Genomic DNA, 64023 nt, shown 5'->3' on the forward strand with positions numbered 1-64023 from the left:
AGAATGGATGGTGAGTGCACATAATTGGTGCGGAAGGAGATGTCTGGCTGTGCAGGTGGCCTCACAGTCCTCTTGGCAGGACTGACCCAGGCCAGCCCCACCTGGGGAATGCCGCAATTCAGTCCAGTTCTTGCTTATGCTGCAGCAGGGTGGAGGACCGGGAACTGTGTGCAATCGACACACTGTTTACAAGGGCAAAAGATAAAAACGCAGCCAACTTCCAATCGTGTCTGGTAGTCTTCAGTAGCCTTATCCTCCATGAGTCTGGGTCTGAGCCAGAGCAAAACAGAAGGAAAACAAATAGGCGCTGATTATCTCACCTCTGATCATGTACTCACAGTATGCAGTGCAGAAATGTAACCGATGTCAGAAGTGTAGCAATCTAGTAAATAAATTGTCTTTATGCAATCATGCGGTTCGCTGGAGGTGGGAATTTTACAAAACGGCGAGACTAATTTCGATGAGCTGCAGCACATCCGTGTGGCCAGAAGGGGGCAGTGCTACCTCAGTTTTATAGACTGTTCCAGGGCATCGTCGCAGCCACATCACTGAGTAAAAGGGGCCCGCATCCCACAACTCCGTACCCCAGTTGTGCCTTGTTTTATTACTACATCGCAAGGAGCCCAAGTTGGCTGGAGGAATAAAGGTGAACTGGAAAATCTCAGAAAGGGTATCAGGAGGTCTTGATTCCCAGCTGCAGCCATTGTGGAAAACCCCTTTTTGGTTCTGCCACTTGCCCTGCCCCACAATGCATTGATTCACATTCTCCAACCAGCCCATGGTTGCAGCAGGAGCAAGCAAGACTCAGCACACCATGTGCCTCAGATGGCGGAGGAAAGTGGTTCCTGCTCCGTACAGCAGGGCTAGACGACGCATGGCCACTGCCTGAAAAGTTCTGGAAGAGAGCAGGGTTCACCACTACGAGTCCTCTTCTCCTTCAGGCTCCCTCTCCCATGTGCCCAGTAGTGTTTCCTTCTCATCTAAGGCAGAGTGGACAACTTGCGACCATCCAGTTATTCTGGCACATGATTCCCACCAGCACAAACAGTGGAAAACGACGTCTAGAGGGCCTCAAGGTGCCCATCCCTGATCTTGGCCAAAGAGAACGTGAGGAGGCCAGCTAAAAGCATTCCTGCTTGTGACTCATCCCAGCTCTTCCTACTGCTCTTTGGTCCTGCCTGCTGTGGAAAGCAAGGATCAAAGTCCCAGCTGTCTCCCAGGAGTTGCTGTGTCAATCTGAGGCAGCAAAAGCAGCAGTATCTTGTGGCACCTTAAAAACTAACAAATTATTGCAGTCTACACTTTTATGGACAGTTCTCCATTTCTTGCTATGTCATGTGTTCTATCATCGCTTCTAATCCCCTTCAGTAAATGTAAACTGCTCCAGAACGAGCACAGCTATTTAGTTTAGAAATGTTTTGGCCCAGTGTCTGTGGAATGAAATACTGAAAACTTTGTGTGAGAAATAAATTGTATGTCAGGATAGGATTTGGCTATTAGAGCACCCTAACTGAAAGAACTCCTGTAAGAAGTTGAAGACATTTCCCATTTTCTTGTAGATAATGCTGAACAGAAAACATCAGTGAAAGAAACAAGAATGATTGCTTACAAAGGAAAAATATTAATAAAATATCTTGTTTTAATAGAAAATAAAATAAAGACACACTTTTTTGGAGGAACTAAACCTAGACACTCTACTCTTCCCTTCCAAGTGTTGGAGATGAAAATGTGTTGAATGATCTCGGCAGATGTTCCTGGGCTGGCTTGTAGGCTGCTCCAAAATTAATCCTTCTCCTTTTTCTTCTTGTCACCACCATGACCCTTGTTAGGAATGGGAGGAGAGAGAAAGAATTTGAATTGGAGCTGAGGAACATCTGCTCTCACCAGGATAACCATATTCCAGAAAACAAAACAAAAATGGAAACACCTGTATTAAGTGTCTTGCCTTTCTAAGCAAGACTATTCATCAAGTGAATTTTTTCACCAAGACTTCTGTTTTCTTTATAGACCGAAGCCCTAAAACAGCCTTCCCCCATCAGCTCCAGTTAGCATGTCCAATGATCTAAGATGGTGGCGGCCGCAGTTCAAAACATCTGGAAGCTGCTAGGGAAGGATGTTGCCCCCAGATGTTGCCCCCAGATTCCCACTTAATCTACATGGGCAGGAATGGAGACAGTCACAGGCTCTTATTAAACCATCCAAATCCAAGGATGCCCTCTGACAAAGCACCTGGTGCCTGCAGGTGTGCCTACACCTCCCATTAAAAGTATATAAAAGGCATATAAACATTTTAAATAATAATTAGTATTATCCTAAGCCAGCACAGGTGGCCATGCCTGTGCTTCAGGCCAAGAGGAGCTGCTTTATTGTCTTACAAGCAGCGGTAAGACAACAAGATAAAAGTCTGCATCACAAAAACATATTTAGAGTATAGCCCAGACAGAGGCTCATCTTTTCTGTGAGAACTTGTGCTGGTGCATTGGCAGCGACTACTGGTGGGGCACCCGCCTTGTTTTCTGCAGGGCCACTGCAACACAGGTTTTGAGCAGGTAAACCTTTGCTAGCTTGCAGGATACAGCAAAGGAGGGGGCCTCGCTTTCTAAAGCAGCCTTCCCCAGATTCATGCCCTCTAGATGCTTTGGTCTACAATGCCTAGCATTACTGAGCCTTGGTCATGCTGGCTGGGGCTGACGGAACTTGAGATCTAGAACTTCTGGAGGACACCAGGTTGGTGGCAGCTGGATTAAAGGAACACAGGGTGGACCTGCCTGAAAAGGGCCAGCTCTGGCTAACTCTAGCTAGCAGCCAGAAAGAGAAACCTTTCTGTTCAACCTGCCATGCACCCATCAAACTCCCATTACCTTTTCCGAATCACTGTCGGAGCTGCTGCTGCTGCTGCCATCACCATGCCCATCGTGCTGGGGAGCAAAAAGCAAGCGATTATTCCAGCGGTGGCACAGAACACAGAGCTTCCCAGCCCACCTATGTGGTTTAGGGAAGGGCCATGATTCAGTGGCAGAGCACCTGCCTTGGACGCAGAAGGTCCCATCTGAGGTCCACTCCTGGCATCTCCAGGTAGGGCCAGGAAAGAATCATACCTGAAATGCCAGGGGGCAGTGGCTGCTGACCAGGGCAGTCAATATAGAACCAGACAGAGCAAAGGTCTGAGTGCCTGGAAGACAGCACCCTCAGGTCCTGGCTCTCGACCTGGAGTGGCCATCATGTGCTCCCCAAGACATCCTTTTCCAGAACTTCCTATTAAAAGCAACCATCCTCCTCTCATTTCTTCTCTCCTGTCTATCATTTATAGCCAGCTGAAAGTCACTCTAGCAGAGAAAGAGATCTCGTACTCTTTGTGCACCACTTCATTAAATGTTAGCACAGTCCATCATTCATCAGCCGCATCCCCATCATGATGCAGGAAGGAGGACAGCCCCGGGGTCCTTCCATGGCTGGTTCCCTGTCACGACGCAGCAGAGGGGGGATGTATGGTACGGAGGCCGGCAGTGGAAGCATGGTTCCAGGCTGCTTTTGGCAGGGTGAAAGCAGAGGTGGCATCTGCTGGAGGGCCCAGCTAATGCATCAAGCAGGACAAGCAGGACAAGCTTCCCCAATGTCATTTTAAAATACACAGAAGGGTGCATGTTGTTTTCAGCAAGGATACACTTGCAGGTATCCTTGGAATGGTTGTCCGCCATTCCAAATGACCCTCAACAGCAATGTGACCCGGTAGAGGATGTGGCAGACGGCGCCTTAACATCACTTCCATCCGTCACCCATATTTCTTCCATGCCTTCTGGATAAGATATGCGTTGTGAGTTAACTCCATGGACCCACCCATTTTAATCTTCATATGAACCCTCTGAGGTGGGCTAGATGCAGACAGCGGCCAGGGCTGCTCCACCACTGAGCTCCATGGCTAGGCAGGGATGCGAATCCAGAGCTCCCTAGCCCAAGTGCAGCATAATAAGCACTGAACCCCTCTCAGCCAGCTCCCTATTCCATTAGGGGTCAGGTGGTTCCCTTAGACCAGGGACAAAGGACCCCACTCCTGTGCGCCGAATCTCCTAAATTTATCACAACCCTTCTGGCTTTCTAACACAGGCTGCTTCCTTCTAGCAACAGGGCACTAAGCTTCCACTTTGGTACCAGCAGGAAGAGAATGTAAGAATCGGACACGGCATATGGCAGAGGGTGCTTGCACTGTCTCTCGTCCCGTGAACAAGCAAAGGGTGAGAGAGCCTTTTCCCTACTTCCCTATTACAGGCCCTATTCGTTACACATTCTCCTGCCGGAGAGTTTAAAGGTTTTGCTCTACTCAGCCAAGCAGAGTCCATGTTGACTCATACATGAAACAGAGCAAACTGCCATAAGAACTTGACGGCTGATAAAAGGTTTTAAGAAAGCAAATGTTGACTCATGCCCAAATAGTGTCCTGTAGACAAAGGGAGGGGAGGTGAACATCATTGTATAGAAATCAGGCTTTTTAGATAAAAGGGTACCCCTTCTCCACCCAAACCTTGGTGCAAGCAAGACCTCCCTTTTTTTAATTGCACCAAACTTCTGTGCTACTTTAGAAGCTCTTGTTGTTAGAGGCAAGCACACCTCTTCTGTGATCATTTTCAGTGTTCCAAAAGGGCATCTTTGTCCACCAGGCGCAGGTGAGAAATGTGTATTGTTGATTATTTGTATTATCATTATTTTGTCATACTTGCATGTAGCACCTACACATGGTTTTTTTGGGGGGAGGGGGGTCTTGAGCAAGAGCTCTCCATGATCCTCTGACCTCAGCAAGCCTGGACACTCCCTTGCATTTCCACCACTCCAGCTGCTTTTGCTCCTCATCCACTTTTGCATCCTAGCTACTTAATTTAAGAAATTTGAGCATTGGAGACTATGTAAAACGTTATGTAAGTAATGGTAAGACTAGCTAACCATGCAGAAAGATAACCAGTCAAAGAAATAAATGATAACTGCAAATTATATTACACTCGACTTCTTTTTAATGGGGATAATAATAATGGAAATGGAAATAACAGTGGAAAGGGAAAACAATGGAAAACTATAGGTAAAGTGGGGAAATAATTTCTGAGAAAAATTGTTTGAGATTAGGAGAATCTGCAATAGATATTAACTAAATAATGTTAAAAATGTGATTGAGTAGAAAGGATAGTAATTGTTGATTTACAGCGGTTTTTAAAAATATACTTGACCCTCTGCAGAACATTTGTTTAAGAGCCCTTGGTATTTCTTTGTAATTTACTTGTATTTTTATTTTTCCTTTTCCCCCTTCTTTTTAAACTTTGTTATTAAAATAAATTTTAAAAATAAAAACAAAAAGGAAAATAGTAGTTGCTTTAGACTGACAAGAAATGACATTCATAATGAGATGGTTTGATGTGGCAAAAGTTAAAGCATTCCACATTGCTCAAATATAAATTCATTGCATTTATTGTATTGTTTGCTGGGTGATTGTGCATTAGGACATAGGAAAATGGCTCATCGCCTTCTCTTGGACAGATGGCACCGCAATACTTAATTGCATAACCTTGAAGAACCAGCCATCTCCCCAGTTGAAAGAGGCAAGCTGGAGTAAGTTTCATGGTGTTTCACAGGCTTACCCCCAGGTGAGGTGTGTTTAGGATTTGCAGCCTAACGTGTTGTGTACAATGATTTGGCAAATGTCATATTCACCCTGGAGTGAGTACTTTGGATTTCTCTTGTCAGTGTGTTCCTTTTATTCCTATGGAGCCATGCTGCCCCATTGTTAAGCCTGGATTGTAGATTTCAGAAGGATATTTATTATATTTTATCCCAAAATTGGCCATCTGAGGAAGCTGATCGTAAAGCACCCCTGTAATTCTCCATCCCTTTCTTACCTTTTTCTCCTTTTTTTCCTTTTTCTTTTTCTTGTCTTTCTTGTCTCCATCTTTATGACTTTTCTCCTTCCCCTTCTCCTCCTTCTTCCCCTTTTCCTTCTCGTCTCTCCCAAAGGCTAAGAAGGGCAACAGGAAGTCAGCAGACACGAAATGAGAGGCGGATATGCTGTGACCTTCTTAGGGCAGGATGGAAGACCTGTTGGCTCCCCTGCCTTTTCCCAGCTGAGGGGACAGTCCTATCATGATGGCCGTAAGTCTCTGAACCCAGCGGCTTATGGGCATCTGATGCAGGGCTGGAGGAGCAGCAGAGGTGATCTTCAGGTCCCCATCCTTCCACCCTGCATTTTTGTGCTGGTGGCCTTTTACCCATCAACCAGAGGGAGGGATGTGGGAGCAGCTGCAGGTACCTCTTTACCTTGCCCTCTTCCGTCACCTTGACTCTCCACCCCCTGAAACACCCCCTTCCCTGAAGTTGTCTTTTCTATCTCAGAAAGTGTTTGCAAAGTCCTTTCTATGCTGGTGGTGAGAAGGTGGTGTGGAGGGACAGAGCTCTGATTCCAGCTCCCAGTCAGACCACAGAGTCTCAGGCTAGAACCTCTAGGGGGGTCATAGCATTTCTCCTTCTGGAAATGTTCAGGTTCTAGTGCACCAGTCTTATTCTCCAATCTATGGGTGCCACAAACTTCTGTTGCAGGTGCCACAGCCTGGCCATCTATGCTCCATTAGATAATTTGACCAAAAACTTTAGCAGAAACAAAATTAACTCTCTAATTTAATCTGTTATGAAGGAGATGCCTGTCTCTTAGGGTCTCAGAACAGGAGAAATGAGCAGGAGTATGGAAGAAGTAACATTAATCTTTAGCCACTGATTACAAGAAGAAGTAAGGGTGGCCAGGTGTCTTCTTTTACAAAGGACTGTTCCCATTTTGAAGGGCTTTCAGAGAGCTGTCCCCTTTTTGAAGGTATCTTCCAGAAATGGTATTAAGGGGTAGCTTATGGGGGTTGGAACCCGAATCTTTCATTTAGAGCTCCAAATCTCTGAGAGGCCTCCTTCCCCACACCACCCGGCTGTCCCTGCTGAAAAAGGGGTACAAGATTCCAGATGATCTCTGTTGGATCAGATCCCCATGGATTAGCTGGCTGTTTGCCCACATGTGCCTCAGCTCCTTCTGCCCACCTCACCAATCTTTCTACCTAAGGTTCTTTCCCCCTGTAATCAGATGCCCAAAGTGTGGTCTGAAGGCACATAAGGCATCCACCATGTTGAAGCTAAGCAGGTAGGGGGCTGGCCTGAGTTTGGAAGGGAGACCACCAGGAACTGCAGAGTTCAGCAACAGGAGAAAGGTGGCATATAAATAAAGAAACTTGCAAATCTCTGCTTTTATCTCTCCTGTGGGCCTGAACCTTGGGGGGGGGGTGTTTGTTTTGTGTGGGGGGGCGTACCTGGCAACCCTTCTGCTGATCTCTGTTTGATGGGCTTATTCCATAAGAATTATCACCCTTGAGTGGTGAACAGAGACCAAACAGGAAGGCACATGGGTCAGTTCTCCACACTAGAGTGAAATGGACAGGTTTTTTCTTGAACTTATAATTTCTACATTTGCATATATACATTGGTTTGTGCAGAGTTTATGCAAGTCACTGCATTCTTTTGTCCAGATCAGGGCTAAGTGGAATCCTGGAGAGGTGAACCCTTTCAGACAATAGGAAAACAAGCTCCATGTTTTGAAACAGAGTTGAAAGAAATCGTATCAGATTCTGACGCTGTACTTCATGGTGCACAAAATATACCATTCTAACTTTGAACAAAACCTTCCACAGAATACGAAACTCAGTGGGATTTACTTCTGAGGAAATGTGCAGAGGAGTGCACTGCATGAGAGGGCCTTTTAGCTAAGACTTTGCTAATGTTGAAAGATGGTTCTGAAGATCAGACGTTGATTTTCCCCCCTTCTCCTTACTCACTTGAAATGTAACAGAGTGATCAGAGCTCACTCATACTCATATTAATGGTTTAATGATTGCCTTGATCCCCAGAGGAATGTAATTTCCCTATTCTGAAAGTGTAGCATCCTGATTTGAGAAGACTAACGTACGAAAAATAGCAAATGATCTGGGGAGAACATACAAGCCAGACACAGGAAGATGATGCTGTTTAACACCCCTAGCAATGTGGAACCAGGAAGCTTTGCTTTACTATAAACCTGTGTGGGTTGCCCAAGGCTAGGCACTTTGAGAGATAAGTGAAGTGGGGCTTTGAATAGCTGAGGAATTTGGCATTTCATATTGTAACTCCCACTGAATATAAAGACCATTTCTGTTAGTGAGTGGCATGTGATCAGATGCATGTTTGTTTTCAGAACATCAAATCACCCGGCTGAGATCCACAGAAAGTTTGATTTACGCAGCTCCGCATAGTTTCATAGAAAGAAGTGGACCTTGGTTTTGCTGATACTAGAGAAAGATTTTCCTGTGTCAACATCTTATCTGAAACAAACAGAAAAGCGTGGATTTGGGCGGGGAGGGAGAAGATGCAAAGCAAAAGTGACTCACCTTTTAAGATTGAAGACATGCTTCGGCTGGGCCAAAGGCTAATACAGTGCAAGTTGGCCCTGGGTGAGCAGGATCAGCAGCAGACACCTAGGCAGCAGCACATAGAAAGGACATTGTGCATTATTTTTCTGCCTGGAAGATGGAAAGAGAGAAGATGCAGAAGACTCCTGCCATGATCCCTGCATTGCTCTATGTGGAGCAAGCTGCCTTTGCTGGCCTTGCTCTGGGAGGGCAAATCCTGGTTCTCCCCGGTTTTTCAGCCCAGGCCAAAGAATCTGGTTCAGCCTGTTGTCATTCCGCCTCACCCACCTTCAGCACTATGACAAACCATCCGGGCAGGATGCAGAGCTCAGGGCAAGCAAGTGGACAGAAAGGTCACATGGGACAAAGGGGCTGTACTCACCTTGACACCCTAAGAGAAAAAGTTCCTGTTCCAGCCCCGCCCTGCAAGGCCACCACCCAGGCTGCTGAAGATCAAGCAGATCAGTTTAAGCAGGCAGAGGTGCAGCTGCACCGCTGAAGACTCTGCGCTTATTGGTGCTGCAGCTGCCACCCCTTCCTACCTTTTGGCAGCCATCTGTAGTGCTCTGATTGTGGCGCCCACAAAAAACATTTTTCCCCCTCATCCAATGCACATTCCATACTTTACACCCACTTCTTGACTCCTGCTCCATCTGAGCAAACAAGGAAGGTTGCCCAACCCTGATAAATACTCTGAACATGTGCAGTTTTGCATTTTCAATTCTCTTAAATCATAGTGCCATCACAAACGCAGCAATAAAATGGAGTCTGTTCCTCTTCACTTGAGGCTAAATTCTTCGGAATAAGCCCCATTTATGACAGGAACAGATAACGTATTTTTGGAAGATGAATAAAAATAATGCCTGTAAATGACCCGACCATCGCGTGTCTTGGACCTGCCTGGTCCCAGTGGGTCTAGCAGGTGCATCCTGGTTCAGGTGCTAGGGCTGGGCCCATTTGCCACACTCCAGGTAGTCATTTGGGAGACTGTGGGGCCCTGGCCTTTGGCCCCAGGGGCCAGCTCCAGCTGCACAGCTGAAACTAGGGATGGGGGGCATAAGCTTCCCCAGAACTGTGGGACTGCAATTCCCATTAATCCCTCGGCATTGGCAATCCTAGCCGGGCAGAATTCTGGCAGTCCAACAGCACCTTTTGTATTTCTGTCAGAAAGCCAATGCAAATTCACAAAACTGATTTTTCCCCTGCAGATTTGGCAGCTCCTAACATTTAATCCTCCCAGGTTGGTTGGCCTCTGGTGAAGCTTCAATCTGTTGCTGAAATAGCAATGCTTCCCCCCAGCCCGCAGCCCCACCACACACTCTTAAAAGCGAAATAAGCCGAGTCACAGCAAAACACCCAGATCTTCCTCCTGTGAATCCACCCAGATGAGATAGCACCCTCCCCAAGCGTAAACTGCCCTATGTTAAATTATCTTCAAGTGAAAAAGTGACAAAGGAAAACAACCTCACTTGGTGGAGGAAGAGGTTCCCAAATGCAGCCTCGCAGATGCTCTCTTGCAGCAGAAATGAAACTCCAGGCTGCTGCCTTATAGGTTATGTAGTCTCCTCCCCCATCACAAGCAGAAAGAGCAGTAAAACTGGTTCCACCCAGTGCTGGGAGTGTGCTTCAACTCTTGTTCAGGCAAACCTCTTTTGTAGATCCTATTTCTGCCAGAAGGTTCTGATTCAAAGCATTTAGCTTCAAGCTGGAGCATCTCTCCCTCCCCTTTCCCACAATAGGAACCAAGTCACTTTTTCGATGGAAGTCAGTCTGGTGTAGCAGTTAGAGTGTTGCACTGACACTTGGGAGAAGCGAGTTCTAGTCTGCACTCAGCCATGAAGCTCACTGGAGGATTTTGGGCCGGTCATGGACTCTTAGCCAAACTACCTCACAGGGTTGTTGTTGTGAGGATCAAATGGAGCTATGTATGCTGGCCTGGGTTCCTCAAAAGAAAGAAAAAGGTGGGATATAAATGCAATGTAATAACAACAACTATAATGATGGACTGTTAATGATCGGGCCCAAATAACTGCTGACTGAGGCCTTGTATAAGGCAGGCTGGCCGAGTTATTCTGTCACCTGAGGCAAAACTCTCAAAAGTCCCTCTCCTTGGGAGCGCAAGCTGCTGCAACGTCAATCACACACAATGGTGTGAGGGGCTTTTCATAAGTGATACTTTGTCTAATGGTAAGTCTGGACATGCACATGGTGGGCATGTCGTGAGTGAAGCCGGCTGGAGCTGGGGGTCAGACTAGATGGCCCAGGAGGCCCCTTCTGACTTGCGGTGTCTGACTTTTCTCTTGATTTAAAATTGGCTTAGCATTTATCAGGTAATACTTCACAAGCCACCTGAGAACTATCTCATAAGGTTTCTGCTTTTTGAGTGGTCATTTGAACCAGTCATTGGTCATTGTTTGCTTCCCTTTCACCTGTTAACATAAAATCATAGAATTTAAGAATAGGAAGGGACTTTGCAGCTCATCAAGTCTAACCACTAGCTTAATGTAGGGAACTTACAACCACAGTAGCTTTCCCCAGCGTGGTACTTTCCACATGTTTTGCACTTCAACTGTATTAGCAACAGCCAAAATGGCCAATGATCAGAATGATAGCCATTGTAGTCCTAAACATCTTGATGCCTGAAGGCAAGGAAGGACCAATTAAAATACCTCTGGCAGATTTCGAACTAACCAAGGAAGATGCAATTCAAATGTCTATAGGACTGTTTTCAACCCACTACAGGTTCAGCCTACCACCTGTGTTCTCGCCCCTTGTCCTTCATGGCTGCCCATGAAAGCCCAGGAGGGAGTGTGCTCCTGGGCCCAGGCAGCTGTGAATGCCTCCCTGAGGGAAGCGCTGGTCCCAGGCACATTAAACGAAGCAGTGATCAGACCTCTCCTGCAAAAGGCAACTCTGGACCCAGGAAATGTTAAACTATACGCCTGTGGGCAACATTCCGATTTGGGGCAAGGTGCTCAAGCAGGTGGTGGCTAGGCAACTCCAGGTGACCTTGGAAGACACGGATCATCTGTACACTGCAACCTGGTTTGCAGGATGGATGCAAGCCTCTGATGTCTCAGCTTTGCCCATTCCTGTTTGGGTGTTCCTGCTAGGAGACCGGAGTAGGGAGAGACTCTGGCCTCCTGGCAGATGCCCCTCACTCACAAGCCATGTTCAGGTGTGCCTCCAGGAAAGGGTAAAACAAGCCACCAAGGGTTAGTTAAACTAGCAGCACATGCCATGTGCAATTTGCTTGTTTACCTGGCCACAGCTTGTGTCCTCTGCACCTGTGCAGCACAGCTCGTTTGGGGGTGAAGCAACCTTCAAATAACCCATGGCTTGGGGCTGGATTATTTAAACCAGAGTGCCTTGTTCAATTGTGTGATCTGTCCGCGTGTTCCGTGAAGGACTTGGTCCATTATTTATTGCACTCTCTTCAGGGATGGTTAGAGAGAGTTCGGCTTATTCAGCATACTTCTCAAAAACTTGACACATTTTTCTTGAGTGGAAAGCTGCTCAGAAGATCACTTCATTTCAGCTCCCTGCTGCAATACAGCAGGGGAGGGGAGGGTGGGGATTAAAGCCATTGTTGTGGACTCTGATTCTTTTATGCAATCACAGCACTTTATGATGTCCATTGCTAATAATTATATACCTACTTAATTGGTACTGTGGCCCATAGCAGAGATAAACCCAGCATTTATTTAGAACGCTTAGCAGGAACATTAGTGCCAATACACCTTTGTATATGGAACGCCCTCATCCTCCTGAACAGTCAGCAGGAAAACAGCCATCTCTCTCACAAGATGGTTTTGCATATGAACAAAATGTGCACTAGACTGCTGCGATTGATTTATAGAATAACCATGTGTCCTGCTTTACAGATAACAGTTCTATCAGAAAGTAGCTCATATCTGAAGGGTTGACCAATCCGACTGTACCTCCAGACTTTTACTCTGCAATCACGCAGCCTTGAAGGGATCCATTGTGTGTTTTCCCATTGCTCCATCCATCTTTTCTCTTCCCAGAAAAATAATCTGTTGAAGAAATTTAATAACTGCACGTTCCTTCTTTCCCTCTCCCCTATCCATTTTGGAGATGGGGTAATTTAACAGTACAGGATTTTCAGTTTTGTTTACAAGGCTAACAGAATCATTGTCAGTAAAGATCTATAGAGAAGCGCCCCCCCCCCCATTTTCTTTAAAGCACTGATCATGGAAGCCATCTGAGGTGCATACATAGTCTTGCATTTTAGACACTGTACTATCAAAATTAATTTTAATATATAAAACATTTAGTCTTCAATCCTGTCATCCCTGGAAGGGCATCCTAAAAGCTGTTGGACATTGTGGACTTCCCTTTCTACTAGCAGAGAGGGCTGTCTGCCTCTGGAAGCATTTGCAATGTGACAGCTGAACGTCCTCCCAGCATTTGCTCCTATTCCAGTGCTCTTGCAGTGGTGGGAAGAAAGAGGGCATGTCAAGGATGGACTGAGGAATGCTTTTGATCCCCCTTATCCAAAGCTCCGCCATGTGCCCAACAAAGGTGAGAAACTATGTCAGTCCTCGATCGGTGCAGTGATTTTCTCTGAGGAAAACCTGAGAAGTAAATGGGAAAAAGGAGGAAGCACAAGTCCTCCATACTTGTGGCCCAGCTGGTGCAAGCCCAGGAGGACTGAGCAGTGGCGGTTCCATCACGACGGTCTCCCACTGCCCTGTCCCCATAGGATTGTCTGCTGACTGCTATTTCTCTCTGGGGAGAAAGCTGAGAACCCTGCTGAGAAGAGTGATTAATCCTTTCTTCACCCATCCTAGAGTAAGCAAATGCATCCTATGGACCAACCATGGTGGACCTCTTTCAGTTCAAGGGCCAAAATCAGTTTCAGAGCTCTTGAGGACTGTGCCAAGTGATGGGCAGGGCCAGGCAGCATATTTTAGCTTAAGGTTCTTACTGCTAGTAACTAAGCCTCAGCAGAGGTGTTTCAAGGTTTTACAATAGGAAAAATGTTCGATAGTTTCTTGGGTTTTGCATAACTGGTGGTTGAAGGCCATAGCAAGGTGATCTGGGGATCCTGAATGGCTAGATTGTGATCACAGCAGAGCCAGATTCATCACCCCGTCAGTCAGTGAGTGGATGGCCTATTTGTTACTCATTACATCACAGAACATATATTCTTATTACATAATATAGTGCAGATTTCACATGTGACACATATTCAAAATATACTTTCTTCATTAAAAAAGAATCCATTCTGAAGGATATCTAAAGCTGACCAAAAAAAAAGCTCTGATGTGTAAGGTTGAACAAACTGTCATCACATTTTGGGTGTGCTGCTCAAATACAGTGTGCCAGTCAAGGGATTATTACAATACTTAAAAAACAAAGCATTTGAAGGTTGGAACCAATGCTAAAACATTACAACTAACCCATCCTGATAGCAGGTAGCAAGCTCACTTTTTAGACAGACAGACAGACAAGCAATTCACGTCCTTCCAACCCTTTCCTGCCACTGCATCTCTACAGTGAAGAGATGCACAGGATGAAAAGGAGCAGGAAACACAGTGACTATAACAAGCTGCTTGCTTGTTAAAAAAAAGAAATATTTATAGAATTCCTCCTGAAGAACTTGAGCACAACAGAAGAAAAAACCAAAACCGCAGCCTAAAAATTGGATAAGTGCAAAATACTATTGGATATAAAAGGGAAAGGGTATTTGTTTCTGGAACGTTTTGGGGACATGTCCATATGAAGAAGCACGTCTGAATCTGGGTTCTAAGCATAGATCCCACAGTCCTGAATAGTTCTCTCCAAAAATAGAGCAAAAGTTTTCAAGCACTTTGTGTGAGGCTAAGAGGAACAAAGCACTGCACCAACTCTGTGCACTTCCCCATGTTAGCTTCTGCTATCAAAACACCCTAATTTATTGCCTTCTAACCATATTATTCAGAGGGAACCAACTCTCTTTTGCTTGCTTTTTATTTATTGCTAGAGAGCTAGGGTATTGGCCAAGTTAGGTCCAAGTTTCCACTCTATCCACAAATACATTCGCAAACGAATTAGTTCAGCTGGGGAAATATTGTTGTATGAAACGTTTTCATTTCTCTCTGTTTTTTTGGAATTTCTAATTTATTTCTAATCTCCAAGCTTTTATTGACAGACAGATAAGGCTAGGGCAATTGGAAAGTCAGCCAGGCCTAACAAAACACACTTTAAAAAGCCAAACAAAACACACACTTCCAGTGTAACCCTAGGCATGTTTACTTGGAAGCACATCACATTGTAGCTAATGGGACTTACTCTCCTATCCTTTTACAGGATTTTCTTCCCTCAGATCTCTTCTCATGTCTTTTCTTTCCCTTGAAGAAACTGGCACAGCAGCAAATTGTTCTGGGAAACTGTCACATAGCTTCCTTTTGCTATCACTTCATTCTGGTTTTGTAGATACAAAGTGTATATGATACATTTATCTAATTCCAATAATTTCTCCAAGCTCTGGTTCTATCAGTGCAGCTGTACAAGCCCATCCCCGTTCTCTTTTTCAATATTCTTCTTTTCTTGAGTAGCTTGACACCACTTTCTTACTAAAGCACCAGGAGCAGAAATAGGTAGAACAGCACAGTGACAAAGCTACCCCGCACTTGGAGCCTGTTTCTCTGGTTATACTTTATCCTTTTCACGGAAGCGGCCAAGTCATGGACATTCTGCGCCTTATTACTGTCAGTCAAAACGTTCCCTTTTATTACATGCTCCTATTGTTTCATGGAGCCAGGGAAGTGTCAGTCAAGAAAACCACTCTAGCACAGTCATATTCGGGGTTATTGTTGTAACTCTGTCCGAGCCTGGATGTGGGAGATCTGCAGAACTGGCAGAAGCAACTGGAAAGCGTCTTGGATGTAAGAGGCGCTGTTTGAAGCCTAAAAGTGAAAACCAGAACAGCCGTCATACTTTGCATAAATGATCCTTACTAACCATAGGGTTTGCCTTTGTTCAGCATCTCACATCCGGTCCCCAAATTGATCAGTGGGATGGACTAGTGGGGCAGGATGCAGCAACAGTGTGCAAGGAGAATGACTGGGGCACAGAACATCGCATGCGGGAATCCAAATCTGTACCCATCCACCCCTTTCGAGTGTGTGTGTTTATTATTTCAACAAATTGCTCATAGGCTTTCCACTTCTCTGTGCATGCACCTTAGATATTAAAAGTTTGTCCAATTATGTGCCAAGTTTTATAAAGTTACAAAGCACAATCTCATCTAATCCAAGTGTAGCACTCCAAGCATTTAACATCCCTTCCTCCACCCTTCCTTCCAACCAATGAAAGTGACCACTCACATCACAGGATTACTCTTTTGGTAATCTGATTACAGAAATGTTTACAATATGAATTGGGTGCAATAGCACCATAACAATAGCAGATCCCTCGACATATAATGATTGCAGTTGTCAGCCAATCACTTCAAAGTCATAGCCGGTAAGCATTCATCGTCCATCACTACCTAAGTGCGAGTGTATTACAACTGACCTCCAAAAATACTCCAGTGATTAAAGGGTTAAGAACATCTGCCTTCTCTTCCACCTGGAAAGACAGATATTTGCATTTTAAAATGGAGCATAAAAAGGAATTTGACATCCAGTCTTAAAACTGATTTAATATAGTTCCATGGATTTTTATCAGTTAAGAATCCATCTCGTATTTTTAAAATATGAAGCTCTAAAGAAGCATTCCACGTCGAGAGTGTGCTACATACACAGTGGAGTCAAATGCTCAGCTGCTATGCTAAAAGAAAGTAAGAAAACCAGCTGTAGTACCGGAATGCCAAATTACGGGAAAGGACAACATGAGCAAAAATAATACTGAGAGGGCTACCACAGAACGCGTCTTCAGAGTAAATACATACTATGCAATCAGTGCATATTTCCAAAGAGGGCAAGGGGAAAAACCTCAGCAGGAAGGTACATCCAGCAGGTAAAGTGTTGCATATCACTCAGAAAGCTTCAGCTATTGGGTGGTTTAGAATAAAAGCAATAAGAATAATAAGAGGGTAGCAAATCCTTAAGCCTAGTTGATACTTCCCACAGAAGTTGTCAAACATCAAGCAGCAAAAGAATCATTCTTTTTTTCTTTTTTTAAATAGAAAGCAGCAACAGAAGGGAAATTATCTAATATTGTGCTGAGAGCTGCAGCCACAAAAGATCAAGGGTGCCCTCCTTTAAAAACAAACAACAGAGCAACACACTAAGTAGCATAAGCGGAAGGGCGCCTTTTCCAGTCAACATACTACACTACGGCTGCATCCTTCTGTTATCACATAAGAAACTTTTTGACTTGACAACTTACCCCTGCAACTGTTAAGCAGGTAGCAAATTCCTTAGAAAGAGATGACAGTTCTTTACACAGGACAATGGTCATTCTAGGAAAACATAAAGCGCAGTAAATAACATTTATTTCCTTCTTTATCAAATGCTGTCGGGTGTGGGGCCTTCTACACATGGAAAAAACATGGAAGTTCTCAGTGGGGCACTTAGGATCTGAGAAATGGCAGTGGGCACTCCCTGCCTTCTATGCCTGTGCTCCAACCTGCTCCCCTGCACTGCAGCTGAACCAGGTGGGGGGCAGGTTGAAAAAAGCAAGTACTGGTGGGTTTATGCAAGAAGAAAAGGTGGGTTGCAATGGTGTGATACCTAAGCACTGCAGGGTGCGGGTGTTGAACTTCTTTCACCCCAAACACTGAAGGGCCATTTCAGAATTGAAGGCCATTTCAGAAAAGCTCGGATCACATTTCAGAGATGCGTGACGTCAAAAGCAAAGGAGATGAGGCCGAAATACCAGCGTATGTTAGTTTAACATTTCTTACTGACAGTAGATAGCCTTAGGAAAGGCATTTTGACCTTTTTGGATGAGGAAAATGTACAAAAGCTGGGAAAATGCCGCACGACAGCTGGGGGAGAGTGGTGAAGCCAGGCGGAGAGGTCATGGCTGCCTGCGGGACCCTGGGACTGCATGCAGGGCAGGCTTGGCCCACAGGCCTGAGATGTCCACCCACACCTCCTGTCAAGCCTGCTACTCCAGTTTCAAGCTTACATTTGATTAGATGGGGAAAGATGCAAAATGAACCGAGATTAAACATTAGATACAGTGCGGTCTAGTACGTCCCTTGTTGATTTCAGAAATGCTATGAGAAATTGTATAGTTGCATCAAAGCCAATAAGAATATTATCTTAGCCATACACGGCAGAACGGTCTGGCATGGTCAGTCTTACTGTGAAAGGGCTTTGGCTTGGTGTATGGCCAGCACCTCTTCCTTCTGACCATGAAGAACCAATGCAGCAGTTTTGTGGAACACTTCAATGGAATAAGCTGTCAACTCGGCCAGGCTCCTGATTGCAAATGTGTGAATATCCTGCAGAAGTTAGGAGAGAGATGTCAGTCTACTGGTGTGCTGTCTATGTGAACATAAATTTCCCACCCACTGCAATGGATTCACACAGAGATTAACTGCAAGGCAAGGCAAAGCAAAGCACCATCAATTCTCAACATAGACTGTGTAACTAAATCCACAGCTTGATTGCACTGTTCTTCTGGTTCAAAGCATTACCTCTACTGATTTTTTGTCCTCTTGCTCAGTATCACCGAGGCCCGCTTGCTGGTCTCCTTCATTCTGCCTTCCTTCCTTTGCAGTTTGCCTACTGAAGGTTTTGGCCATTTCTCGAACAGAGTCCCTTGCCTGTCCAAGAAGAGCAAGAGGGTCATCAACACATGTTTGAAGTGATACAGGAGATCACCCTGTCCATCCTGCATACGGAAATGTGAGTGTGCTTGGAAACAAGGATCCCCTTAGCAATTTGTTGAAGGGAATCAAAACTAGAGTTGGAAGTCTGCTGACTTCAGAAATGATCTACAAAGAAGTCAGTTTCTTTGTATAAATAATTTTCTTCCTCCAGAGATTTGATCAAAGTCAGAGTTGAAATCTTTCAGAAGCACTAAGACTGCTTTTAACTCAACACAAGCAAAACTTATGCACATGAGGAAGGGGCAGACAGGCAGTCGTATCCTCCCTGCAACGCTTTCTCCAGAGGAGTCAGTGAGGATCCTATTTATGAAGTGATGCTCTTGGGCAGCAGGCAGCGCCCTCCCACTCACAACTCCAGGCACTGAGACCCAAGCCTGCTTCCTTTGGCATGGCCCTGTCCGAGTCCTGGTCATGCAACAGCAGGATAGCATGTTCTCAAGCATGCAGTTGAAAAAAGGGGCCACCAAAGGAATTATAGCTGTGCCAACACAGAGACCTGGCAAGTGGCAATCCAAAGTCCTCAAGCTTATGTCACTCTGTACCTTCGAGGGAGGAATAAGTCTCGTGTTTTGATTTTAGTTGTCAAGTATTTACTACAAAGGAATTCAGTACAAGGTGTTTAAATAGGAAGCAACAGTCTTCCTCTTGGAAAATCTTCCCAGTCTTTCTATAGAAATTTATTTTCTTGATTTTCTGAGAGCTTGTTTGTTGTTGCCCAAAGGTTGTATAACTTGAATGACTGGTGGAGATCACATGCTGAGAGGCTGGGTCCCTAAGTTTCTTAGGGATGTTCTGGGAAAAGTATTTCAGGAGTGGAAATGATAGCGAGACAAGCTGGATAGATTCACTGGTGTAGGCCATATGGAAAATGCATTGTTAGGAGGCTTGGAAGCCATGCTGGCTAAAGTAGGTGAGGCTGTTGGTGGCACTTGTAAATAGCATGATCAGTACCCTTGTAATAGTACTACCTTCTAGGAAGCAACTGGTCTTTATAATAGTACAAAGGAAGCCTGTAAAAGTGGTAGTGAGCATAGTCATTCCTCAGCATATCAGATCAGTGTCTTAGCAGGACTCCTGAGAACACTAAGGTAACCAGTACCTGAAAGTGGATTACAGGCATGGTAGATGGTACAGTTCTAGGAGAAGCCCTCAAGATACTCATTGCTGGAAATGGAGGCCAGGCATTGGAGAGCATAATGTGAGTTACATTCGTCCAGGACCCTAAACTTCTTCAGCAGTGGGAATGGCAGGTGAGGAAGCAATAGCAGTATTAAAGGTCTAGCCAGCTCTGTTGGAACCAATACAAGTTCTGAATCAATAATAGATTCAGTCTGATGGGTTGACTTTTTTCTTTTTCTTTGTTTTGGTTCCAAAGCCCTACTAACTGCAGGATATTTTGAATGGAATTTAGTCCGCTTCATTTGCTCACTATTGATCATGGGTGCCAAAGGGCTAGTCTTGTGCCACTGGGCTAAGAAGGTGGCCAAAGGTGTCTTCCAAAGGGGCAAGCTGGGGAGGGCTGCCTCCCCCATGGGGTCAGATGAGGAAGCAGGTGAGGTAGTGTGCAGATCTGTGCAAGCAAATCTCCTGCCTTGAAGGCTGTTCCCAAAGGAGGGAGCAAAGGTCTGCCAACCTATTTCTCCAGGTCTGTTTAATAAAGACCTTACAATGGGAGCAAGAGTTTTCTCTATGGGTCTCCGAGACACAGAAGGCACTTCAACTGCCCATTGGATGATAACAGCACTTTTTAAAGATGGAGGCTATGTGCCACTAAAGAGAAAAAGGAGGAACCAGGGGGAAAGTTCAGAAAAATATAGGATAAAAGAAGACACCCCTACTTAGTGCCACAGAAGGCAGAAGAGGAAGAGAAAAGAAGAAAACCAAATATGTTAAAGCTGTGAGATGTAGGACACTCCAAAATGCTGCTTATCACTGTGGTGAAAAAGAAGGAACTACAAGACAAGTGGGAGCTGCATCTGGAGCATGTACAGAGTAAAGCAGCTGTTTAACTCTAGAACATAGTGATTGCTGTTCTTTGCAGGCACATAAACCCACATGTCTGAGTCAGAGACCGAAAAGCAGATTTTTTTTCTCTTTAACAGCGAATAACCTTAAATGTATTGCAATAAAAATGGACCCAGAAATAAGCAGTTTTTCAATCCTATTGCCACTGAGTGGTTCTGCAAATTACTGCAAGAGGGTGTGGGACAGTGTGGTGACATCCTGATTTGCAGAATTCATCTTTTTTTGAATATACCATTTGTTAAAAAGATAGCATAGGGAATGCCACCCCTCATATTTCAGGGCCTGCAAGATACTGCCAGAAAAACTCCATACATAACCCCAACAGCCAAAACAGGACAAAAACAGATTCACTCACTTGGATTAGTTTGGCTGGCTTTGTAGAGACATGTACTTGGGAAAAGAGACCGGTTACCTCTTTTGAGAAGTCTTCCTCATCTGCAAGCGACAGGAGACAGATGTTGAGTGCTTTATGTAACCATGCACCTAAAACTCTGTTATTACTTTTGCTTCTGAGATAATGACGGTACCCCTCTATCCTTCAATGGCTGCATACACTTTGGAAAGTTCAGCTTGGCAACAGAAGTGTCTAGATAGACCTCTGGGGTAACTGGTTCCTGGTGACAACAGCACTGCCTATACCATTGTGAAGGTGAAGGACCTTGTCACACAATCTGCCTCCACCTCCAGGCTCCCTGGCATCAATCCCAATGTGCTCCATTAATTAGAAATATAGAGGTCTAGTTGTGAGAAAACCAGCACTTAAGCGTACGCACACACAAGTCTGTTGTATTTGCTTTGGCTCACATGCCTGAAGAGCACTAGCTAGGGGCTCTAAACTAATGCACATTACTTTAGTTTTTACTGAAGATATGAAGGACTGGTTCTTATATGATACTTTTGTACATGCAGATCTGCATTCATGAGTGGCCAGAACCTGAGACACTATTTTAAGCATGCTTGTATGTATATGGTTTTTATACTATGCATAATGTATTTTAAGGTTTTTGATCTTTGGAAAATACCCAGAGAGCTATGGAGTAGTACGCAAATGTAATAAATCAAAGCAAAATTAAACCTGGGTTACTTATAAGTTCTCTGCTTGTCCGGTGCTTTAAAGAATTTAAAATGAGGATAAAAAGTCAGCTGTTCGGCAGCTTGTTACACACCAGTACATGACTACACAACAGAAAAAGTTGCTAGATACGCATACATTTCTATGCATATGAAAGGTCAGAACTTTTAATAGATGTACAAACCGCTGCTAAACTTTTGCACACCTCACCCACTTCAGATAAAGTTATGACAGAAGGTTCTTTAAAATGCTAGAGATCAGCAACTGGCAGCCCACATATGGAATCTAGTGAGTGGAAAGCTGCCAACTGACCCTTGGACAGGTGGGAGGATGCTGAGGAAGGGTGGAGGAGCTGGGAGTAAAGTTCCTTCTGATTTTAATATGCTGCAAAGGAAGCAGGGGATGGATTATCAAAAATCAATAACAAACTTATTAACTAGATTAATTATAACAAAGAATTGGAAAGTAAAACGTGATTATCAATTGAATGACTGCTACAGAGAAGTTTGGGATATAGGTATTAATGATAGGTTGTGATGTTCAAGTGAAAAGGGGCTATATGAATAAGAATAATTTTGATGCTATTGGGGGACCATTTATTATGTATTAATAAAAGGAAAAGGATTTGAACCTTCACAAGATTCACTGCAGTTCTGGAAGGGCAACGGAGCCTCCTGAAAAGGTAAACGATTTAGCATGGCATTCATTGGTCTTGGTGGGAGGATGCACTGTTTTTGTGATGTTTTAGTAAAATTTTAATTGCATGTTTTTCTTTTAGTTGTATTTATAATTTTATAAATAATGTTTAAAAAGGAAATGAGGGTATTGGTGACATACTGGGCAAACATACAAATGTCTCTTTTACAGAGAAAGAGGGGAATATCACATGAATAGTTCTAGAGCAAACACCTGTTTCTGTTCTTCGTAAGAGCACAGTAAACAACCCTGTACTGAAGAGTGGTTCAGCTGGGGCCAAAGTCTAGTATGCTTTTCCCCACCCAACCCGATGATGGGGCTGAGGCAATCAGGCCCAGCATGAGCACACTGGCCCTCCCTGGCATGATGAGCCCTTCGGGGTAGATTCTGGTCACTGAAGAATCCATTTGATTAAAAAAACCTCCACATTTTATAGCCCAGGGATGGCGGGTCAAGCATAGCCAAGCTCACAGGTGCTCCTGTCGTTATTTACAATTGCAAATATATTGCCCTTTTCTGCAGCAAAATGGGGTTTATTCCTAGTAACTGTGCCTAACATCAGGGAGTCCTGGAGTCATGATTGTGCCATAATTTAAGTGAGCTGAAAATCTGAGACCGCACAGGTTCAGAGCACTTCTTTTCTTATGGATTGGCAGGCTGACTTTTGTTTGTTCGTTGCTCTAACATACCAAGAATAAGAATGTAAGAAAAGCCGTGCAGGATCAGGCCAACGGTCCACCTAGTCCAGCATTCCGTGCACACAGTGGGTGACCAGCTGCCCACAGGATCCCTCAGCAACTGGTCCATGCAGGCATGCCACCCCCCTGGTGACGGAGGCAGCACACAGTCTGCAGGGCCAGCAGCCCCTGACAGTTTCCTCCCACGTGAATCTGTCCAATCCCCTTCAAAGGCCATCCAGATTGGTGGCCAGCACCACCACGTCCCATGGCAGTGAAACCCATAGTTTCACTATATGCTGTGTGAAGAAGTCTTTCCTTTAATCTGTCCTAAACTTCCCACCGATCAGCTTCATGGAATGACTCCAGCTTCAAGTTTTATGGAAGAGGGAGAAAAATGTCTCTCTCTCTTCTTTCTCTACACCATGCATTACTTTAAACACTTTTATCATGCCTCACTTTACCCATCTTTTTTCTAAGCTGAACAGACCTAGTTGATGTAGCCACCCCTCGGGGGAGCTGCTCCAGCCCCCTGATCATTTTTCTTGCCCTTCTCTTTACTTTTCCCATCTCAGTAATGCCCTTTTTCAGGTAAGGCAATCAGAACTAAACATAATATTCCAAGTGTGGTTGCACCAAAGATTTGTATAGGGGAAGTAAGATTTTGGCACTTCTACTTTCTATTCTGTTCCTAATTATGCCTAGCATGGAGTTTGCCTTCTACAGACTAATTTCGCACAGGGTCAACATTTTCACTTAGTTGTCATCTATTACCCCAATATCCCCTTCTTGCTGAGTCGCTTCTAGTATAGAACCCATCAGTGTATCCTTGAAGTTGGGATTTTTTGCCCCAACATTTATATTTGCTTATACTGAACTGCATTTGGCATTTTGATGACCATTCTTCTAGCTTGGAGAGATCCCTTTGGAGCTCCTCACAATTCCTTTTTGTTTTACCCACCTAAAAAGGGTTAGTGTTATAAGCAAGTTTGGCCACTGCATTACTAACTCCTAATTCTAGATCATTTATGTATAGGTTGAAAAGCACTGTTCCTGATACAGAAACCTGTGGCTACATATTTTCACTGCAAGAATCCACCCTTTATTCCCACCTTCTGTCTTCTGTTCTTTAATCAGTTAGTGATACATATAAGGACTGCCCCTTTTATTCCATGGCTGCCTAGTTTGCTCAGTAGCCTTTGGGTAAAGGACTTTGTGAAAAGCCTTCTGCAAGTCCAAGCAAATGATTTCTACTGTATCACCCCTGTCTACATGCTTACTGACACTCTCAAAGAACTCCAACAGGTTAGTGATTCAAGTCTTTCTCTTGCAGAAGGCATGCTGGTTTTTTCAGCAGGGCTTGTCCCTCTATGTGCTTACTGCTTTTATCTTTAATGCTTTCAAACAGTTTACACAGAACAGATGTTAAGCTAACTGGCCTGTAATTTCCTTGATCCATTTTTAAAAATTGGTGTTACCTTGACCATTCTCCAATCCTCTGGTACAAGGGCTGATTTTAGGTTGAATATCTTAAATATTTGAGGTTAGAAGGTCAACAATTTCATGTCTGAGATCTTTGAAAACTCTGGGATGGACACCATCTGGACTGGATGACTTGCTGACTTTCAGTAGGTCAATAAGGTTGAGAATTTACTATGTGCCCTAATTTCTCGGACTCTTCCAGAATACATAAGCTTAGGGAGAGTGTCTGCTCTTCATCCTCTCCTGTGACAAAAAGAATTCATTCAGTTTCTCTGCAATCTCCTCATCCCACCTTGGTACTCCTTTAATTCTATTATCATCCAATGGCCCAATTGCTTCCTTAGCCTCTTTCTTCTGATATATTTAAAGAATTATTTTAGCCTTGATATTTTTACTGATGTACTCCTCAAACTGTTTCTTAGGATGGAGAAACAATTGGAAAGAACAGAATAGCAAGGGGTGGGGAGAAATGTGAATCATGTGCTCCAAAAGAAGAAACAAACGGCTGCCTAAAGACCACTGTAAGACCAGAAGTTCAGGCTCTAAAACTGCCCAGCTGCCCCACTGATACTGAAACAAGTCATTTGCCCATCTTGCGCTGTACTGGCAAGGGTTCGGACTGAGTCTTTCACAGCCCTAACCAAAGAAGCTGGGCATTGACTCTGCAACCTTTTGGATGTATAGCATGTGCTGTGCCACTAATCTATGATCCCCAGATCACCCCCTAGCTCAATCCTTAATGACAGCCAGTGAATACAGTGCTGGACTAGGACTCAAAGGTTCTGGGCTCTAGTCCCCACTTGGCCATGAAAGGTGCTTGATAACATTGGGCCAGTGACTGGCTCTCAACCCAATCGACTTCACAGGGGTTTCAGGATAAAACAGAACATAAAGAACAGGGGAACCTCCTTTATATTTTGAGTCAACCCTTGCCATCTAGCCAAATTTTGTCAACCCTGACCAGCAGCAGCTCTCCAGGTTTCAGGCAGATGTAACCCTGCCTAAAGATGATGGGGATGGAAATTGGGACATTTTGTGCACAAAGCACAAACTCCACTACTAAGCTATAGAGAGACAGAGGACCATATGGGCCAACTTGAGTTACTTGTAAGAGCAAACAAGACAGGATACAGCAATAACAACAATAATTTTAAAGCAATCCTTACTAGCTCAGATAGCAAAAGAGTCACTGGAAAAGGAGGCTGCTCCTGCAGTGCCACCTTGATTTTAAAATGGCAGTGACAACAGGTTGGATGGAAGGCAAGAAAGCATCTCTTACATAGGCAGCCTGCATAGCTCACAAAACAGCCCTGTGAGGTAAGTCAGGCTGAGAGTTCATGACTGGCCTAGGATCACCCAGTGAGCTGAGTGAAACCTAGACCCAGTTTCCCAACCACACCACAACTTTAGTTTGTTAAAAATAAACCATCTACCACAACTGACTTCCTTCCCATGAAGAACTCAGAATATTTTTCTTCCTTGCAATACAGGAATGCTGAACAGGGCTGCAGTGCTTTTCCAGCACAGGCCAAAGAAACCCCTGCTGTAGTCTTCATATCTCCATTGGTTAAGTGCAATATTGTGCATTTAAGCTTAGGCAGGAGATGCACAGCTACTTCTAGAGATTCAGGCAGTGGTCAACTCTGCGAGCAGAAACAATGAACTAGAACTAGAAACCTCATGGGTCCCTGTTGGATTGCTGGGCCTGGATAATGGAGACCTGGACTCCAAGTCCTGCTTGAATTTCACTGGGTCACCTTGGATGGGTCACTTTCACTGAACCCTCATCTAGTTCACAGGACTGCAGTCAAGGGAAAAAAAAAGGAGGGATCATCCCATGTACTGCAATGCAAAGCTTCTTGAAAGAAAAGAAAGATACACATGTAACAATGAATGGAAGTTAAATTACCAAAATATCGATGGTAGGAATAAGCTGGCCAAGGACATTCTTCTGAAAAAAGCAGATAAGCATAAAGGACAACCCAGTTTCAGGCTAGATATCAGGAAAAGCTTCCTCACTGTCAGGGCAATACGACAGTGGAACCAGCTGCCTAGAGAGGTTTGGGCTCTCCCACACTAGAGACATTCAGAAAGAAACTGGACAGCCACCTGAGTGGGATGGCATAATGTGGTGTCCTACAACAGCAGGGGGTTGGACTGATGGCCTGCATGGCCCTTTCCAACTCTACTATTCTATAATTCTATAACTCAGCTAATGTCCTGTGTTGTCCTAGACTTCCTTTAAGTCTATTCCATTCTAAAGAAATGGCCTCTGTCAGAAATGGAATAATGGCACGATGAACAATTGATATGACTCACTAGGCCTGCTCTTATTATCATTCTTCTGTCCATCATAAGCTACTGCCGCACACATATTGCAGAATTAATGAATTTGCCATTCAATCATTGTAGAAGTCTGCTTTCACAGTTGTATTTCAGAATTCTCATGATTACCTCTCTTTTCTTCTTCTTCATCATCACAAAATTCTGCTAACGAAAATGCTTCTTTGAGCTGTTCCAATTCGGCCTTTATAGTATCCAGCTCCTCTCCAGAGAGTGTGCTTATAACTGACTTCACCTGATTAAATGGAAAAAAGTCACAGAGAGAATCATAAACCCACTAGTAGAAAGGTTTTGTAATTGGTATGAAAAGTAAAGCAGCAGCACTAATGGCGGGCTACCCATGAAAGCAATGCTCTTTTTGAGAAGAGGAGCATAGCATCTGTATACCCTCCTTCTCCTCCATAAGGGAATACAATTTTAAAGCTGTCAAACTTCAAAATGCCAATTTTAAAAAAAATATCAATGGCCTAGCTGGTGAGAGCAATAAAAATGAAGAAAGCCTTTACTTTAAAACACTACACAAAGAGGAAAGAAACACCAAGGGAAAGCAGAAGGCTGTTTTCCCTGCTTTTACTGGTTTTCATTTACTTGTGCTCATGTGGAATCTACAGAAGGACTCATTCCCCAGAGTTTATACAGAGGAGTACCTAGGCTTATTCTGCTTCAACTCTTGAGAAGAGAAAATTGCTCAAGGCCATTACCTTTGATTCACTCTCTCTGGAAAGCATCTCTAAGGCTTCCAAATGAGAAAGACCCTGAAATTCATCAAAGAGTAGCCCATAATGGGCTTTCTTCTCAGTAGCCATGGAAACCTCAGTAGCTGTCCGCTGCTCTTCTCTCTCCTTTGCCTCTCGCAAGATCTACGAATGGAAAAGCTAATGCATTAGAACTCCTGTACTGAAAAATAAAATAATAGAGAAAAAGAAGTTCATGTCCGCAACATTTGGCATTCTACCATGAAACATTCTAAGGAAGGAGCATTTGTTCCTGAGAGCCCAGAAATAACCTACTCTTGTTGTGGGAGCTTGAATACCTGAGAGAGTGTGGAATTTCTGCTCATCAGACCTTTGGTTTTCTTGAATCCAGGGTCACCTTCAGCTATCACATCCATAGTCTTCTTACCAATAAATTCTAAGGCATCCAAGCCTCCAGTAATAACAGTTTTCCCCTAGAAAACAGATTTGCGCACTTTAAAAAAGAGGAGTGAAATACAAGACATGGCTTTGAAAGCATACGCTTATAACATAGCATAGTCACATGCTGGAAACCCTGGGAACAAATTATCACTATCCCTAAGAAGCTACAAGAAAGAATGCACCCTTTATTCTAACAGTTGAAACATCCAAAACAAGATAAAGTCTTTAACAAAAGCATATGATTATATGCAGTAAGATGCAGATACAGCCAAGAGTGTTGCATTTCTGGTTAAAAGCATATGATTATATGCAGTAAGATGCAGATACAGCCAAGAGTGTTGCATTTCTGGTTTTTATGGCTGAGTTTGGTTTCAGATCAATGTAAGATAGACAAAGAATCCTTCCTCCAGTGAAGAGAGAAAGACACACCTACTCTGGTAGGAGGGAGTTTCCTAGCTCAAAAGAGTAATTTGGGCTGGGAAAGTGATTGGAGAGGGAAGCATAAGCTATTTCTACAGGGCCTCACATATTTGCCATGCCAAGAAGGACACAGGACCTTCCCCCTCTTCATTAGCCTTCATGCTAATTCTAAATATTTATTTATGCCACTCAGCATTTGGTTAATTTCAGCATGCTGTGTTTTTAACTAAGCTTTTATCTGCTCTTACCTTATTTGTTGTATCTCATTTATTATGATTTATGTATTGAATATTGTTTGATTATGCATTTTAACGTAAGGTTTAACCCATTTCATGAGGGTTGTTATCCTGAAAAGAGGACTATAAATTTATTAAATAATTACTATATTATTCAAAGCACTTGCTCATTATTACTGCACCAAAGTTGCATTCTGAACCTCGTCATTACAAAGTTTAACACCATCGCTACCTCTTAGCAAAGTCCACAAACTACAAGATAATGTCTCTTTTGCAACTGCATGCATAAGACATTCAACCTCTGTCATCCATTCCAATTAAACATGAAATCTAGGTTGAGCAATGCACAGAGCCCGGTACCAGGAGGAAATCCTCTTCCATGAAGGAATGCCATCCTGTTTAAAATCTGAAATCTCAAAACTAGAACTTCTATTTTTAGTCAGGCTCTCTAATTTAACACACTTCTCCAACAGGAACAAGCTCTAGACATGTCACAGGTTTCTTACTCATAACCAACAACTCAGTTATTAATAGTCAGAAATTTTACACAGGGCTCTGCAACTGAATGACCATTCAAATGATCCACAATGTAGCAACTTCAGCATGAATAGAGGGGAGAACAAAAGATTCAAAATAAAACAAAACAATGTTCATGTATTACTTTCATTCTTACTCACTGTGCTTTGAACAGCAGCAGAGATGGTAGAAAACATTCCAAAAGCACCACTAACAGGTGAAGGTTCTTCAGTATCTCCTTTGCCCTTGTTACCTTCTTCAGACTTCTGGCTTTCTGAAATGAAGGCAGCAATAGGATTTCAGTATTACAAAATCCTAGAATCAGTTCAATATGTGGGAATTATTATTATTATTATTATTATTATTATTATTATTATTATTATTACATTTCTATGCCATTTCTTGCCGAAACCTCGGGGCGGCTTACAACACGATAAAATACAATGAAATACAATAGAATTAGAGCTGTACCATTGCAAATTGCCCAGAGAGGTACTGATTCAAATAAGTCAATGTCTCTTTGTGCATTTAAACTATTATTAATTTTATTTCTAAAAGGTATTAGTTACTCAGTAGATCTTATCACTCTTGACATTTAAATAAAATCTACATCAAATCAAAATATCACAACAGCTTAAAAAATATCAGGTAAAACAGCAACTAAAAGTAGCAGAGACTAAAGTGGGCAACATAAGTAGGTCTAAAAGCATATCACAAAGATAAAACTATTCAAAAACACAACATTTATTTATCCATTCATACATTTATATACCATCTATCAGTCAAAGAACCAACAGAAACAAACCAAGTATTAACACTGCAGAAAAATTAAAGTTCTTGTCTGAAGAGTTAACAAAGTAGGGAGCAGGTAGACTTCTCAGGGGAAGGTATTCCATAACTTGGGAACTATTACTGAAAAGAACTATTACTCTGCAATAGCCACTCCCAACCTACTTCCAATGCAAGGACACTCTGAGCAGGTCCACAGATGTGTAGGAATATAGTAATGCGTTTTTCTGGATACATTCCACCGTGTACAACTAGCAGTGCGTCCCTTATGTTTATAGAGATCTGCATTCTCATCTCTACTGAGCTAAAGGGTACTGGGAACATGCAGCAGTGACTGCCTATGTGCCCTCCATTCATCCCATTCCAACTTCCCATCCGAAGCTATTCAGCAGGAACCACTCCAGGTTCACATCTTTCTTCTAGCAAAGTGATATGTAGGAATCTCAGACAAAAGAAGGCAGTAGAAACAACTTATGAAAAAACCCACAGTTTCTAAATAAGGCTGTGACAGTGGAACAGCCTGTTTCTCTGGCAATAAAGAACCAATTCCCTTGAGGAAGATGTAGTTCAATTAACATAGCATCATTCTTCACAGTTCCACAGTCAGCCAACTTCAACTTGCTTTCATCCTAAATAAGAACTGACCTTCCATAGCATCTTTAGCCTCAGGTGGTAATTCGCTTGGGCTGGGGATCCCAAGAGAGGTCTCAGCTTTTTCAATGACGTTTGAGATTCCATGACCTAAAGAAAGCAGAGATATTACTTTAGTCCTAAGGAAAAAATAATTACTTTGTCAAGCAAGCAAAAACTAGGTCAATACAGTGGAACTGTTCGAGGTAGTATACTGCATTTGGGAAAAATACAAATAAATGAACAACGCATGCCCCTATCTAGCCATAAGCATAATATTCATTTTAAACAAAGTACCTTTTTTTCTTTCATTAAGAGGGAAGGTACACATTTTGTAAGAACTTGTAAACTGTCTACAATTGTAATACACTTAAACTATTTCTTGATCAGTTTGATAGTTGTTCTGCATTTTCTCTAGCATTCCACATTTCTAGTATTAACTTTTAAAAACAAAAGAGAGAGGAGAGGGATAGGAAGCTAACATTCTTGATAAGAAAGTTTATTTCATAGAATCATTAAATCATAGAATAGTAGAGTTGGAAGGGGCCATGAAACCATTGAGTCCAACCCCTTGCTGTTGCAGGACACCACATTATACCATCTCACTCAGGTGGCTGTCCAGTTTCTTTTGGAATGTCTCTAGTGTGGGAGAGCCCACCACCTCTCTAGGCAGCTGGTTCCACTGTCATATCGCTCTGACAGTGAGGAAGCTTTTCCTGATGTCCAGCCTGACTCTGGGTAGTTGCAACTTGAATTGATGATTCTGTGTCCTACACTCTGGCATCAGCAAGAAGAGATCTTGACCTTCCTCTTTGTGACAGCCTTTGAGGTACTAATAGAAATTACCATGTCCCCCCGCAGTCTTCTCTTCTCAAGGCTGAGCATGCCCAGTTCTCCCAGTCTCTCTTCATAGGGCAGTGTTTCCAAACCCTGGATCATTTTGGTTGCCCTCCTCTGGAACCTTTCTTATTTTCCTGCATCTTTCTTAAATCTGAAATCTCATGATTTGGAAGTAATACATCTGTTCATGCATTCCAAAATAGCACTTGCCCTTTTGGTGGCTGCATTGCATTGCTGGTTCATGTTTAGCCTATTGTACACAATTACTCTGAGATCTTTTTTCTTTTCAGTTCTGTGAAGCCACATATTTCCCATTTTGTATAAATGCATTTGGCTCCTTTTTCTTAGGTAGAGAACTTGACACTTGTCCTTATTGAATCTCATTCTGTTGCTTTGAGCCCAATGTTCAAGTTTATCAGGATTGCCCTGGAACTTCATTCTGTCTCCTAGGGTGTTTGCTATTCTACCCAGTTCTGTATCGTCTGCAAATCTGATTATCTTTCCTTGTACTTTCTCATCTAAATTGTTAATAAAGATGTTGAAGAGCACTGGGCCCAAGACTGAAGCCTGTGGCACCCCACTAGTTACCGCCATCCAGTTTGAGAACATGCCATTGATGAACACTCTTTGTGTCCGATTTAGCAGCTAATTTTGGATCCACCTAATAGTTTTTCCATCTAATCTATTTTTTGCTAATTTGCATATCAGAATGTCATGTGGCACTATATCGAAAGCTTTGCTAAAGTCTAGGTAGATTCTGTCCACAGTGTTCTCTTTGTCCATTTGGAAGGTTACCCAGACAAAAAATGAGATTAAATTAATCTGACAGGATTTATTTTTCATAAATCCATGTTGGCTTCAATTAATCACTGCATTTTCTTCAAGATGCTTGTAGATGGATTTTTTAATCATTTGCTCCAGAGTTTTTCCAGGGATTGATGTCAGACTAACTGGTCTATTCAAAGTTAGTTCAAAGATTCATCTTTTTTCCCTATTTGAAGATAAGGACAACATTAGCCCTTCTCCAGTCATCTGGCACTTCTCCTATATTCCAAGATTTATTGAAGATAATAGCCAGTGGTTCTGAGAGTTCCTCCCCTAGCAATTTTATGACTCTGGGATGGAGTTCATCGGGCCCTAGAAATTTGAAAGTGTTTATTCCATCTAGGTATTCCTTGGCCATTTGTCTATCAGTCTTGGGCTGCCATCTCTCACATCCAGCTTGTAATTCCTCTTGATTGCAGATTTCCTTGTGGGAGAAGACTGGGGTGAAGTAGGAACTGAGTGGCTCTGCCTTTTCCTTGTTGTCTGTTATCACTCTGCCATCCAGTTTAAGTAGCTGGACACCCTTCTCTTTCTCATGTCTTTTGTTCTGGATGTATGTGAAGAAGGCTTTCTTCTGCTGCTGCTTCTGCTGCTTCTGCTTCTTCTTCACATTCCTTTTTCTTATTTTTGGCTCCCTTTAAATTTAGCCAGATGCTTTCAATGGGGCTGCTAAGTTCCTCTTCTTGTATTTCTGTGCAGATACATGTGTCTCTTGCATGTAGTGCAACTCCACCTCCCTTCTGTCCTTTCTGTTTTTCTTGGACAGGTTGATCCATCAATTGTAGAATTCCAGCCATGTGAGTCTTCCCACCAAGTTTCAGTTATTCCTATAAGATCCTAATTGCCCTTGTGAGCTCAAGTTCATGTCATTTCTGGGCATTGGTGTAGAAGTTCATTCTCGCTGTGCCCTGGTTTTCTTCCTATGCTTTTTTTGGGAGACTGGTGTTGGGCCCTGCTTGAGGTTTTTTCTCTGCTGGAATATATAAGTATTTGCCAGGTGATGGTATGCCATGCTGCACATCTCCCTCCCTATAGGTTTTTAGTTTAAAGCTCTCCTGATGACGTTTTTCATGTAGTGACCAAACATCTGCTTCCCGTTCTTTGTGAGGTGCAGCCCATCATTTGCCAATAGTCCACCTTCCAGGAAGCTTAGCTTGTGTTCCCAGAATTCAAATCTCTCTTTACATTATCACCATCGTAGCCAGTCATTCACTTGAAAGATTTTTCTTTTCCTAACAATTCCTCTTCCACGTACTGGTAGGATTGAGAAGAAGACTATCTGGGCCCCGTTATATTTTATTTTCCTCCCTAGAGCTTCGGAGTCTGATGTTATTTCAGCAAAGCCTCTCATGGCAGTGTCATTAGTTCCCACATGGAAGAGAAGGAAGGGATATTTGTCAGTGAGTCGTAAGAGTTGTGCGAACTTGCAGGTTATATCTTTAACCAGCATACTTGACAATCCTCTGGGTCACCATGACATAAGTATTTTTCCATCCTGCGCAAGAGGGAATCTCGCACAATGAGCATTCTTCTCCTTCTCCTTGCAAACTTTGCTATCCTTTTCCTTGCTTGATTGGTCTTTTGTCTCTTTTGCAGAGTTACCCAGTGTGTCATGTAGTTCTTTCACAGTGGGTTTCTCACACGTCTTTTCCTCAAGTAACTTGAAGTGGTTCAAGAGTTCCACTGCTTCCATGGGTGCAGAGTGTTTTCTAGGTCTTCTGCATCTAACTGTCCCTCTGTTCCAGTGAGTTTCCTCATTTTCCCTTCTCTCAGGGTTCTCTTCTGCTGCCTCAGCCTGCTGTTGCTCTTTCTGCTTCTGGACTACACTGACCTGTTGCAGCTCCTCCGCTCTGTCTAGAAACTCTTCACTTTCTTTTACTGTCCGAGGGTAGGCACTCACTGCTCCTGTGCTCTCGCCTTTTCCTGTAATGCGGTACTAGAGTACAGCAGTTGCAATGGTTGCAGGCCACCACTGTGGAGTCTCCCTGGTGCATTGTTTGTGCCACCATGTGCGGGGAGGAAGTAAGGTGAAATAAAGGAAAGAAACAAGGAGGGGGGAGATAAAATGTTAGGGCCCTCCCCCTTGGCCTCCTCCACCAAATTGCTCTCCCTGTTCACTTGATCCCCAGGATCCTGGCTGCTTATATCCCAGAAGCCCTAGACCAGGTGGCAGTTTGCTCTGATGTGCTCCACTTGGAGTCAGGAACCAGAATGAATCACCTCACCCACACAACTGCTGCTAGCTGATCAGGCCACTCCCCTTCAGTTAATCAGCAATCAGCTAATCCAGAACTTCTCTTCAACTGACTCTTAGAAAATAAAAGACTTTAAGCTGGGCTAGTGCAGGCCTGTCTCTGCCTCGCCTCGACTCGCCTCTGCCTGCCTCTGTCTCCTCCACTACAACTCCTCCTCCTATTTGATTTTGACTGAAACATCTACTACATAATTTTTACAAGTCTTACCTACAGTAGCAACCGTCGCAGAAGCAGTTGAGAGGAGTGATTTTCCCCAGCTTCCCCAGTATCCCCATCCTGTTTGTGACTCCTTGATGACATTGGAGGCCTTTAAGGGGGGGAAAGGAAGTGACCAAACTTTACATTACATCTCTGGGATAAGATGTTCTTGTTCATTAACGGTACAGTGTAATACATACCTTTACATAGTGTAATACATACCTTAGACAGAAAAAAATCCAACAGTTCCCAGCTTCTCCCAACCACCTATGCCTCTTCCTGTCGAAATACACATAGGACTGCACCCTAATCTTATTTCCAGCCAGGAGAATGAAGTCAGGAAATATATATATTTATAATGCTATCCTATACTTGTTTTACACTATGAAATAGCAATATATGTTTGATTGTTAGCTGGCTTAGACACTTAGTATGGAAAGACTAGATAAAAATTTAACTACCAAATTGAGTTGTATATGGTGGTATGCAGCTCTCAAATTAATTATCATAGTATGTGAGAAATTAATTCCATTTTCAAGTTACCTGTTTGGGTGCAGCTCTTTTCTTGATTTCTTATGAATTAATTTGTTTAGGAACGCCACATTCCAAACATATGTATACCAACCTATGAGCAATGGCGCACAGGAGAGTCCTGATATAAAGCAATACTAATTTTGTAGTTATTAAACCTGCAATCTATATCAAATAATTATTTGCAATAGTATCATTTAAGTATTCTAAAATAATTCAGAAAAAATAATAAAAATGGGATTTTTTCCAGTAATTTCTGAAATTTGATTCAAGAAAGACTCATAGGATAGCTATACAGAAAGGAACAGGATGACAGATCTCCCAGAGCTTTGTGGGACAGAGACCAAGATTGCCTCATTACAAACCCTTGCTGTTTTTATATTACCACTGATTGTGTGCCGCTATTTCCACCATACATTGCTCAAAGTGATATACAGTTGGAAAGAAGAGTGATAGGCTGAGCAGATAGACAGCAAAGTTGAGAAAGTAAACAATGGAGTTCAAATAGTTTAGGGAACATATTGACATTGATTTGCATGAAATGGTGGTAATTTGTATTCCACTACTACTTTGAATATTCAGCCTTTGATAAAGTACTGCTACAGGGCAAACTGGACACTACAGATTAACTGTGGGTTAAACAGTTAACCCACAGTTAACCCACAGTTAACAACCCACAGTTCATAGAATCATAGAATAGTAGAGTGGAAAGGGGCCATGAAGGACATTGGGTCCAATCATTTGCTGTTGCAGGACAGCAAGTTGCACCATCCCACTCAGGTGGCTGTCCAGTTTCTTTCTGAAGGTCTCTAGTGTGGGAGAGCCCAAACCTCTCTAGGCAGCTGGTTCCACTGCTATAGTGCTCTGACAGCGAGGAAGCTTTTCCTGATATCTAGCCCGAAAATGGGTTGTCGCAACTTGAATTGATTATTCCGTGTCCTACACTCTGGCATCAGCAAGAAGAGATCTTGACCTTCCTCCTTGTGACAGTCTTTAAGGTATTTGTAGAGGGACATCATGTCCCTTCTCAAGGCTGAGAAGAGAAGTTAACCTATAGTTAGAAATTATGTTAACTGTGGGTTGTTTAACCTATGATTCACCTATAGTATCCAGGTTCATATGGGACATAGCAATCCCTAATTGGATTATGAGCATTCGGAAAGGCTGCAGAATACACCCAGGAGAAGCTATAGCAAATGGTGGGTTAATTACATGCAAGCAGACTAAAATAAGGTAAGGCAGTGCTTACTGAGAAGAAGGCCTTTTCAGTGGCGATACCCCAGCTGTGCAATATACTCCACAGAGAAGCTCACCTGGTGCCTACACTGTGCCCTTTTCAGCAGTAGGTGAACAAATTTTTCTTTTGTTTTTTAGTCCTTCAGTTTTGTGTTTAAATGTGGTGTAGTTTGTTTAGATCTCTGCACTGCTACTGGTTTTTACTCTGGTTTTACTATGCATTAAACTTCTAGAGGTTTCACATTTTATCATGCTGCATTTTGGGGTTTTATCTTTTGTGAACTGCCCAAAGTGTTCCAACTAATGAACAGTACTGAAATATAATGAATATAATAAGGATATAGAAGCAAGCTAGGGTGAGTACAGAAGAGATGCAGCAACATCAAAATGAAAAGGCCTTTTCAGGCTGCAGTTCTATATACATACATATATAAGTATGTTATCTCTTTGAGTCTTACTTCTGAGAAGACATATATAGAAGTCACTGCTGCTTTTCTATTCAGATACCTCCAAGCACTGAATAGGTATTAACCGTTATAGACTTCTACAGTTTCACCAAAGCAAGCAAGCAGAAGCGTTCCTTTTCTTTACATGAATACTCAGCAGGAAGCCACAACGACACTCTCCATAGCTGCATCCCCACCTTCTTTACATGGGGAAAGTTGCCCATTTCCATCTTGCTTCTCCATGACTCAGGTAGCCCCGAGATTACAAATATAACATAGGAACAAAGGAAACTGCTGTAGATTGAGTCAGACCATCAGTCCGTCTCGCCCAGTACTACCTACACAGACTGTCAGCAATGGCTCCCCAAGGTTTCAGGCAGGATTGTTTCCCAGCTCCACCTAGAGATGCCAAGGATTGAACCTGGGACCTTTTGCATGCAAAGAATGCCTCTCACCACTGACCCATGCCCCCTTCCTAATATCAGTGATGCATTCATGCACCCTTCCTAGTATCAGTGATGCATTGTTTCCATGCACAGAGAACTTATAAAACACAGCTGTATCTTCCCCCTACAGTTCTATGACAGTATGTCATGTTCACTGCATCTGAAGGGACCCTCTCAGTTTCTAAGTCTTGCTATCAAGTGTACTCGGTTGAAGCCATGAACACCAGGAAGTAAGCTAAAATTTAAGCACAAATACCTGCACATTCTGGCCCAGTGGCTCTTGTGAAACAGCAGCATTAGTGGTTCTGGCTTCAGGTCTCTTCCGTGTCATAGCCACAGGCCCAGCTGCTGTGTCATTAGTTTCAGCAGGTTCAGCCTCCTCTGTCTTCTGATCATTTTCTTTGGGCTCATATTTATCTTCTTGCAAGGACTCGCTATCCTTCTGGGACATGACCAGAGCCTATCCTAGATTTATAAAGAATTATTGTTAATCATACAGCCTAAGCCTATTCAGTTCCAGGCATATATCCCTAGAGCTCCGAGTAAAACTAGGCTGTCATTATCATTATACTTAATTTTGTCTCTATACTGCCCCATAGCCAAAGGTCTCCGGACAGTTTAGAACAGTACAGGATAAATTTTAATTAATTAATTAAAGGTACAAATAGCAAACATTTTACAACAGCTACCTTTTATTTGCGTGGTTTACTGAGCTTTTCTGAGCCCACCGCGCTCCTAGTCTGTCCTGGCATGTTGTCTGTCCTGGGAAACTGGAATGCTGCAAAGCAAAAGTATCAGCCTCTAGCTTCATCTTTGTTTCCAAGTATGCCTCTGGGCTTCAAGTCTTCTTAGAAAATAAACATGGTGAGTGGTCGGGCTGCAGCCCAGTGCTTTGTTTTGAAGCATGCCCAACTGCCCATAAAGAAGAGAGAGGCAGGCTGGAGCTGGCAAGGAAAGAGACATGTGTTTTGCCTGGGGGTTCTCTTTTTTTTTTTTTTTTTGGGGGGGGGGCACGTTAGCTTGTTTTGTTCCTTTCTTTTGCTATGGTATGGGTTCTATCTGGTTTTCTTTGGTGTGGGTCCGTATTTCTCTGAGCATTACTAGTTGGCCTTCCATGAAATGGATATACTCTGCTTGTGGTGGCAAATATGTAAGTTGCAATTGTGGCTCAGACCCACACATCTGCTTTGTACTTAATTTCTTGGCCAAGCTACTTGTCCCTAAGCTTTATCAGTATGCTATGAAATGTGTGCTGCACCAGAAAGAGTGGTTTTGTTCCGGAACCCAGAGCCCACCACTTCTTTATACTTAAGCTTTTGGAAAAGTAAGATACTGTTCTTTGAGTCTCATCTTTTAGCCTTCTGAGAAATATGTGTTTCATAGTGGCCATTTTGCTAGCATGCTCACAACTCTCAAAGTGTGCCCTCTGTGCTCAAAAGCTTGGGGAATCCTGAGCAAAGCCATGTCGCATGTATCTTCTTGCTCCAATGTTGACCCTGGAAGCCCATGTACAGCTGCCTTTACCCAGATTAGGGTGCCATGACAGCTACAATATTTTTGGAGAAGGCATATACTTTAGGTAGATCATCAAAGGACTACTGCAGGGAATACAATATGGGGCTGCCTTTGAGAAGTGCCAGAAGCTTCAGCCAGCAGCAGCAGAGTACAGGGAGCATGACATCCCAACACTTAAATAAGTGCATTGTTTCCCTATTTGTTTCCAGGCCCAGTTTAACATGCTGGCTATGATCTGTCAATCCTTATGTGGCTTAGGACCACGGTTTCCAATAACGGTTTCTTTTTCATATGAACCTATTTGCTTATTAAGATCAGCTAAGGAAGTCTTCATATTAGTTCCAGTTTATTTGGGATAAAACTTTCTCCTTTGCCTCTGTAGGAACTTCACGTGTTCTTACATCAAGTGTTCTTTCCCCCTCATGTTTCACCTACCACTGTTTTAAAATTGTTATATTTCTGCCATCAGTAAAGTGGATTTTCTGGAAATGCCTGAAATGGAATATTTTAAATTAGGCTAATTTTTCCAGGGTTTTTACATCAGAAAATTTAAATTAAAATTTCAGTTTCCACTGGAAATTTACATCATAAAACCTTTGTAGGATGATCTAATTAAGCATGTTTACTAAGTAAAAGTAAAATAAACAGCAAAATTAAATGAAATAACCACATTGATCTTTGTGAATGTGAATAAATTACCTGAAAAAATATTAATTATAACTTTGAAACAGCCAAACTTGTCTAATACTGTATTTGCAACTGCCACACATTTATTTTTACTAATGAACCTATGAAAGGGAAATTTCTCCACTGAAAAATAAAGCACTGGAAGATGTACAGCCCCACATGAATGGCTAGCATTTATTCTGTATTATGTATTTTACCATTCCAGTAAGCCACTTTGAATGATACATGAGAAAAAAGGCTATAAATATTTTAAATAAACAAATCATAAATCTAACAGTCTACAACTCTTGGAACACTGAGGCCCTGAGCAGCTTTGATCCTTCCTCTCCATGTGAGCAGTAACATCATCCCAAGGGAGGGTCACATCAAGATTCCCTGACGCAACCCACACTAAATATGACATGAGTGGGGGAATGCCAGCAGTACCCAGTCTTCATCAAAAGCAAAGATGAGGAAACGAGAGGTAATACCAGCAGCACTACCTTGCCACTGGAGGGAAGATGCCAGCCTAGTATTCTGTAAACTGGTCAAGGCAATGGGCCTGTTCACATGGTCACAAAGGGGAAATAAGCCATGCTGCTTTGTTTCCCATGCTGCACATGCCAGGGAATTTGCATAATTACCATCACTGCTTGAACCCAGTAAGGATGGCTTGTTGCCACAGTTAGCAAACCGACCCACGGCCCTTCAACAGCCGCCATGGTTTATTTCCCCCTCTGTGATGGTGTGAACCTGGTTAGTATAGATTCATCGTTCCAAGTCCAAGAATGAGAGGTCCCCCAATTTTGAACGAGAAAAATATTGTGCCTGAAATAAAACCTACTAACTACAAACACAGTCAATGGGCTGGGGCTTTTGTGAGGACCTGTGTATATAAGATTACCACACTAACCCAAAGTGTATGTTCTAGATAAGGATGCTAATAACAACTGTCATAAAAATTAATGTTATCTGTATTTATTGGATTTGAATCCCACCTTTTTCTCATTCAAGGAACTTAAGGTGGCTTACATAATTCTCCTCCTCCTCTCCATCTTATCTTCACAACAACACCCCTGTGAGGCAAGTTGCGCTGACAGTCTGTGCCTGATCCAAAGTCACCCAGTGAGCCTCATGCCCAACTGGGGACTAGAGTCCCCAGTCCAGCACTCTAACCACCACCCCCCGCACCAGCTCTCTATTCAATTATTTAATTTGCTTCTCTTTATTAATATGTTTGTAGTCTTCCTTTTCCCATATACAAAACCTATTTACTGTGGCTTGAAATAGAGAGCATTATTACAGTAACCATTCACACACAGAGCCTTTTGCAGAATCCTGTTCCGGTATCTGCCAGGTCCCATCTTTCCATACCTTCAGGTGGGCCTTAAAGACTATTACTGAATGAATTTACTGGGTGTCAATGAGCAGATGGTGTTACTAGCTGCATAAGTTTTTACATACTTAATTGTTAAGCTTTTCTATTTTATTCTTTTAACCATTTCATTTTTTAATATTTTTTATTTAGTATGCCATGATGGAAGAATACAAAAGGCACTCCTGAAAGGCAGACAATCCATCTATTTAAAATCATAATAATTTACTTTGCAGTGCCTTTTGCAGCCAACACAATAGGATCATCCTAGAATATACTATTTTTCTTCTATTAAAATCTGCGGTGTCACATCAATCTGATGCCCTTCAAGGCTCCCTTTCTTTTCTTTTGTATGTTGGCAGGACACACTACAGTTTCCCCCCAACTTTTGCTCTTCATATGCATTGCCATTATAACCTCACTTGTGCACCTGACCTCTCAGCCTAGAGTTACTGGGTTAATGTATCAAATGATATTGGTATGTTAGGCATTGAGGAAAACACTGGAGGCGTGTTTTCTGCTCAGAAAACTTATGGGGGAGGGGGGAAGGCAGAGGGAGAAGAAATGGCATGATGCAATGGGAAAAGGGTTATTACAAATGACTGTTAAAGACATATATACCAGGACTTGACACCAAGACCACCTGGTTTAATCAAGTCAAATTCAATAGAAGAGGACGGGAGTTCATGCCAAGCTGGATTAGGACAGCGGATGGCTGAAGATGCTGCTTTCTCCATCACAAGAAACATTCTCCACGACTGCGCCTCGTGGAGCAGCTGGAGGGGGAGAGCAGGACAGCACGAGAGACACCCGCTCACCCGTGACGGACTCCAGCCGCTCTCGCAGCTCCCTCGCGATCGGCGCCCAGCCGGTACCCCAGTCCACAGGCTCCGCGGTCGGAGGGCAGCAGCCCGTCAGCAGTGCGGGTGGGGCACTGAGAGTGCACCCCGATAAAGCGACAGCTCATCCCGAAGGGGAAGCTTTGAGCCATTCTCTGCCGTACACTTTAACTTTGGGGTGCCTGTTTGACAGTTTCTCTCCCCCTCCAATAATTTTCTGAAGATTTGGAACAGGATTTGCAAACGCAGCAGAACATTAAAAAGTAAAAGTGTCACTTACATAGGCAACGAATGAGAGTATGCAACTCGGGGCCCAACAACCCTCCTTTTGTCCCCTACAGGGAGGGCTCCCACCAGGCCTTCGTCCCGCGACAGCTTCCCCTCAGAGCCAAAGCCACGTCTAAGCAGCGGTAAACACGCCCGCCCCTGCGAGCCCAGTCGCCTGCTCCTCCACACCATAGAGGCGACCGGGCAGAGCGGGAGCAACCCGGAAGAACGGGCCTGCTAGCGGAAACGCGTCACTTTCCCCGTCCCTAGCGAGCGTCGCGCTTGAGCGAGGGGGTGACCGAGAGCTGGGCTGTGAAAAGGGGAGGGAGCTGCCGGTGTGTCGGTATTGTTGGCGAGCCTCCCTGTGGAAGCGCCTGTCGCGGGGAAGCAGAAGGCGCGGCTCAGGTGCGGTGAGTCGTCCCGGCGCGCTGATGTCGCGGAAGGGAGGGTGACGCCATGGTGCGCCGTCATGTCCTCGCCTTACGCTAAGACAATACACAACGGTGTATTTGTTTAGATCGCCCTTCCGCAGTCTGGAGGCCTCCAGACGTTCAGTACTACAGTTCCCTTCGTGGCTATGGGTCGGTACATGTACCGTTGGTAGCCCCAGCCCTGCTTGTAGTCCAGCATCTCCGCAGGGCACCCTGTTGGGGAAGCATTGCGAGTGCAGGAATCGGCGCGGCTCTATTATATAGTGTTGGATCGGGACTCGGGAGGACCCAGTTCTAGGCCCCACTCGGCCACGAATTCATCCTTCTTGGGTGACTGGGCCCGTCACGGCCTAACTCTAACCTCCATCGCAGAGTTATTGTCTTGAGCATATCGCGGAGTGAAGGATTATATAAACCGCCTTGCAGCGAAAACAGGCATGCTGTTAATATAATAGAGAAATGGGGATCCCTTTGTATTGGTAAAGGGGAAAGTAGTGCTCCCAGTTTTAGGCTGAGGAATGAATATGTATGTAATACTCATATCCTCAGAAGAGTTTTAGAAGAGGCAGCTTGTGGGCGAAGTGCGGAGTCTCAGTACAATCTGATGTGTCAGAGAGATAGGTCAGGGAAGAGCCTAGTGACACTTGATGGGCTGGGGCAGAGCCCTAATCTGAGGTACATCTGAAGCAAAGTTCCTGGCTTAAAATCTGCAGGGCAAGGAGCCTTCTGTTAAAACTTGCTGGGCAAAGCTAGTGAAATTCATTTATTTTAAAACAGTTACAACTCTACTTCTATATATTCTTGTGGATCAGGAGATCCTGGTGGGTTCAGAGGTGTGGTGTCCTTGACCAGACACTCATAATGCTTCACTAGGGTTTCAAGCTCTACTATTTGACTCTTCAGAATCTGTTTTTACAAGTTGGACCAGTAAAGCAATTGCTGTTTGTTTATACGTCTTTGCTATACATGGTCCTCTTATTATTAGGCATTTTGGACAGGAAGGTGTAATACAAAGGAAGAAAATGAAACTAGCCTAGCAGTTCTATTTCGCTGTCTTCGGGGATGTATAACCAGAGGACACCTAGTCCTTGGTATTTGTTTTAAACAGGACTTGAGCATCATTGGTTTACTATTGAAAGAGGCATGGAAAAGTTCAGTCAGAGTGTTCTGCATGTAGCAGCTACTAGATTCAACTTCTGGCATTTCTGTTTGAACAGTAAGTCTTCAGCAGTCAGAGCTGGAAAAGAGCCCTTTTTGAACTAGGGTTGCCAAGAACATGTTTGTCTTTAAATGCTTTAATAACGCAAAGGATGAGGCAAGAGCAAGTGGGGTGCCATGTTTCTCCTACTGTAGACAGGGAGACATTGAGCAAAGGAGATTACTTAGGGTGGTTATGCCTGTCTCCAGTCCAGTGTCTTTGCATGCAAAGATAGTGGTTGGTTGGTTGGTTGGTCTGTTGTTTGTTTGTGGCAACCTGGCAAATATAGTATGAACTCTTAGAGAGTCCACCATAAATAGGAGGAATAAATCAAAGCATCAATACCATTTCCTGGTATTTGTGTAAATTCTTATTTACCTGTGTTACTCCATTTTCTCAGTATTGTATTCCTGTGATGAAGTAGTTGGCATCTGTAACACGGCTTTAGTAAGGTAGAATAAAATGATACAATAGCTTTTTAGCATTATCTTGGCACTGTGGTATAATCAGAGCAGAGTCAAGCTCACTCTAAGGATTTTTTTAAATGTTATAGTTATTAACTTTAATTGTTTTATAGAAAATGTTTTAGAATAAGCATCATATATTTAAATGCAGTATTGAATGTTACTGAAAAATATTACAGATATATAGGGACAATGACACATTTTCAGTGCCCGTGAATAACTGGTGGTGATTTTTGTCCAGCCCTTTACTTGAATTAAGGCATATTATCTGGATCCCTATTTTTGGAAGATTTATAATTTAACTTACAATAGAAGCCTAGAGAGTTATGCTGGATCAAATCAAAGGTCCATCTGGTCTAGCATCTTGTTTCTGTAGTGTCCAAACAAATGCCTACAAAAAGTGTCCAAGCAGGACATAAGTGTAGCAACATCATTCTCAAGTTTCATAGCAAACATTTTATAGCCATTGTAACTGATAGTCATTGGTAGCCTCATCCATGAATTTATATAATTCTTTTCTAAAACCAGTCAAGTTGGCGACCAACATTATATCTTGTAGCAAATTCCATAGTTTAACTGTTTGCTGGGCAAAGGAGTCCTTCCTTATATCTGTCCTGAATCTCCTACCCTTCAGCTTCATGGGATGATTGTAGGTTTAGTATTATGGGAGAGGGACAAAAACATCTTCCTTTCCATTTCCTCTGCAGTATCCATAACACCATACATCTGTCGTACCTCTCTCATTTGTATTCCTTCTGCTAAGCTAAACACCCAAATGTCTGGGGAGACGTGCTCTATCCCATTGATCATTTTGGCTGTTCTTTTCTGCCTATTTTCATAAAAGATGAGTGTGATAAGAATAGTAATTTAAATCATAGTACCTTAGATTATTTACATATCAAGCCTCTCCAAATTGTAGGGTTAGTTGGCACATTTGGAATATTCCAAGACTATTCTCTCTGTTCTTACAAAATGGCCAAAAACATGTTTCCTCATTCATTACATGGTTGCCATAGTGGTCATGGCCAATTGCAAGCAGTCATTTGTAACAAAGAACTGGTGAAACTAAAAGAAAAGTAACTTGGCCGGGAATCAGACTAGAAGATAGAAATGACATCTGCATCTCAAAACAAAGTGACTGGTTTAAACCCATCATTTTTTTCATCCTAGCAATTATTTCAAAAGAAGGCAAACTGATGAAGCTTGGGAACTAGTAGCTGGGTGGAAAAGTGCATATATCTGGAATGTCTGAGCCTGAATACCAGGTAACATTGTTCCCCACACAAAGCACTATCAAATTTCAATTTAACAATAGACAAGCTGGTGACACTCAGAAACAGTCATGCATGCATGCACACAAACAAAATGTGTTACCCTGAAACAAACAAACCGGCTAATATATCCATGTACCACACAAAAAGGCAAAATGCTTAAATAACATAGCCAGAGCACCCGTTTGTTAGCCACTGCCCTTTAGAGCCATAGGAAGCCATCTCTTCCAACCCATCAGGATGTGCCCGACCACACTCAGCTTGCTTTTTCTTTTGTTGACTAGGTACCTCCATAAATCTTGAGCTTTAGCCAGCCTCCACTTTTATAACACTGTGTCTGGGGCGCAGTAGCATTCTTGGACATGAAAACGGTACTGCTGAGTAACACTTCACTTTGCAACATGTGAACCTCCCAGTTCACTGTTTAAAAATGAAAAGGCCTGCAAAATAAAGCTGGTGGAACTGAGAGCTTAGCAGGTGGCAAGAGAGGTGTATGTGGGCACTTCAGTTCACACAGGCTCCACACAAGAGACCCCAGTTGTATATTAATGCTCACTAGTCATCTTAAAAGTAAAACCCAATCCACATAGAAAGCAGATCAAACTCTGCTGAAGATCTGGCTATTAGCCTTTAAAGGAGGTACCCCAGAGGATCTATTCTGAGTTCAAAAAAGTATTTCAAAACTTGAGTTTTAAAAATCAGATTTCAACAGCATATGCATGCTTTTTCTTCTCCTTTTCCCCTTCAAAAATAGTTTCTCTACCCATATCTAACACATTTGCAGAATATAGTGCATTGTAAAAGCAATGGTTGTAAACCAGTTCATACCACTGGTAGTTAGAAAATGTAGCCATTGATTCTTAAGGAACTTTTTATAGGGGAAGTGGGGATATGCTGATCTAAAGTTCTAAAAGGTTTCTTATGCAGACTAGGAGCTCCCATGTAAAGGGATGCTTTGCTGTTTGAAAAAATATTAGGAACAGATCTGTTTTACCAGCAGGGAATTCTGTACAGAGCTCTTCATATTTAAATTAAACTTCATTTCTTAAAAAAAAAAGTTCTGTGTAGAATGGTGTTGCTGAAGTGAAACTTACTCTGAAGGAGACCCCCATCATTAAAACTTATTACAATTCAGTTAGTACAAAAATGGTTCTGTTCCCTTGAGACCACAGTCTGAAATGCTGTGCATTTGTTTTGGTTTTTCGCTTCCTTATGGTTTGTTTATGTTGCAATATTGGATAATCCAGAAAATACATTGTCTGTATTTATTATTTATTTATTAGAACTCAAGGCAGCTTGCGTCATTCTCCTGCTGCTCCCAATATTATACCTGCAATAAGAACAACCCTGTGAGGTAGGCTGGTCTGAGAGTCTGTGACTGGCCCAAAGTCACCCAGTTGGCTCCATGGCTAGCAGGGACTAGAGCCCATCTCTCCTGAGTCCCATTCTCATACTCCTAACCACTACTCCAGCTTATGCCTCCTTCTATGCCCTGGTCGTCTTGCTGATCTTGTACTACGTAGTGTTGGGTGTATCTTTTAAGAATGCAAATCAAAATAAAAGTCCTCTGTTCTATTGCTAGATACATAAACTCTAGATTGTGCAGATCTAATCCAGATATTAAATAAAGATTAAATGTGTTGTTTCTTTTTAAATATCTAGTCATAACAGCTGTTCTATAATATCAGTGCGTTTGTTTTTCTTGGATTTAAGATATCATGTTGTTTTATCTTCCCTGTGTTTAATCAGCTGCAGCAGCTGTTTTGTATAAATATGATGACTATCATGAAAATGTAGCATTCCTCCCCCTCCAAGAAAAAAAAAAAAACTAAGCAGTGAACAATCTTGCTTAACAGTAATGGGTTTGCCCAGAAGAAAATGAGTTAAACAATTTAATAGATCAAACACTGAAGGATGAAATGGAAAAATCCAATGACCCATTACAACTACTGCTGTGCATTTTGCAAGCTCTATATAATTTACTAGGGAGCATATGCAATTATTGTAGATAATTATCTCAGGTTTTTGAAGGATAATGCAGCTAGATATTTTCCAGTTATAAATAAGGTTTATATGTTAGTGTCACTCCATAAATGAATGCAGAATAGTCTGATGAGCAAGTTTTTAAAGTAAGCTGGAAGAATAAACCTTATGAAAGGAAAGTACTGGAATGACATTTCTTAAAATTCATAGCAGCTTCACCATAATCACTTGAGTCTTTGTAAAGCATTTACAATTGGTAAAATACATAAATAAAATACCCTTTTACCTATCTATGGATTCACAATCTAAATAAAAATGTGACATTAAAGAGAAATTGAAGGGGGAAGGGAACTGTATCTGCTGACTGAGGTTGAAAGGGGCCTCAGTTACAATAAATTTACAATGTGTGTGGGGGGTGGGGGGCAGTTTCTTTAAAAGGCCAAAAAAGACACTTGACCAGTGTTTAAGCAATAACAGTAACAGTGTAAGAAGCTACAAGAGAGAACATGTGTGAACATGAAATAGGCCAGGAGAGAGGTTATTTAATAAGAACTACCAAATCCAAAAGTCCTGCTTGGATTCACTCCAATTTGGGAAAGTTGGAAGTGTCTTTCTGTGTTTCTTTTTTCTCCTTTCAGCATATTTTACCTTTTTTTCTGGGAAAAATCAGAAGGAAAATGTTAGCCAACACCAGCTCTGGTTCCACTGCCCCACACCACTGGTATAGCTCCTCTTCACTCCATACTATCAGCGGCACTGGAGAACTGGGCAGCAGGCCGTTTCATGATGTTTGGGAGGAGATTTCTCTTTCTAAGGGAAGTGCTCTTCACTCTTGGGACACTGTCTCCCAGGGGCAATAGTATCGCACCTAACAGCACATAGTCGTAAAAGCTTTTATTTTGGCATCCACTGAAGTTAGCTTTCCAGTCAGTGATCCTAAAAAGGACAATTATTTGCTGCCCCAAATGACCTAGAATTTGGTATGTTTAAGGCCACTCATTTCAGTAAACTTCAGCACTCCTAATCTACTAGTCTGGCCAGAAATTCATTTTGATATTGGTATAGCGTATGATGCTAGGTTAAAACTCTCTCTACAGTGGATAGCTTTTTCACGCATAACTATTGACTATAACATTAGGCTTCTTGGTTAACATCTTTGGAAGGAACTGCTGGGAGATTTACCAGATACATTATTTAATACATAGCAAACATTCAGCCCAATCCTGTCCATCTTTACTCAGAAATAAGTCCCCTTGGTTCTAATACAGTTTTCTGTTCCGTAATAATATTCTTCAGATTGAAACTTTTAGGTTTTGCTGCTGAAGGTATACCGTATTTTTCGCTCTATAAGACACACCTGACCATAAGACGCACCTAGTTTTTAGAGGAGGAAAACAAGAAAAAAAATATTCTGAATCAAATGGTTTACTAAACTATGTAATAAACTATAACAGAATACAGTATTACTGTATTCTGTTATAGTTTATTACATAGTTTAGTAAACCATTTGATTCAGAATATTTTTTTTCTTGTTTTCCTTCACTTTACAAGGTTGAAATACAGTATTACTGTATTTCAACCTTGTAAAGTGAACAGCAGTCAACAGTGGCATTAAGAACCATCATCACTGTCATTAACAAAAGAGAGACTTTAAAGTTCGAGTACTCTTCTAGTTTTCATTGAACCCATAGAACTCATCATCACTAGAGTCAGAATTTATGAAGCTCTGTTGCTCACAATCACTGACATCACTTTCTTAGTCAGTAGTGGAATTATTGAAGGAATCCACAATCTACACCAGTTGTACAAGAGCTGCTGCAGACAATAACAAATCTAAAAAAGCCAGTAATGTCCACGCTGCCCTACTAGTAAATAATAGAAAAAAACTTCTGACAAAAAATGAGATATTGTACGGTAAATCAAACACACAGCGGACTAAGTAGCCTTTGAAGAATAAACTTCATACACGAAGGTAATGCTGTTTAAATATTCACTGAGCCTTAAAAAAAAATGTGTCTGATCAACTAACAGATAACTGATCCATGGAAAGCTTCCTGATAATCACAGGCACATTCCCCATCACTTCCCCATGGGCTTCACTAAAAGACAGGTTGCCATTTGAAAACACACACTGACCTGTGATTAACAGCTCTCACCTGCGCCGGGGGGGGGGGGCAGAGCAGGGCACACCGAGCGCGTGCCGGCCAGGTGGTGCCACGTGGTGCAGGCGGCCGGCAGCATCCTGGGCGTCGGGCACACACACATTCGCTCTATAAGACGCACTTTTCCCCCCTCAAAAGGGGAAATGTCTGTGCGTCTTATAGAGCGAAAAATACGGTACTTCTAGAATTCAGTGGGCCTTAGGGAAAGTGTAAGTTCCATAAAGAAATAAAATTCTTGGAGAGAGAGGTTGTTGTTGTTATGCTTCTGTACGGCTCCCATAGTGCACAGGGGACTCTGGACAGTTTACATTTCCAACAATAAGAACAGATATACATTTCCAAAAACGATTTACAGTAAATTCCAAATACATTTCCAAAATAAACATACAACAATAAAAACAGAACAATAATAAAATACTACCATAAAATCATACATTAAAAATACTAAGGAACCCAAAGAAATAACTACAAAATCTAATAAATTAATCCCAGATACAGCAGTCCACCTTAGTCTACTGAGCTGCCCCAAGCGGGCTTCAACAAGCCCCAGGAAGAAGAAGGGACCCGCACTGCGAGGGGCCGCAAGGGGACGAGGTGACGGTAGGCTGCGGTGGAAGAGAGGTGAGGCTCTGGTCTGGCAAGCACATAGGCATGGTGGAGGGTCAATGGCCTATTTTGAAATTAAATGAAATCACGGTCTTAAGCATTTCCATTTAAATAGGTTATTTTTAATGTCCTTTTAGAGACACATGTTTTTCACTACAGAATTGGACCATTGTTGATTGTAACAGTATTATGAAAATGAAAGAGGAAGAGATAATATGTACTAGATATTTTGTGTTAAAATTAGCAGTGAAAATACAGACTGGGAAAAAATGAATGCACATTATGCTCACATGACTCCAGTCCTCCGTCAGCTTCACTGGCTTCCCATTGAAGTCTGGGCCCAATTCAGGGTGTTGGTGATCACTTATAAAGCCCTAAACAGCTTGGGTCCTGGCTACCTGAAGGAGCGCTTACGTCCATATATGCCCACCCACCCCCTGAGATCAGTGGGAAAGGCCCTTCTCCGGGAACCCTCTGTGAAGGAAATTAGGGGGATAGGTACTCGGAGGAGGGCTTTCTCTGTGGTGGTGCCCAATCTATGGAATGCGCTCCCCAGAGAGGTCTGCCTGGCGCTGTCGTTATTTGTTTTTCGGCGCCAGGCAAAGACCTTTTTATTCAAGCGTCATTTTAATTGTTAACGTTATTTTTATTTTTAAGTTTTTTGGCCAGGGCGACTTATTTTATACAGTTATGTGTATTTTATATTGTTATTTATGTATTTTAATTTATTTATTTGTAAGCTACCCCGAGGCTTCGGCAAATGGGGCGGCCTAGAAATTTTCTAAATAAATAAATAAATAAATAAACTTTTAGGAACATGAACTTCCATTCTTTGTCATGAAATCATAGCAAATGCATTTTACGTATGAAAATAAAGTGGGTGTACATTCAAATACATGAGTCATGTGTACTCTAAGATTGTAGAGATTAAACATACAGATACAATAATTAAAAGTAATTTTTAATTCTTAAAAATGGTCAATTAATATACCATTTGTGCAAACTGAGGCTGAAGACTGATGAAAAGTTATTTACATATTATGTAATTATGTAGCCCAGTAATAAACACATTTCTTTTGAACGTTGCAGACAGTGAAGCTATTTATTTTGCTTCTGCTTATAAAACAGACCCACTGAAAGAAGGATTAGTCTTTGTAGGATCCAATCATAACTTTCCAATAAAGAAATGGGACCTATCTACTTTTACTATTGCAATATTCTCATTAGCTGTGATGTTAGCGGTTCAGAAGTTATATGGAGTTACCTACAGAGTTATTAGCCTCATTTCATGTTAGTTACCTGGCACATCTTCAACTTGGTGTAAATTCTTTGAGATTAATTCATAGCTTCATATGTTGCACAGAAATCTGGAAAGAAGAAATGCCAGTGACTAACGCTCCTGCTTTTCCTTCCTACACCATGGCTCACTCTGCTCACAAGCTGCTCCTGCTAGAAGAAGAGGGATGGGTAATTCTGACTGATTCCTCTCCCTCTTCCTGCACTGCCCTGTGCCGAAGGGTTTGGAAGCAACTCCATTACAGTGTTGAGAATGTGCAAAAATCATTCCACATTCACCTTCCTCTAGCAACAGTTTCCACTAGATGTTTGTCCATTCTGGATCCAACCTCATAGCATGGAAAGTGAGACTAGAAGATCTTACCACTATTATTTCTCCTTGCCACCATACAATAGAAGGTGAGAAGAAGCATGAGACCTTTCAGTTTCTTTCCCTGCTTTTAATGTGATTGTATGCTAATACTTGCTCACTTTAAGGACCTTTCAGGTCTAGATGGTTGGCATCTGAGATAATTTAGTTCTGTTTGCTAAGTATTTTAAGTTTGAAAACCACATAAAGCATTGTTAATAATCCTTACTCTTTTTTTAATTTTCAGTTGGATATTCCATTTATTTATTTTCAAATCTTTGGAGTTATTTGTTGATAAATCAATCAGACCCTTTCAGGCTGACTGGCCTAATGCAGAATACTTCACATCTTCCAACTTGCTTCAGCTGTTACATTCAATGAGAAAAATACCTAATTTAAAGCTTCCATGAAGCTCAGCTACTGCCTGTTGACTCTGATTCTCAACACTAGTGTTTTCGCACTAGAAAATGTGGCCTCCAACCTGACAACTACATCTGAGTCAAAGTCCCCACCTCTCAATGCATCACTTATTCCCATCTTACAAGCCTTGACAAAATCTGCGGCGCCTCAGGATATCATAGAGAAAGAGGGGAACTGCGTTTTCATTGAATGTATGCTGAATGTTAGCCAGCATGACACCATCCTTTGGTACAACTCAAAAGGGCACCTGCTGGAGCAAGACAGAGGAGGTAAGTCATGCCTATGCAGCATGTAACATGCCTCTTCCATCACATAGCAGTTGCTGAAGTTCTCTCTTATTTCATGCATGAAAGGAAAAGTATCCTCCCTGGATGTTTTAGCCCTTTGCCTAAAATGGTATTCCATAAAACCCCGTACAAATGTGTTGTAAAGAACTAAATGTTAACCTCAGCAAGAACACCATAATTCAGTAAGGTCCCAGTTATCCATTGCAAAAACCTGGGACTCAATGAGCTAAAGTTTACACAATTGACAATCTGGTTACTCTTATGTAACTCTCACAATTCAATTACTTGCTTTAGAACTATAAGCCTCTGATATTTTAATCCATGTGCTGATTGCATGGTTTTTCTCATGGGGCCTTGTTCACATTTGCAAACAAATATTGACATTTATACTTAACCGAAGAATGTGAATAAATTTAGCACTTCACTGAGGGTAAGAACTTTGGAATGAAAAGTTTGTCAGCATCATACAAACAAGAGAAGTGCAGAAGGATGATAGAAAAACACATTAGCTTTTCTGCCTCTCTTTCAATCCAGTTGTAACATGCTGTGCTGAGAAGAGCATTGCCGAAATTTTGTGGATGCCTTTTCCAGCCCTTGGCAGAGGTCAACCTAATAGCAACATGTCTCTCTCTTCACATGTTATGCTTTGTCCTCTGTAGTTTCCTAATGTCCAAAATAATCGCCCTTTCCAAATGGTTTGGCAAAGACAGCCTTTGTATTACAGTAGTGTTCAGGCCAGCTTAGGAGGAAGTAAGCTTTGCAGCAGTATTCTTTTTCCAACCAAGACTATGTGGTGCTAACCCTGATCAAAATAGGGACTTCCCTGGTTATTCTTTACCCCAGATTTAAAATCTAGGCAAGCAGGAGTCAGGACCAAATCTGAAGGTGATGACATGATCAAAGGCAGCCTTCCTCAGTCCTTTGCCCTACAGAGGCTTTTGACTACAGTTTCCACAATCCCTGAGCATGGGTTATGCTGTCTGAGGCTAATGGACTTTGAAGTTCGAAACATTTAGAGTTTAAAGTCTGGTCAACAATGTATCTCTTAAGAATCAAAGCTGACCTGGTTATTACTTGTAGAATACTGTAGGTGGTTCTCATGTCCACCTACTGCATGCAAACACTGTACTCTCTTTTATCCTGCTTTAATGATCCACCAAACCTTTCACATTTTGAAGTACACATTTGTCAGCTCTTTCAATTTGAGGGATCAAACTGCATTTGTTGATTGTACTTTAACAGTGTTGTTTTTAGGAGGATAAAAAGACATACACAGTTAAGGTTCCAGAAAGAAAGGTACACCTGGAAAAAACAGTTCATGGGTTTAATTTTATTCCAGTATATCAAGAATAGTCATGCATACTAATACAGGTGCAAGTGTTAGCCTCTTTACTTCCTCCCTTCAGAACATTAGCAGACACTATTATTTGGGGGGGGGGGCAGGTTAAAGAATGTTGAGTTTTTGCAGTGCATCCATCCAGGGGAGTATTGGACAACAGGCAATGCTGGATTTCTGTTTCAGCTTTCTCATTGGAGGAAGGAGAAGGCCATTTTGCAGATTCTTCCTTCCCTCTCCAATATCCTCTGCTGCTCCCAACAACTCTGGAGAGTCATGGGATGCTTCAAACAGTGTGGGAGGGGGCACTACGGGGGACGGGGGGAAATGACAAAATCAATGTCCTGCTGCTTCCCCTTTCTCCAGCAGGAGCCTCCACTACATCTCAGTGTAAGCCACTGCCTAAAACAGCAAATTAGTTGAAACTTGTCATGTCTAGGTAAAGCTATTCAACCATGCTTAATTAGTATGCTGGCAAATGACCAAACTAATGTTGCTAGTCAACAGTCTTCCCAATCCTGCTTTGCCTTTTGCCTAAGATTGCAGTTTATGAGATGCACTCACATTGACTTGTATCCTACTTTCCATGCGAATATGTTCCACAAAGTAGTTTTATAATACAATACAAACTTAAATGCAGCAGCATTAAAACAATCTAATCCAGAGGAGCAAAGATAAACAGGATCCTTGTTGATGGCAGGCTAAATGTGAGCTGGCAGTGTGGTTAAGAGGGCAAGCGCCACTCTTGGATGCATAGCCAGAAGCTTCAAGTTCTAGGAGGTGTGAATAGCGCTCTACACGAATAGAGTATTGCACCCAGTTCTGGGATTCATGTTATAGGAAGGACATAGCTAGGTTAGACTCGGTTCAGCACAGGGTCACAAGCAAGTTAGCCGGGTTGGGAAGGATGGCATATGAGGAGAGACTGAGGGAACAGGGTCTTTTCAGCCTGGAGAAGAGGAGACTCCAAGGGGATCTTTTAGCAACTTATAGGTATGTAAGGAGTGTCATGTGGAGGAGGGTCGTGTCCTGTTCTTGCCTGCAGTGTGGGGCAGGATGCATTCTGGTGGGGCAAAGCTCAAAAGAACCAGGCTTCAGGTTGGATGTCAGGAAGACCTTTCTGATGGTTAGGACCCCTAGGATATGAAATGGGCTTCCAAGGGAGGTGGCTGAGGCCCCATCAGTGAGGGAGTTCAAGGAAAGATTGGACAACCACATGTTGGAGATTACATGAGCAGAGCTGGCTGGAGCTGGGAGTCAGACTAGATGCCCCGGGCGGCCCCTTCTGACTCGCTTTGTTTTTACATTTCTAAAACATAGAGAAAGAACAGTTCTTAAATTTCAGGCAGCATCAGCAGGCAAAAGCAGATTGAATAAATAGCGGCTTTAACGCCCAATGAAGAGCAACAGAAGAAGAGGTCAAATGCACATCCTGGGGTGGGGGTCCAAAGATAGAGCCAGTTCAGAAATGGTCACACAGATACAGACAGACAGAAATGGCCTTGTCTCCGGTGTCTGACAGTCTTAGTAAAGGTATTTATACAATCTTTAAGGCATTGACTCCTCTTTTGTATTTGTGTCTTTAGGTGGAAGATGGCTGATCTCAGACCGTGTCCTTAATATCACAAGTGTAACTTTTGGTGACCGGGGGCGATACACTTGTGTTGCCACTAATGAAAATGGCACTTCTTATTACTCAGTCACACTCAGAGTTGTCTCCACATCTGGGGACATGGGCATTTACTACATGATTGTCTGCCTCGTTGCCTTTACTATCATCCTGATCTTAAACATAACCCGTCTCTGCATGATGAGCAGCCACCTCCGCAAAACAGAAAAAGCCATCAATGAGTTCTTCAGGACAGAAGGGGCTGAGAAATTGCAGAAGGCTTTTGAAATAGCCAAGCGTATTCCTATCATCACCTCTGCCAAAACCTTAGAGCTGGCCAAAGTCACTCAATTTAAGACTATGGAATTTGCTCGGTATATTGAAGAGCTTGCCAGAAGTATCCCTCTTCCACCACTCATCCTTAACTGTAGGGCCTTTATGGAAGAGATCTTTGAAGCAGTGCATGTTGATGACCCAGATGAAGTTGGAGTCAAACAGACCCAGGCCTTAGGTGCTCAAGAGGGGCATTACCCCTTAAACCCAGAAATCAAGCGCAGTGATTCACCAGCAGGGGATTCAGATGATGGTTCTGTGAATGACCAAGGCAAAGAAATAGCTGTCGAGGTATCTGTCCATCTTCAGTCAGAAGCACAAAGCATTGATAGTGTTTCCCATGAGAGTGTCCCCTCCATACCTTCTGAAGATGATGCATGTCCTGAATCCAAATAGAACAGCAAAGGCAGATGTATGAAAGTTGCATCAGATGTCATGGAAGCTTCAAGAGAAAGAGAAAAGCATAAGTGCAGCCACTGTCACAAATGCACAAAACCCTGTGGTGGTTATTTAAACTCCTCTAGAGACAATAAGGTGCCCTGAGTGTTGGCAAAAAATAATGTGGATTTTTGTTCTGTAATGTAGCTCAATGTGCACAAATTGATTTGGAAATCAGCTTAGAAGCTGTTGTAAACTTCTCAGTAGACATTTTATTATACATACTATTGGATGTATTTTACAAATAGGATACCTTGAGTTGTTGGTGATCTCCAGTTAAAGCTAAAAGAATCATTAACATGCATAGCTTTGTCACATCTATAGGGAAGCACAAATTCCTGAGGGTACCCGGTGATGATTTCATGATGTGTGATGTCATCATTCATCAGTCATGAAAAGAGTTTGCCATATCTAAATTTGTACAATAAATGGTATAATAAATACTATAATAAGAGCATCAAATTACTAGTTTTCAGACTATGTCATTAAGTTACCAGAGATGTCAGTTTTGTATATGTTACACTCAAATGCAGTACTTTAATAAGAAAATGAAAACCCAAATACAAGTTTTGGCATCTTGAATCTTAAGTTACACTCAAGAACTGGCCATTGAAATTTGCTGTCAAATGCCAAGTACATTCTTTCTTGTTCTTTGAATAAGACTCAAGATGTCAGCATTATTCATATCCTCTCTCCTCTGGAATTATGGCCGAAAGGCCAAAGTATACTGATGCCATCAACCGCTCTGATGAAGGTAACAACAGCTTCACTAAGACTTAGGATCTCAAAGTTCCTGTAGTAAACCCATTAAAAATAAGAAAGCCCTTGGCTTTTTCAGGCAGTTTGTTCTAAATAATAAGAAAAGTAGCAAAAATCTTAGTTTGTGTCTCTGTCTGTCTGTGTGTAATGACTATCTACTGAAGGGTTAGGTGTAGGATATTGTAGTCATGAGCAGAACGTATTGGAATGGAGGAGCTACGGTGCAGGAACAGTAGGCTGCTACATGCATGTCTGGTTTATGTCGTGTTACATGCATGTTATGTCTTAAGCAGAATTCCGTGACTGTGGCAAACAGTAAGAGGTCACTGCATTGAATAACTTCTCTCTGATGTTGATGTTTGGTTGGTCATACAAGTGCCCCAGGCAGTACAGTGGAATGTGCTACTTCAGGTGGGACATGCTCCATTTGAATGCTCATCAATTTGCAAAGTCCTTTCTTGCAAAGAAAAGTAAAAGAGGCCCTGCCTTGCCTGTTGTCGGTGAGTCCTTTTTTCTGTTGGCAATATCATCATCATCATCATCACAATCTCCTCCTCCAAAATGAGATTCCTTTTCTTGCACTCTGAAGTAATGTGGCCCTCATTCTGCTACACATACAGACTAATCCTTAAGTAGGCGTGTTGCTGGCATGTGACTACATTCTGGCTTGTCCTTTCCAGTGCCCATGAAGCTGAAAAGGTCCTGGGCCAATTTGTATTATGTGGAATTGAGAAGCAGGATAAATAATTGCATAACTGAATAATGAATTCATTCCTAGCTTCCTTCCTTCCTGGAATGAGTTTAGCTGTCTGTCTAGTTGGCCATTGATTTTTTTTTTTTAATTTGCCCAAAGGTTAGGGAAGTTCATAGGCCTTTTTTCTTTTTTGGTAGCCCAACTGGACATTCTCAAGAGTGATGGGGAAGTAAAATAGATTCCTATTTGATGGGGTTTTTTTCCTTTTTCACTTTAAAGGTGTTAGTTTAATTGCATTTTATATTCCATTTAGAATAACTGTAGTCCAAAAATTAGTTTCTTTAAAATTCTCAAACCTCATCTCTTGGCAACAAGTGCTCCCCATTTTATATCGCACAACTCTACGTCTGCCATTTTATTTCATGAAACCTTGTTTTAGCTAGCAGTTGCTCAAGGAGAATAAGCACAATTTCCAGGAGGATTTAGTGTTACATTTATAGCAGTAGGAGTGGATGACATACTGCAGTGATATCTTGGAAATCAGCAGTAAGGCCCAGCTGTGCATCAGATAATTTGAGAAAGTAATACTCAGCTGAGAGAACTTGACTGGATTTTTTCATAAAAATGTCTAATGCACAGTAGAAATGGTGTAACCATTAACATGGTAGATGGATATTGTTCTGGAAGAACAGGTGCTACATCTTAGGAACTGAGTTTCCCTTTCTGAAAAAAAGTTCTTAGGGGGACTGGCACCTGAACCAGGCATGTTGGCTTTGCTTTAGCTGTTCTGAGGCATTGCGGCATCATTCTTCAGCCGTTTATGGCCTAATACTCCAGTCACCCATTTTCCTGCGCTTCACTGCAGCATGCTGTGAAACATGGCTGAAGTTCTAGTTTGGAGTGCGGCTTGCTGCAAACCAGGATTTGCTGTTCCTGTAAATGTCTTGCTAGTCCAGAATGTTTCAAATGATAGGCAAGGTCGCTGGTTCAGGAGCTGGCACTTATCCCATCAAACAAATAACATCTTCATCAGGTACTTGTGGCCCAGTGGAGAAGGATCATGAGAATTGGAGGCCAAAATATCTAGATGGCAACAAGTTACTCATTTCTGGCCTGTGTGCTCATGTCACTCCTGAGTTTTCCACAATGCTTACTTCACCACTTATCCCCTTGATAAAGTAGAAAATATGTTCTAATGCATAATAGTGCATATTACATACATAACCTTATATATGCTAATATGGCAGCATTGACAATAAGAGAAAATTTCTTGAATGGGTTTTGCTGAATAAATATATTCAGTTAGGATTTTGCTCTAAGGATCTATCCTGGATCCTTAAAGAAAGCTAATTAACCATATTCTGGTAACAGCCACTGATTCTGCTAGATGAAGCAGTTTTGCAGCAAGGCATTACTATGTGCCCTCTGCATTGTGCTGAATGCTGCAATCTTGATTCTGCACACTAAACATAAATTGGTAGCCCCATTGACCTAATCACTTTAGGGTGCAATTCTATGCTTGTTTAGACAACCCCCACCCCCACCCCACAACTCCCGGTATTCACTAGCTAGCCATGCTGGCAGTTGTAGGACATTTTCCTGTCTAAACATGGATAGGATTGTACCTTTAATATTGAATCATGCACTTTGATGTTTTGCATAGGCAGGAGACTGTGCTTATTATTTTCCAAACACACAGGCTGTTCTGATGCTGGCATTAAGCAGATTGAAAGTTTTGAATTTCATGAATTTGTGTCCTCTGTTACACTTTACAGCAGTGAATTCTCCAGGCCAATTAACATTGTAATGCCTCGCATGAGAACAGTGGTTATGCAGTGATTGTGAGTGAATTTGTAGGCCACAGATCACATTACCAAAATTGTACTTCTAGACATCTGTGTATCTGTGGAAAGTGGCACTGTGTGTTTAACGGAGACACAGCCAGCACGTTCAGGTTTATTTGATGGTGCTTCCAACCCATCAGACATAAAGAGGGGTTTGTGACATTCCCATAGAAAAGCAGCTATGCAGTTTTCAGGTAATCAGATAGCACTGGAAATGTTTATGAGATCACCTCAAGACATCTGCTTTTTCAGTGATGTGATGTCAGTGTATAGAAAAAGGATCTGTAAATTTAGGTATGACTTTCTGAGCTTCTGAAAGACTTTGAGCAGAAAGATTGCCCAAAATGATCCTGAAAATAAAGACAGTATCTCTGGATCCTGATAATATGTTTCCCACCTCACTTCTAGCTGACACTCCATAGATTGTTCTGATGTGAGGAAATGAGGAACTCCATTTCTTTTAGATCCTTCTGTAAATAGCTTGTATTTATGACACAGAAATATATAGGAGCTTGTTTTGTCTCTTCATTGCAACAAAGACAAAGCTACAAGATGAAATGTGTTTTTAAGGAGGCAGCTTTACAAAAAAATCTTATTAAAACCAAATACATGGTGAATATATTGTGGAGTGTGAATGGTTTTTGAGCAGACACTTTAACAAAATGTTGATGTATGTAGAGATTGTATTTCAGCAAACTAAAAAATATATGTAAGTTTACTCAGATGACCTACATTCTTTTATTACTTGAAAGGGCAAAGAACAGGAGATCATCCATGGAAATGTCCACAGATCCACTGGCTATAAAGTTCTATCTGTTCACATTTCTAATGTCTCTCACCATGAGATTGTTGTCTTGTTTCCTTTGCATCCAATTTTTGTAGATAAGATAAAACTCTACTTTGTAGACTGAATACCATCTACATATCAAAATTATTTGTGTTCTGGAGGTGGCAGTGTCAGTTTTCTGTAATAGAATTTTGTACTTTCATATGAAAATGAGATGGTGCTTTTTCCCAGAATAAAACCCATTATTAAAGGTCTGGAATGCTTTTCTGGTTTTTCATTTCCTCCTCTCAGAGAACATGGCAGGAAAATGAACTGTCTAATAAAGGGTTGCTAAGCAGCTGATTTTAGCCAAAGTCAACAAACATTTCATAAAACTGGAGAAAGTTTGGCAGTTGAGTGTCAGCCATATTGTGGTTTCTTTTATTTCTTTGAAACATGTCATAAAACCTTGTAACCATTGATAATTATTCATCCCAGGTCTGGAGACAAACGGTTGGGGAATAAATGAGGTGGTTTTTACAACAAAGATGGGGAACCTCTGGTCCATGGGAATTCTGCATCCAGCCTGTGAAGCTTCCGTGGTTTCTTCCAGGAGGTGGGACTTGGCCTACAAGCCGTAGCCTCAGAAGCATCCCTGCGGTTATCTGAGATGAGAAACAGCATTGGGCATCTGAGGACTTGAACAGCATTGAGCACTGGGAGAAGCTGTGATCTGTTCTTTCAATTGTGGTACATGTAATATGCAATTTACATACTCACCAGCTGAACATAGCCTGTTGTATTTTCCAAACCCAGGTGACAGGACTTGTTGGATAGAAAATATTACAAGCATCCATGGGTTTTCCACAGCTTGTTTAACCTTCAAATAACCCATGATACTCAGGTTTGCATGAGACAACAAGCAGTAGTCTGTTTATTCAGAGCAATGGCAAGCATGCACAGCATAGTGATCTGTTGTGAAGGGCAAAGTAGTGCATTATAATACAGACTTGCGGAGTGCCTCTGATAGTTTGTAGTGATAATCTTCCAGTGCTTTTTTTTCTTTGTGGAGTGAAACATCACAGATCCCTAGTAACCAACACCAAACTCAGGCTGAGATATGAACCTGGTCTCTAGATATTGTTGGACTACAATTCCATCACTTCTGAACTTTTGGTTCTTGTGGCTGGGGCTGATGAGAGAGAGGTATCCAGCATCTGGAGGGCCACAATTTCCCCAACTCTGGGTTATGCCCTTAGCTTTTCAAAGAGCTGAAGTTGTTGTTGTTGTTGTTGTTTTGTTTGTTTTTGCACATTTGGAGTTACTAGCTGCCTAGATTTTATCCATTCCTAAAGTGGTATGTAGCACTTGTCTTGCTAGGGGCAGTTGAAGACTGACTGAACTGTCACAAAGAAGGAGCATCCTAATCGCTTCAGCTTTGTCGCTGGGAAATGCACACTTGGAAGAAACCAGGGGCATCCTGCAGGTTGTTGCAGGATCTCTGCTCAGTACCAGGCAGGGCCCACAACAAAGTTATCTGGGCTCAGGCAAAGTTGCATCTGGGCAAACATTTGTGCTTTGCAGCACATGGTATATGAGCTGCTTTAGTAACAATGAAGATTCTGTTGTGGCTGGATCACTAGGCAGTATAGAGAGACAGATGTAGCATACAGAACAGTGCACCAACCAGAAGTTACAATAGTGTAGATAAAACCTAATTACTCCAACGATATTAATTTCTATACTGCCCAACAGCCAAAGATTTCTGGGCAGTTCACAACAGCATATTAAAAAAAACAATATAAAACACCATTAAACATATAAAAGTTAACAATACAAAATTTAAAACTGATTTAAAAGCAAAAAATACAATAAATTGTGAAGGCCCTATTAGCCAAAAGCAGGCCCTGTAACTAATTAAATGCCCCACAGTAGAGGATGGTCTTTATCTGGCGCTGAAAAGATAGTAAAATTGTTGCCAGGCAGGTCTCAGTGGGAAGCCTGTTCCATAACTGGGGCCAATCACTGGAAAGACCCTTCTCCTTGTTGCACCATCTGAGCCTCCCTTGGAACTGGCAATCAGAGGAAGGCGCCAGAACACAGTGGCCAGATAGATGAAGGTCAGGAGAGGTGTTCCATCAGGTATTGTGGTCTCAAGCCATGTAGGGCCTTACAGTTCAAAACCAGCACCTTGAACGGATTCGGAAGCATATAGGCAACAAGGAGAACATGCTTTTGGTTTAAACCACCTTTCAGACTGATCTTAATCATACTGAATGGGTTTGCAAGAAATGAGCATGGGTGAATTTTTTGCAGGACTTTAGTTGCTGCTATTGCTACCATTATTGGGGTGCCTGGCAAGTCATCCACAACCCTAAAACATCCCATTTGCTCTGAGTGGCTTGTTAATGCCCCAACAACCCACCCTCACCAGGTGTAATAATTAATTTTTATGTTTATATTTTAAATGTAGTATTTTTTGTTGTTGTTTGTATTTTAAAAAAAGGACATGGCTACAACAATCTAGCCAGGATGTTAGTCTGAACAGTGTTCATAAGCTGCTGAAACACTTGGGGTGAAATCCAAACATGATGCCTGTAAATTTATGAACTTAGAGTGCATCCTGGGAAGAGTGGGAACAGAATATATTCTCCTGCTCTGCATTTCTGCTAGATTGTTGTTTTGAGCCATCTAGCTAGAGCCGAGGGAGGGAAGGAAGCTGCAGAGGCCATTGGACATGATGTATCCTAGCCTTCACTCTCTGCCTCGCAGTCTCCTTCACTCTCTGCCTCGCAGAATGTTCCCAACCGTTGCTGAGGCTGCCTGCATGGATCCTTCCACAGGGGGTGGGGAGAGATACCAGAGCATGGATGTCCTGTCCCTAGCCATGGATCTGGGAATCTGAAGTCTCCTTTGGCCCCCTAGATGTTGCCTAGGGGCCATAGGATTGCTCTTCAGAAGACATATTCTCAACACATTCATTGTTTAAATAGGCAGTACTCCGTAAATCAGATTGGACCCATCTTAGTCTAGGCAAGCTGTGAAGAGTAGTTTTGTTCAGGTTGGTTTTGATGGGCTCAACATAGTTTAAGTACATTTGGATAGTCATGCGGCATCTGACTCAGGGTCCATCTAAAGTGGTGTTCTGTTCACACACTGGCCAACCACCAATTGTTTTATGGTCCCCTGTTCACCACCACACACACACACACACATCCCTCCACCCATTTTTTTCTCAGCTAGAAAATGTTGAAATGCCTTCCTGCCAATTTAGTTGCTGGCAGTGAAAGCTTTAAGCTACAATATGCTAGTCTTAGCTGCACTCCTGTTGCCTTTGAACTCACCCACCACTTAAATATTGTTCCCAACAGCTTTTCCAAAACAGAGTTCAACCCTCAGGCTGAAAGAAGTTTCCCAGTCTTGCAATAAGGGATAGTGTTTGGGGTTAAATAAAAGTATTCCTGGTGTTCCATGATAGTCATGGAGCTTAAGGTGAATTTAAATAGAACTTCTTAATTCAAGAGGGAGTGTAATTACATCATCAGCTTGGAATCCTTTCAATACTTAGAGACTTCTGTCTTTGCCTTCTCCTGGACACAGCAGTGATCTGAGAATGGGATTCCTAAGGAGATGAGATTTTACGCATAAGGGGATGAAGCTCTTCCCTTAAGAACTCATCCCTTGATTCGGTCCATGAGCAATTAACTCCTGGTCCTGGAGCTTGTCCTGGTGTTTTCCCTCTAGAAGGGGTTTCCTAATGCCCCCACTGTTGATTTTAGAGGCTTGCATAGACATGGACAAGGAGAGGGCTCTCGCATCTGGCCTGTCCTCCTCCTGATTGGGTTGCTTGTTCCTCCACGGGGGCCGGGGGGGTGGGGAGTTCAAACTAGACTCCCACAAGAGCCTTACCTCCCTTCGGCCAAAGGTATTGGTTAAGCATAGGGAAAATGGTTCACCAGGTAAGCAAACTGCATCTGCCCTCCTTTCTTCTTGGCTTCTCTTCACATGGTTCTTCCCTGACTTAGCTTCTTTCCCTTTCATTACTCTGTTTTTTCATCTTTGTCTTCCCA

The 64023-nt window shown here is 42.4% G+C and overlaps 2 protein-coding genes and 1 long non-coding RNA gene across 9 annotated transcripts; 1 reads left to right on the forward strand and 2 right to left on the reverse strand.

Moving 5' to 3' along the window:
- Positions 1-1617: 1617 nt before the first annotated feature.
- LOC123033989 lies at positions 1618-5901 on the reverse strand. Its single transcript, XR_006416678.1, has 3 exons — positions 5880-5901; positions 2862-2918; positions 1618-1821 (listed from the first exon to the last, which is right to left on the reverse strand). It is a non-coding gene; the product is annotated as an uncharacterized LOC123033989 (long non-coding RNA).
- A 26-nt stretch (positions 5902-5927) lies between these two features.
- On the reverse strand, positions 5928-41885 carry FAM114A2 (family with sequence similarity 114 member A2). 4 transcript variants are annotated; one of them, XR_006416675.1, is made up of 18 exons: positions 41721-41885; positions 37302-37510; positions 34396-34495; positions 30284-30379; positions 29011-29123; positions 27575-27709; positions 27243-27401; positions 26653-26776; positions 20627-20706; positions 18052-18180; positions 17717-17856; positions 16794-16866; positions 15978-16031; positions 14751-15367; positions 12395-12490; positions 9923-10396; positions 8433-8519; positions 5928-5995 (listed from the first exon to the last, which is right to left on the reverse strand). XR_006416675.1 is itself a non-coding variant. In XM_044450975.1 (14 exons), the coding sequence occupies exons 2-14, from the start codon at positions 37494-37496 to the stop codon at positions 15269-15271; spliced, it is 1497 nt and encodes a 498-aa protein (XP_044306910.1). In that variant the 5' UTR covers positions 37497-37510; positions 41721-41885; the 3' UTR covers positions 13668-15268. The 4 variants fall into 4 exon arrangements, 1 of the variants encoding a protein (XP_044306910.1); XR_006416676.1 differs by lacking the exons at positions 5928-5995; positions 8433-8519; positions 9923-10396 and adding an exon at positions 37735-37823; XR_006416677.1 differs by lacking the exons at positions 5928-5995; positions 8433-8519; positions 9923-10396 and having other exon boundaries at positions 12137-12490.
- Positions 41886-41968: 83 nt separating this feature from the next.
- MFAP3 (microfibril associated protein 3) lies at positions 41969-60228 on the forward strand. Of its 4 annotated transcripts, XM_044450953.1 has the most exons (4): positions 49364-49837; positions 51186-51517; positions 51715-52156; positions 55097-60228. In XM_044450953.1, exons 3-4 carry the CDS (start codon positions 51874-51876, stop codon positions 55846-55848), a joined length of 1035 nt encoding a protein of 344 aa, XP_044306888.1. In that variant the 5' UTR covers positions 49364-49837; positions 51186-51517; positions 51715-51873; the 3' UTR covers positions 55849-60228. The 4 variants fall into 4 exon arrangements, with proteins under 4 accessions (XP_044306890.1, XP_044306892.1, XP_044306888.1 ...); XM_044450955.1 differs by lacking the exons at positions 49364-49837; positions 51186-51517 and adding an exon at positions 41969-42112; XM_044450957.1 differs by lacking the exons at positions 49364-49837; positions 51186-51517 and adding an exon at positions 41976-42117.
- The last annotated feature ends 3795 nt before the right edge of the window (positions 60229-64023 follow it).

This window comes from Varanus komodoensis, unplaced genomic scaffold (genome assembly GCF_004798865.1).
Source record: "Varanus komodoensis strain SLA01 unplaced genomic scaffold, ASM479886v1 scaffold6_1, whole genome shotgun sequence".
Taxonomy (NCBI): domain Eukaryota; kingdom Metazoa; phylum Chordata; class Lepidosauria; order Squamata; family Varanidae; genus Varanus; species Varanus komodoensis.

Coding starts and splice junctions, on each gene's coding strand:
- FAM114A2 (XM_044450975.1), bottom strand. CDS start 37,496: ATGTCCCAGAAGGATAGCGAGTCCTTGCAAGAAGATAAATATGAGCCC. Junction 27,710..29,010: donor CTGCTGCTGTTCAAAGCACA/GTGAGTAAGAAT, acceptor TCTGTTTTCTAG/GGGAAAACTGTTATTACTGG. Junction 27,402..27,574: donor GAAATTCCACACTCTCTCAG/GTATTCAAGCTC, acceptor TTCCATTCGTAG/ATCTTGCGAGAGGCAAAGGA.
- MFAP3 (XM_044450955.1), top strand. CDS start 51,874: ATGAAGCTCAGCTACTGCCTGTTGACTCTGATTCTCAACACTAGTGTT. Junction 52,157..55,096: donor GCTGGAGCAAGACAGAGGAG/GTAAGTCATGCC, acceptor TTGTGTCTTTAG/GTGGAAGATGGCTGATCTCA.